A 60,059-nucleotide genomic window follows, 5' to 3' on the forward strand; every position below is an offset into this window, starting at 1 on the left:
GGTTAGGCCTCATCTTGAGTATTGCCTCCAGTTCTGGGCACCACACTTCAAGAAGGATGCAGACAAGCCGGAGGAGTTTCAAGGGAGACATGATAGCACTCGTCAAATGTTTGAAAGGTTGTCACACAGAGGAGGGCCAGGTTCTCTTCTCGATTATCCCAGAGTGCAGGACACGGAACAATGGGCTCAAGAAACAGGAAGCCAGATTCCGGCTGGATATCAGGAAAAACTTCCTGACTGTTAGAGCAGTACAGCAATGGAACCAGTTACCTAGGGAGGTTGTGGGCTCTGCCACACTAGAGGTGTCCAAGAGGCAGCTGAACAGCCATCTGCCAGGGTTGTTTTAAGGTGGATCCCTGCATTGAGCAGGGGGTTGGATTTGATGGCTTTATAGGCCCCTACCAACTCTACTATTCTATAATTTTATTATCTCTTCCCCCCCCCCCCGCTCCGACAAGAATGACTAAGTGTTCACTTCTATGGGTTCATGCAGAAACACAATCCATCCAGACCCCCCACCCCCACCCCCCTTGGCCTGTTCCTGAATAATACACCACCACTGCTTGGTGCATTTGTTCTTCTCCACTCGGAGTACTTTAAGACAGACCTTAGACATTGTTCCCCCGCCCACCCCCAAACACGCATATGATACAACATAAATGCATCACTAATGCCTAGCTTGCACTTGGCTACCATCTGGTGGTCAGTAAGTGCTATGACCACTCTGTTTGTTTTGCTTTGGAAGTAATTACATTGTCATTTTTAGACAGAAACTAATCTCAGGAGACAGATAAGGTTTCAAGTTACACAAATCTTTTATCTAATACTGTGGGGCAAGGTGTCTGACTTGCCTCTGCATACAGTTTAATTGATATAAACAGATACAGGCAATTGTTTCAGATATGTCATGGGGAAATCTATACCCCACACGCGAGACGAATGAATCCGTGAAATGGCTGTGTCATCATGTGCAGAACAGTTCCACATTAAGCAATTGTTTCTAATGACTAGCTAAAGGACTGTGCAGTCAGGGAGGCTGCTAGGGCTCTACCTCATGGCTGAAATCCTGAGCTCCATAGCCCAGGGGAACCCCAAATGACCACCCAGAGAGTAGAAATGGATAGGGGGCAGCAACAACCAGGCCCAGTAGCCACACCTGGCCAGCTCATTGAGAGCTGCCAAGGTTGTTCTAGCATCCTTGCTCTCTTTTTTTGCAGGCTTGTTAATTTAACCAGAGCTGGCACAGGCCTCAGCACATTTATTTTACAAAGCTGCAGCCTCTGCTCTCGTGCCTGCCTGGATTCCAATCTCCAACCTTGGCCCAACCAGAGAGACACTTCACCTGGCTGAGTGATGGGAGGTAAAGCAGCATTCTGAGTCAGAGCTGGCAGCCTGTGTAGGAAGGGGGTGGTTACAGCCTGACCCCTGCACAATGCCTACAGGAAAAGGTAAGAGAACCATTCATTCTCATTTCACTTGGATGAAGCAAGGTGGGTGTAGCTGAATGGAACAGACTGCTCTGTCATTCATCACTACCCACTGGGCAGGACAGCTGCAACAGAAGAGAACCAGACATCACGTTGAGAAAGCAGACTTGCCCATGGCCGAATGTAGCCATGCTTGGTGGAAAGCTACCACTTTGTCCCCATGGAGAGGAACATCTTGCTCCAGCACAGAGATAAAACTATTGTTAGACTCCTCTTTACATGTAACCCATAGGGTCATTTAGTTAAGCATTCTCACATGCTTCTATGTAAAGGGTTACATCCATCCCTTGATTTAATATGGTCTTTTCATCCAGCCCTTCCTCTGTTGGCAGCATAGAACAGAAAGTTCTCTCAGTATGTTATCCTCACTTGTAACCCAGAGACAGACTAGTCCAATGTTACCCAGTGAACCTCATGGTCAAGTGGGGAAACCAGGTCGCCCTTTTACATTTTCACATATATATATATATATATATATATTGTTTTTTTAAAAAACAACTCTGTCTATATCAGCTGGGATGATGCAGTCAGTTCTGTTTACCAGTTTCATGTTCCAGAACCAAGAAACCAACAGATTGTCATCCTTTGAAGAGCATAGGACGTTGCCTGACTTCCATAAATACATGACAGCTATTATGTACAGGCACAAATGCCTTTTAAAATCACTATGGTATGTATACACTGTATACACTCAATTCGATTTTACCAATGCAATCTTCCTGATTGGTAAAGGCTAGTTTAGAATTTTCAACCCCATCTTACGAAAATGTGCCTGCACTTTTCAATATGTTGCTTACTCTGCCATCTGCAAACTCCTTTTATAGATTTCAGTTTAACATGTTGTACCGCAACTGTGGTAGCGCTACACCATGCTGTGGCATAGAGCCTGAGCATTTTCCAGAAATATACTTTAAAGAATCCCTTCTTGTTAAAAGTACTATTTCAGTTGCAGGATTAAGCAAGGAAGAAATGTGTGGTGTGGTGGCTAAAGTGTCAGACTGAGAGTTGGGAGATCTGGGTTTTAGTCCCCACTCAGCCATGGAAACCCACTGGGTGACTTTGGACCAGTCAGACTCTCAGCCCAACATACCTCAAAGGGTTGTTGTTGTGAGGACAAAATAGAGAGGATTATGTATGCCGCCTTGGAGGGAAAAGGCGGGATATAAATGGAATGAATAAATAAAATACATGTTTGGGTTGTGTGTCATAGTTTTTATTTTAGTCCAATGTAGGGTAGAGTAAGAAAACCCATTCAGGCTGCATTCTATGCATATTTACCTTGGAGTAAGCTCCACTGGACACTTACAAGTAAACCTGCATGGGATTACGCTACTAATCTGGGATCCAAGTCAGCGATAGGCACACATTTCCCCTTAGGTCACCAGTGATCACAGTAAATTTGTCAGTCTTGAAGGGCCCATTCCAAGCTGGTCTGGAGCTCTAGCAGTAAAAGCCAAACCTACCAGCCTAGCAGTGTTGGATTTTTCCCATACTAGGGACTGCATTGCTTTAAAAAAAAATCCCAATCCTGGTTACTTGCCTGAGAGTTCTTGTGTTATAGCAGAAGGATACCAGCCTATAATATGGCCTACCCCAAGTTAATCAGAGCCTGGTTTCAAACCTCTCTTTACTACTTTGCCCTAACCCTCCATTTGTGGCCAGAAAATGTGATTAAGCCCCCCTCTCCACAACTATTTACCAAAACAAGACTTTTTTGCATACAGAACATGCTTGCAACAAAATTTAGACAAGTTGGGGCCGCTAATTGAAAGGCTGTCCTAAGAAGTCTGCTGGTCTTGGGAATGACTTGCTAGCAAATGATCACTTCAACGCAATTAAGAGACATTAAGTTATTGTTTATTATTTTTTTAAAAAGTCTGTTTCCAAAGCAAGATGGGGATTCCTCTTCCTAAGGCCAGCCTTCCCTCGGAACAAGCACCAGGCACTTCTTTCTGCTGGGCACTAGATGCTCTCAGGTGAGAGGAGGGGTTTCAGCTCCAAGCCCTTCCAGCCATGTCCGTTGAATTTCATAGATCTGGTGAGATTTGTTGGTGGTTAGAGAGAGTGGGATCCAAAAGCAGCAGCTGCAGAGGGCTCTGAGCCACGCTGGTGTCAAGGAACATGAGTGCACTGTCTGTGCAGTTGGTCCTACAAGCGGTGTCACCTCCCAGACCTTCATGAGGGTGAAGACCTCTCTCCTTCCATGAGTGTTGGGGACAGAGGCACAGAGATGGGTATAAAGTGCTGGTGGAGAAAAAAAGCAGGAAGCATTATTGGAATTTCTTATTGCTAATAGTTTGTTTTTATTGTCAAGCCTTTTTTTAAAACTGAATTTTCCCAAGTAACAATAAATAGTAACAAATCCAAATACACCACATGTGAGTCAATTTCTTTACAGTCTTTCTGATCATTCATCATCCTAATGGATCAAACTATAGAGTTCCACTTAAGGTCATCATGTATTCTTCTCAATACTGAGAGCCAGTGTGGTGTAGCAGCTAAATTTTGGACTGGGAGTTGGGAGATCTGGGTTCTAGTCCCCACTCGGCCATGGAAACCCACTGGGTGACTTTGGGCCAATCACAGACTCTCAGCCCAATCTACCTCACAGGGTTGTTGTTGTGAGGATAAAATGGAGAGGCCGAGGAGGATTATGTACGCCACGTTGGGTTCTTTGGAGAAAAACGCCTCTGTAACGCATTTTTACTTTCAGAAGAGTTTGTGGGAGGGATGGTTTAAATTTTAATGTGGGTTGAGGGTTTTTAATGGAAATTGTTTTATGTTTTATTGTAAAGGGCCATGATGCCAGAAATGCCGAGGTAGCACTATAAGTGTTTTAAACAGAATTTTAAAAAAGGCAGAATATAAATGTATTAAATAAATATAAATAAATACTGGCAAATTCAATAAATGGATATCATATTCCATAAAAATTGTCATTTTCTACTTGGCCTCTATGTACCTGAAGATGTTTAGTGAGTTTCTCCACTAGTGCAATACCCCAAATGTTCTGTTTCCATATCTTACATATTATCATCATCATCTATTAAAGCACCATAAAGGTGCATAGCACTGCACAAAGAACAAAACAATAGAACAATTCCCAATCCAAATGGCTTACAATCTAGAAATCCAATCATAAAATTTAATAACATTTTAAAAGTTAAAATTGAAGGGGAGAAATGGTTAGGGAAAGGACAAAATTAGAACCCAGTTTTCAAGGGGAGATACCAAAGGCTTTAGGAAAAAAGAAAAGTTCTCAACTGAGCCTTAAAAGCTGCGATTGAAGGAGCAGTCCGCAAATGCTCCGGAAGGCAATTCCCAGGAATATGGAGCAGCTAGAAAAAATAGTGGATTCGAGCAAGAGAACAGACAACCCTTGGGCGGGTCAGAAGCACAGTATTTGAGGAGCAAAGATCCCTGGTAGGGGTATAAGAGATAAGAGCAGAAAGATAAGAAGGGGCTAAATCATGTGGCACTTTAAAAGTTAGAACAAGGAGCTTGTATTGTATCCTAAAGGGGAAAGGGAGCCAGTGAAGGGGCTTCAAGAGTGGAGTGACATAGTCAGAGAGGTGGACCAGGTAAATTAACTTAGCAGCGGAGTGCTGGACAGAAACCAGAGAACTAATGGGAGCCTGAGGAAGACCAGTCAAGAGAAGATTACACTAGTTGAACGGAGAGATATCCAAAGCATGGATTAAAAGTCTTTGCAGAGGAAGCAGTCAAAAAAGGTCTGATTTTAGTTATGTTATAGGAAAACATCATGACTTTGTAACAGCCTTAATATGAGGAACAAAGGAGAGAGAAGAGTCAAAAATTAAATCAAGGTTGCGTCCCTGCTCTATGGGACAGAGGGGAACATTGTTCACATTAATAGAGAGTATATATTGGGATGAAAGTTTAGGAGGAAAAATGAGCAGTTCACAGTCTTGGCAATATTGTGTTTCAGGTGATGATGAAGCATCCAAGCTGAGATGTCTGACAAACATGCTGCGATATGATCTTGGTAGTCACAGGAAAGTCCTGGAGTTGAAAAACATAACTGCGTATCGTCGGCATATTTGAAGGCCAGGCGATCAAATAAGGTTCCCCAAGGTCTGGGTATATAATGAAAACAGCAAAGGACCTAAAACTGAACCCTGGGGAACACCAACTGAGAGGGAAAATGAGGATGATATAGAACCTCCCAGTATCACATTAAAAGAATGACCCAACAAATAAGAGACAAACCAACTAAGAACAGAATCAGAAAATCCCAGATCTCAGAGAGTCCAACAAAAGTTCGTGTATCAAAGGCCGCAGAAAGATCGAGCAAGATAAGAATAGAATAGAGGCCTTTAGACTTAACAGTAAGAAGATAATCAGTGAACTTTGTGAGGGCCGTCTCAGTGGATCACAAAGGGCGAAATCCAGATTGAAACGAGTCTAGAGCGGAGGTATGAGAGTCAAGGCAGCACTGATAAACAGTGCGTTCTGTTAATCTGAGGTTAAAAAGGACCAAATTTACATGTTCCAGGGCTTTTGAGACAAAAGGTAGCAAAAAAACAGGACAGTAATTAGAGAGGGAGAGCAAATCAAGAGTGAGCTTCTTAAGAATCGGAGAGACGATAGAGTGCTTGTATGCAGCGGGGAATGAGCCAGAAGTGTGAGAGAGAGATTAATGATGTGAAGGAGAGAAGGAAGAACTGAGGGGGCAAAGAAATAGGATGGTAGTGTAAGACTTATTAGTCAAGATCTACAAGACCGATTTTGCTCATTTTTGTTTTAAACTGAAGCTTGAGCTGTGTCGAGAAGCAGAAAATTTTGAAAGTTCAAAAAAGTTCAAAGCTCGAGCTTTAATAGCAATTAATTTCCTCTGCCCCAAACAGGCAGGTCAACCTCTCCACCAGTGGGATGACAGACCGCTCTGCTTGGCCAATCAGTATGGTGTGAAGGTGGGACCCGGCTGAAGCTGTGCAGTTAGGCTGTTGCCACCAATGGGGGGGGGGGGAAGGGAACGGAAGAGAACAATCAGGGGGTGCAAGGCAAGAGAGGGGCCGTGCCACATGCAAAGTTTGGAGGATTCACTATGCAAGAGCCACATTTGCATTATTCACGAGCCCCTCTGTGGTGAGAGGACGGGGGGGGGAGCAAGAAAGTGGGAAAGGAGCAGGACTACTAGCACCCACGGTGACATGGGCTTTACACTAATGCTAAGAGGCTGGAGCCAGGGGTGGGGCTATCTGGGGAACCCGAGAGATCCAGACTGGGATCCTACAATGGCCGGATATGGCACACCATAAGACGTTACCCTTGGATGTAAAGGTGATCTTTTTCGTTACTTAGCCTGGGCTGAAATAGACCTCAGCTCTTTGTTCCACAGGGCCTGAGCACATCAAGTTCCTGCATCTTACCATGGCGTCATGAGCATCCAGCGCTTTTGCCACAGGGTCCTTACATCGCTGCACTGGGGGTTGGGTAGCAGAAGGGCCACGGGCCGCGTAGAAGGCGCACTCGTCATTGAGGCAGGCCTCATGGAAGCGCTGGGGCGCGCTGAGGAGGTCGTCCAGCCGCTGCTTGGCTTGGCCTGCCGGGACAAGGAGAGCAGCCAACAGAAGAAAGCCTGAGCTACAGGACATCAGGAAGCCAGGCTGGAGGGCCGAGCCCCAGCACTCACTGAGCAGAAGCCCCTCCCCCAGGGAGATCTCGCTGGCTCCCTCATTGCTATTCTTAAGGCTCCAAGTGGAGTCAGCCATGTTTGCCCAAGCTTTTGATCGTGATTAGTGCAGGGTAAATCCAAATCCAAAGTTCAGTACTGCTGAATGTTGCTCTTTTTAAAGTTTTCATGATTATCCTTGCTGCATTTATAATTCATACCTTGTAATCCAACTTGAAAACTAAGTGGAAAGGCAGGCTATTATTATTTTTAAACAAGATTAGCACCACAGCAGTTTTAAAAACACAACAACAACAACCTGCTTTCCCGAAGTGTCCTATATACACTCCCAGCAGTCCTTACAACCAATCCTGTAAAGAAGAGCAGTAGTAGCCCTTGTGAAACGGGGGGCAGGTCAGTGGGTACCCCAATTATTATTATTTAGACAGGTCTAATGCTTTAACTAGGCCTTTTCCGGATAGGAGCCAATTCATCCTTCTTCTTCACAGTTGTAGAGATGACAGAAGCTAATTCCACACAGCATATGATTAAACCCCTAAATCCTTCGCACACCATATTCTAAACTAGGGGTGTGCAACTTATGGCCCTCCAGATGTTTTTGCCAACATTTCCCACCGTCCCTCATCGCTAGCTATACTGGCCCAGGCTGCCGGGGGTTGTAGGCCAAAACATCTGGAAAGACACAAATTGCCCACTCCAGGTTGTTGTCAGGTGAGGTTTTTATGGCACTATTACTCAGTCTCATTCATGGAATTCATACCCCACTGCTTCTCTCATCTTTTCCCTTCCCGCGGGAAATTCGTTAAGGAAGAAAAGCTGGAACAGCTACACAGTGCCTTCCAATTGTTAGCGCTGGGATCCCCTCTGTCCAGAAGCATCCCAGGGTGTGGGCATCAAGGCAATCTATCCTATCTTACCTGTACTACCGGTGTGGGATGAAGGGGGCTGGAGTGAATGCATGGAGGTGCTGGGACAGACAGGTTGCTGGCTGGAGGTGGCAGGTTTGACACTGGGGCCAGGTGTTACAGCAACAGTAGACACCGGGGCCAGCTTGCAGGCATCTGGTCCAGGATCCTGCGGAAGTGTGGTGTGTTCGGGTTTGGGAGCCTCCGGAGGAGGCGAGCAGTGAGCCGACAACAGTTTGTGCAATTCCTCCAGCGAGGGGGCGACATCACAATCAAGACCGTCATTCATCTCCCGCTGCAAGAGTTGGGCGAGGAGCTCAATGCGCTAAGGGAGAGAAGAGGCAAAAGGGCTGCAGTGGGGCAGCTAACCCTAATCCCACCCCACGCATTGGGAGTTTGTTTTGCCTACTGTGCAACATCTCTCCCCACGACACAGCCCAGTTCCCCTAAATCAGCTTTCCTCAACCAGCATTAGGGAAGGGGGTGGGGCCAAGGGAATGGGTGGGGTCACTTGAGGAACCCCAGAGGGCCAGATCTGGCTCGAGGACCAGAGCTTCTGCACCCCCTGCTAAAAAGGAGTGAGAGATGCTCCCTGCTACTCTCCCTCAAGGCTCCATTTTCTACCTGGAACTTTTCCATTCCTGGAGGGATCACAGGAACAGTGTGTACTTTCTTCGCTGACGCCGCCATTTCTTCGTCAAAGAGGCGTACAGCAATCTTCTCCTGTGTGGGAGGAAAATGTCACACCACAGCCCAGAACGGGCACCATATTTTGGGGGCATGCCAACAGAATGACTGGATTCAGTTTGTTATGGCTCTGACTAAATGACAATTTTTACACATTGGCAGATTTGGCTCAGAAAACACATCAAGCCAAAATGATCTAGAAACAGCAGAGTGCATCTGGCTAAGATAAATGAATTAAGTCTGCAGTTGACGCAAACTGAACTTCAGGGCCCTGATTGTCTGCTTTTTCACTGGGCATTTTATAGCAAAGAACCGCTGCTTGTTGCAGATACCAATCAGAGTTGCAGGACTCTCTTCTTATAGAAGGCACTCGCTGTTTCTCCCATCGCATGAACACTTACCCAGGCCACAGCAGTGCCCTCCTGTTTGGAGCCCATAGTGTCCACCTTTGGGGTGGCCCACCTCGTACACTTAACCTGGGAAGGACAAAAGGGATGTTAGTACAGTTCACTGAAGAACTGCTGATACCAAGATTCAAATCTGGCTCTTTCTTTAAGGCCACCCTAGTCAGTACCGTAAGGCTCATTACTCTAGATCTACCAGACCGATTTTGCTCTTTTTTTTTTAACTGAAGCTTGAGCTGTGAAGACATGCAGAAAATTTTGAAAGTTTGAAAAAGTTCAAAGCTCGAGCTTGAATAGCAGTTAATTTCCTCTGCCCCAAACAGGCAGGTCAACCTCTCCACAAATGGGATGACGGACCACTATGCTTGGCCAATCAGTATGGTGTGAAGGTGGGACCCGTCCGAAGCTGTGCAGTTAGGTTGTCGCCACCAGCGAGAAAGGGGAAGGGAATGGAGGCAAACAATCAGGGGGCGTGAGGGGGGGGAGGAGAGGGGCCGTGCCACATGCAAAATTTGGAGGAGGATTCACTATGCAAGAGCCACATTTGCATTATTCATAAGCCCCTCTGTGGTGAGAGGACATGGGCTTTACACTAGTGCTAAGAGAAAGTTCAGTTTGCTGACTTTCAGTTAGCAATTATGACCAACTTGGCTGCTTTCCGGGAAAAAATCAGGAGCTCTATTTGTGTATCTGCAATATTAGGGCTACTGTAAAGAGATAGTAGCCCCCATGTTGCAGATAGCGTTAGTGTGTGTGTGTGTGTGTGTGTGTGTGTGTGTGTGTGTATGTATAAACGGAGTTGATAATCCTACTGTCCCCTCTCCACTCAAAAGCCAACAAGGCCAAGCTCTGCAGACAATATGGAGTACCATATTAGGCAACACACATTGCCACAAGATACTACCATTGATAGACATGCTTTGCATTTTGGAAAGGAACAAGAAACTCAAATACATGACTGGGAAGTTTATTGGGAAGGGAAGAGTGCAGCTTCCATGTTCACAAGCTTTGACATTGCCAGGGCCGGCTCTCCCATGAAGTGGGGGTAAAGCTTCCGCATCAGGCAGCGGAGTGGGACAAGCAGCAAATTACATGCTCCCCTGCCTGCCAGGAGCCCTCCACCCCACCCCACCCCACAGTTGCTGCAAGGCAGGCTGATGCTCCAGAGAGAGCCCTGCTGGCCCCTCTACTGCTGTGACATTTGATCTAGCAGGAACAGAGCCGACAGGGCTCTCTGGAGCTGCTGCCCATCCTGGTGGCACAACAGTGGGTGCTCCACCTCCAGAGGAAGTAATGAGATTTTGGAAATTTGAATAAGACTCCATGGTTGGGGGAGCACATTAATGTTAATCATGGACTATATTAAATGGAATTAAGTTAAAATATATGTTTATTAAATTGTTTGCTTTATATTATTGTGTATTATGGGGTAGTGTTTTATACTGTATTGTTTGTATTGTTTGGAAGCTTAGAAAAAATAAAAAATTATTTAAAAAAACAAACAGTGGGTGCTCCAGAGAGCCCCGATGGCCCCACTCTCCCGCTGCCGCAAACGCTGCAAGGGGGGGGGAGCAACCAGAGCAGCCACCCGCTCTCTAGCTCACTTTGAGGATCCTCTCAGGGCGATCCAGAGGGCCAGTGGATGGGCAGTCTCTCTGCAGAGCTGCGTCGGCTGTAAGAGTGGCCAGCACAGCTCTGTCAGGCCCAAATGCCTGGCAGTGAGGGGGGCAGTAGCAGCAATGGAGAGTTAGGTGGGAAACGACGGACACAGCAGGAGCAGAAACACAGCATGCAAGTGGGGGAAGATGCAGCCTGAGAGCTTGCGGTGGCCCTGGACAGTGCCAGGCCCTGGCAAATATAGATCATCTATCAGACACCATCTCTTCTTGTGAGCTGAACTGAGGAATCTGTCGGGCCAAAACAAGATACCAAATTAGAAACAGATGCCTGGTCCACTGTGACAGTGGGACATTTGAGAGTCCTTTGCCAAAACCATTTCATATAGGCATCCCATAATCAGACCATTTTAGAATGTTAAACTCCACCCACCTGCTCCGACTCTATTGGGTGCTGCGTACCCACCCTCTTGTCCTTCGCATAGGAAGAAACAGGGACCCGGTTGCCTGTCCAGGGACTGCGATGCTGATCCAACAGAAGAGAAAGGATTCAGAGCATGACCTGATGGAGCCACAGGGAACTGCAAGGCACAGAACTTCCGAGAGGGTGAAACTCGCAACTTGAGGAGGATCTACAGCTCAGCAGGAGAGCACATGCTGGGCATGCAGGAAGTTCCAAGCTGAGTCTCAAGCAGCAGCGCACAGGATCTCAGGCAGCAGCACAGAGAAAGACCTCCACCTAACTCCCAAAGTCAGTATAGACAATATTGGGCTAGGTGGACCCACGGCCTGTCTCTGTAGGAGGAAGCTTCCTACGTTATTTTTAAAAGAGTTTCTATCCCTCTGCTTTTTCAGTTCAAGAATTTCAAGGGCGCTTCCAGTAGTGAGAAGAATTGCTAAGTAATACATTAAGGTACAGCTGATAAAAAACAGCAGTTAAAACCATTAAAAATATCATTAATTAAAACAGTTCATTAAAATTGTCCCTTTTCACAGGCAAAAAAAGAAAATGGTTTTGGCCTAGCACAATGGAGAGGGTGCTCATCAAGAGCCTTTGGGGACCATATACCATAACCAGGGTGCCACCACAGAAGATGATCTATCCCCTATTGCCATCTGCCTAATTTCTGGAGGCAGGGGCACCCAGAGATGGGCCTCTGAGGATGGCCCTGGTGGGCAGACAAATTCATATAGGAGCAGACAGATACCCTTGGTCCCAAGCATACAGGGTTTTATGGATCAAAAGCTAGCACTTTTGAGTTGTGCCCAGCAGAGATGTTTTTAGCACTGGTGAGATGTTCCCAGCAGTGGGGATGCAAGTCTACTATTTTCAGGCTATTAAGTCCAGGGCAATAAAAGGCAGGAGTGGGAACTCTCAATTCCTAGCCTGCTAGAGCCCTATTTCCCTGCCCCTGCATCCCAGAGAACCCAACCATGTTGATATGATTCCAGGACCTGCCCATAGCTAGAGCTAGGAATTGGTTGCACGCTTCTCAGCTAGACATTAGCGACAAACTGCAGGCAGTTTCCAGACAGTCTCCCTTTTCAAGCACAAACCAAAGATCGTGGGCAGGCAACAGGAACTCTCCTAGCTAGCCCATAGGGTGAATAGTCCACAGCAGAACATCTGTCGCCAGGTGTGTTGGCAAGCTGGGCTCCAGATGCCTCGGACCTCTCCAGACCTGGGAAATGGGACAAAGAGAAGTTGGAAAAGCCCAGTTGATGCAAGCCGAGTTCTTTGATGACAGGAGGCTTGGAAGCTCTAAACGGACTCCGAAGGAACACGCTCACAACTCTTCCATCAGTTATACCTTTAAGCCCCTGTGTGGAACGGCAGGACACACGGCCAAACTTCCCTGCTGAGGAAGTGCTCATCCGGGGCACCAGCGGAAAGGCATTTTCACCCTAGAGAGGGAGAAAGAACCAGTGTCTGACTATCAGTGGTAAGCCTTCCCCCACCCACCCCCAGAAGGTCTGTCTGTCTGTCTCTCACTCACTCACACACACACCTTCACTTCTTTTCTACCCTTGATCCATGAAGCTGATGCATAAAGGACTCCTTGATTAGCATATTGTTTTTATGCTTTTGATGGTTTTAATTTTTTGTATATCTGTTTTTAATGATCATTGTTTTTCACTTTTGTAAACCGCCCAGAGAGCTTCGGCTATGGGGCAGTATATAAATGTAATAAAATAAATAAATAAATTAGCAGGGACCAGGACGTCATCTGCTATCTCCCTCTGAGTGTATCTCAGCTGGTGGGAGGTGGGGGGGGGGGAATGGATTTTCCCATCAGCAACATATTAATGCTTTCAAAGCTTGCTGGCTTGGTCTCAAATGGGCAATGAAGATTCTATTAGCTTTACAAAAGACTGGGAGAGATAGATCAACAACAACAAATTTTATTGCAGTCAATAGACCTGGGAGAGATGAAAACCACTAGAACTGGTTTGTTGATGCGGATCAACACAACTGCCTGCCTGAAGTTTCGGACTCTCCTTGGGGGCACGGCTAGGGGGTCTGCCATGATGAGCACAATTTCCAGATCGTTCTTTCCAGTGCAAAGGAAGTGAGGCAGGTGGCTACTAGAGGGCTTTCTCTGCTGTGGCATCCTGGCTGTGGAATGGGCTCCCCAGAGAGGTTCGCTTGGCGCCTGCAGTGTACTCCTTTCGTCACCAGTTAAAGACCTTTTTATTTTCTCAGTATTTTAACACTTAATTTAACTTAAATTTAAACTTTGCTGTTTTAATTCCATATTTTAACCTATATCAATTTTTGCTGTGTGGTTTTAATCCTGGTTGTGCTTTTTATATTGTATTTTGTTGTATTCGTGTTTTTAAATTGTTGGTTGTTTTTATGCTCTTCATGGTTTTAATTTTTGTGAACCGCCCAGAGGGCTTCGGCTATTGGGCGGTATAAAAATGTAATACATAAATAAATAATCCATTCAACAGAACACTCGGCTGTTGGGTCTCTCTCAGCCACAGCCATCGCCCTGCTCTCCAGGTGGTTTACATTCACGAGCTCACAAAGCAGAGCCAAATATTTGGGGAACACGGAGGTTTGCAGAAATACCAATTTCCTTAAGGGGAAAAAACAACCCAAAACAGTCCAATTAGCATGTTGACTGTTGTGGGGATGGCAGTGGTGAGATGTCAAGAAATACTTTTGTAAGCCGCCGTGAGAGCCTTTTTTGGCTGAATGGCAGCATAAAAATCCTTAAATAAAAATAAATAAAATAAATGGAAAACTAGATGGGGCAAGGAACAGAATGGAGTTTCCTGGGGTGGCCAGCTGCACTCCACACTGCAACATTTTGTTACAGGTCCCACTCGTGATGTACTTTTCCAGGATGCTAATAGGCATGTTTATCCATGTCAGACTAGACTCCATCCTCAGGCCTACCCCACTGACCCTACAGATCAGAGCTGTTCCTCCCCAACTACACACCTACCTAGCAACACATCAGTACCCCAGAAATTAGAAGAGGGCAAGGAGTAGGTCCATGCTGCAAAAGTGCAAAATGGATGCCAAACCTAGCAGCCACTCACCATGGCAGCCATGTCATGAGAGGGACTTGATAGGGAAACGTCTATAGAAATGAAGGCTTTTAGTTCTGCACTCTGCTCACCCTTGTGCTGCCACAACTGATGGGTGGCTTCCGAACCTCTTTCACTGGCACCCGTTGGGCCAAGCTCAGCTTGCCGTTGGCCCCAAGGGCGGAATGGCTCAGGCCTACATTCAACAGGATGCTAGCTTTGGCAGCCAGGTCCGGTACAAAGTCTTCATCTGCAAATGCAAGGGATCAGAGGCGTCAAGGAGACAGTGGGACTCAGGCTTAGTTGAGCTGTTCATACGCTGTCCTAAGGAAAACCAAGAATGGCACTGAAAGCACATCACATTCTTTATCCAACTTGTTTTGCTGCATGTCATTCCATTTTCATATGCTGATTTGATCTAGACAAGCTTTTTATGAAGTAGCCCTTTTGGAGCAATAAATGGCATGCCAAATGAGGTCAAAAGGAGGGTTGGGCATGGTTATTGGGCTGGTTTGTACATACTTAATTTTAAAATTTCTGTAAACCGTCCAGAGAGCCCTGGCTATGGGGGCGGTATAGAAGTGTAATAAATAAATAAATAAATAAATAAATAAATAAATAAATAAATACAAGGGTGGTTAATAGGCCTAATAAGGCTTGTTAACTGTGCCTGCATGTGCCGGCTTATTTTCCTAAATACCCTCACCATAAGTGGGTTGTCAAGGCGTGTGAACCCAGCAAATGAGTTGGCTGGGATGCTTAAAAAGCCACCTGGCAACCCTACAACAGAGAATGGGTTTGGGGTGGTTTATCAGCCACCATCAGCCAGCCAGCCACCATCACCAGGTTCACATGGCACTGCAACCCATGCCAGGCAAGCATAATTAGGGAAATCTGCCGGCACACATGGGTGGTAAACAAGCCACCGTGGCTAATTAACCACCCTCATGTCGTGTGAACCCAGTCACTGAAATGCACACAAGCGCCAGGATTTCATTTTCATTTGATCTGGAAATAGATGCTACAGACACATCATCTACAGACACAGAGGGGCAAGAAAGCAAGCAAGTTTCCATGCCAAAAAGGAAAGAACAGAAAACCTACTTTCAGCAAACACTTTTATCTATGAATCTGGGTAGCAGAGATAGATGTAGTCACTCACCTTTCCATGATGTTCCTGTGGTGTCCTTCCTCCCAGCGGAGTCGCTGATTAAGAGCAAACAGCAAGACAATGTTACAAGCCTCAGATCTGCTGGTATGTGGGTACAGGGCCTCCCTTCCTAGGAAGCTACAACTAGTTTCGACTGTGAAGCTGTGTTGGAATATATTACTGAAGTGGGGGTGGGGGCAGAAGTGTGATTTTGAGAAGAAATAAGTGATGAACATCTCTAGTCTTTTAAGATGAGCATACTTCCAGTAGCAGAAACATCCATCCTAGACATGCAGGGCAAGGGAAAAGAAGGCAGAAACAAATTCTCAGGATGCTGAACTTTTTATTCTAGATTGTAAAGCCCGACGCATTTCGGCCTTTACAATCTACAATAAAAGTTCAGCATCCTGAGAAATCGTTTCTCCCTTCTTTTCACTTCATTGGATGCTTTTCTTCCCCCTGCTTTTGCATGCGGGGCAAGGGAACATCCCGCAAAAAGGAGGTAGAACATCAAACAGTTTTACAGTGCAAAAGGAAGGAACCTGCTCTGGAGGATAGTAGTGCAATGGGGAGTAGGGATGTATGAGAAATTAGTTTCAGATCATTCACGATCAGAATTTACCCACTTCGCACCTCCCAGACCTGAACAAGAGCACCATCTGTAGTCAAAACTCGCACATTCCCAAACTTGTGATGCTGCTCAGGGTGTGTGTATGTGATGGTGGGGGGGGGGGGGGATGCATTAGAAAAATGCATAACTTAGGAAAATGTACATTAAAAATGCATACTTTTAAATAAGTGTACACAAAGGTGCTTTAATCAATGGGAGAAGATTGCATACCTCTGAATGCACACCAAAGCATGTAGCGATTTTCATGCAAAAAGAAAAAAAATGCTCCCACTGTGATACAGACACGTTGAATCAAACTTTGAGGAGGAACTGGAAGCCTCGATGAGCTCGAGGCTTGCTAATTTCGACATCCCTAAATTGGGGGTTCTACCACCCTCCCACATGACCTGGGGAGAGACTGGGAAACCAGGACAAACAAATTTGTTCATTCGTCATGAATTGTGGCCTCACTAGAATCCCCTTGAATGCCACAAATGGTTCAAGCCAGCTTCTCCCACCACCACCCCACCCCAATTGGGCATTTGGTTCTTTTTTTCTTACCTGCACACCTCAACGCCAGCCCCAGTGACGCTGCTCAGACTTTCTGCCTTGGGCCTGGCTGCCAAGTCTTTACACTTGCCTGTTCCCAGGCTCTCTGTTGGTTGGTTCGGCTTTGCCAGCTCCACCTGATGCACATGTCAGACAATCAGGGACACAAGGCAAGCAGCCCCCAAGCAATGCTCCGATGGTAAGAGACAGATGGCCGGTGGCGGGGGGGGGGGGGCGGGGAACAGCACTCAGGGAGCAAAATGACCAGGACAGAAGCATGCTGCCAGGACGAAGGGGTCGCATGCAGGTTTGGGGCAGAGGGCCTTGGCACAGATACAGCTACCCATAAGCGTTACCAGCAACAGACTGAGAAAGTGTAGATAAGAATGGTCCCTTAATAAGGTCCATATAAAGGGCTAGAGAATTACTTAAAGATGCAGCAAAACCAGAGTCTTCTGGCACCTTAATAATTAACAAATATATTATGAGATATGTTTTTGAGGACCAGACTCCATTTCATCAGATACAACTTTGCGGTTTTTGCTGCAACGGACTAGCAAAGCTTCACTCTGGAAACTGTAATAATTAGATGCAGGAGGCACAAACCCCAGTTTCTTTCAAGCCAGCATCAACATTTTAAATGCTACCAAATAAGGGCGCTATCCTATGCACGTTTCAGCATTAAAAAAAAGTCCTACAACTCCCCCGGTCTAAACATGCACAGGATTGCACCCTTAAGACTGGACACCCAAGGCATCACCCATCCAAAACAACTGCCACTTTGCAGTGCACACCAATAAGTTCCTCCAGATTGGGATGGGGGGGGGGGAGAGAATAATTGCTCCAAGTAACTATGGGCAACACACATGCCATGTGGAGCCATCACATGGACATCCAGTGCAATTGGGGCAAGGAGTCCTTCAAAATGGGGCTGGATCATCTGGTGCCCTTTTGGAAGAATCACTATAGCAGAAGAGCTCAGTATCTGCTTCGTGTGGTGCATTTAGGGGCAGTCACATTTCAACAGCTGTTCCGGTTTGCCACCCGTTGCACTTCACCCTGATCGGTAAACCAAGACAGCAACTTCAACTTCAGCAGAGTAGCTCCCAAGCTAACATCTTCAGAGGCTGGTTTGACCTTTCAAACCTTGCCCCGTCCCCAGGATTCTTTGGCCGGTGCTGCCACATGCTTAGCAGAGACAGCAAGGAATGGTATCAGCTACCCACCCCAGGCCCAAGACTCTTGAATGTAGTTGATAATGTCTTCAGCTGCTGAGTGTTCAAGGCCAGGCTGCAGGACTGTGGGTGATCCATATCTGTTGCGAGTCAAGAGAAGGGTGAAGCATTAGTAATTTCAGAGCAATTTTGCTATGCCCTTAAGAGTTTGATTTATTTGAAACGAAGTCCCACCGAATTGCAACACAGGAGCTGCATGAACAACCCTCAGATGCTATCAGGCCTCAGTCTGGCCTCCAGGGTGCCAAGGAAGAAATTCAGATTCAATTATACCTTTTGAAGTTGATCTGGAAATGTGAGACGTGCGAACAAGATTTGCTGCAGGAGCTCCTGAATGCAGAGAGCCTCGGGCAGTCTATGGGGAAAGAAGGTGCATTAAAGGGAAACCCTTTAGCAGGAAAACAAGAGTCCAGATCCAGGGTGCCATCTAGTAACTGTATGGCTAGCTCTATTTTCCTCCTATTTCAGCCACCAGGATCACCAGGAGTTTCTATAGCTTTCAGGGAAATGGCGAATAGAGTAAACACCGCAAACAAAACATGCATCCAGTCTAGATGAGCATGCAAAGACCCAAGACACCATGAGATCAGGATAAAGCTTTGCTTATGGAGTGGGTCTTCAGGCTCAGCACTGAATGCTCTCCCAATATACAGTGGAATTTTATTAAAATCGTTAAGCATCAAACCTAAATGCTTGCACAGAATTCATAGAAATGCACATCAGCCCAACAATGAATCTGAACTGTAACTAATTAAGTTTTGTTTTGAATAGAAGAATTGAATACGGCGGGAAGGTGGTGGAGATATACTCATGTTAAAATAGAATTTCAGATCTGCTTTACTAAAGCTCTACCTCTTGAACAAGAAAAGCAACTAAGGGCCTTCCTAAATCCTGAGCATTTGCCCAGAGGAAAAAATAGATGCGAGACAAAAGCCCTGCTCTACTCCGTTGCAAACCAACAGACAAGCACATGCCACACAAATGCACACAGTTATGACAGCTCGTTCATGTGCATGTTCAAGACTTACCCCAATGCTGGCTGAGCATGCTCTGTTCCCTCTCAGAGGGACTCGTCGGGCCAGGCTGGGCTTGTGGGTTGCACTCACCATGTGGTTAGTCAGCCCCGTGTTGGACAATATGCTGGCAAGAGCGGCTGGGTCAGGCTCAAACTCAGCTGTGTTTGCTTTTACAAGAGAAACATAATCAGGGGCTCCCATGAGCAGCACAGAAAATTAAGAAAGCAAAGCTGGCAGAGGGGATGGGTGGGGGAATCCCAAGCAGTTGGTCAGCCCAGATAGCTGGAAGCTGGCCCCTGGGGAGTCTGAAACATTTCCCCAGCCCCACCCTCAAAACTGGAAGGCCGGAAGGGACTGAAGCTCTTCTCACTCAACCCGATTGAAAAATAGGGTCATCATACCTAAAGACCTCTAATAGGTCTGCTTCTTGCACTCTGTCAGACGCAGAGAGCAGGATGCATTGAAAAATGGGTTAATATGCGCTTGAAGGTTATGAACTTGATTTTCACATAAATCTGGAGAGATCCGGGTGATGAAGGCACACTGCCCCACCCACCTGGGGATAAGAAAACCACCTCTTCATTGCACCCCTGCTCACAGGTTGCCTAGCAATGCTTCCCATCTGATCAGACCTTCCAGCACACAAGTCAAACACCACTTCTTCTAGGGAGTTGAATTAGTCCACTACCTAAAACCCAAGCGTGTGTGTGTGGTAGAACAGGGTTTTCGACATCCAGCCCAGTATTCTAGCCTCTGCCCCAAGCTGAGGTTAATTAGTGGGTGTGCTCAGATGTAATGCTAAATCACGGCTTAGCATTACAGGAACAAGCCTAGCTAGCTTCTACCTCCCCTCTCTTCCGCCACCATGGCCATGAGTAGGAAATCAGAAGATTCCACTTCTATTCTAAATTAACCACAGTTTAGTGTATGTTACAACCTATGATTTGAACTTGGCTTGTTTCCACTATCCATAGTTAAGTTTAACCACAATTTGTCTGGGCTCGGACAAAACAGCAAGCAGCAATTCATGAAGAACAGAAGCGAAAGCTTCTGAACGCCTCCTTGCAGTCATTCTGCAGGGAGAGAAAGAATGGAGTGAGCAGATGAGACCCAAGGGCAGGGGAGGCTCTTTTCGTAATGCTAAACTATGGTTTAGTACAGGGATGGGCAACTTGTGGCCCTATGAATGTTTGTTGGACTACAACCCCCATCACCCCTGGCCACTAGCTATGCTGGCTGATGGGGGTTGGAGCCCTGCAACAAAGGTAGCCCACCCCTGATATAGTGTTACATCTGAACTAGCCCCATTATCTCCCATGTTTATTATTTGGGGTCAGTTGATGGCTCTATAGTAGTTGGGTCAAAACCTATCGGTGACAACAGTTCATTCCAAAAAGGTAAAGCTAGTCACAAAAATACAATTCACACTGAACCATCCCAACCTAAAACACTAATAGCCTTCTCGGTCACTGTGATGGATACCTTTGCCATTAGACCCGCTGCCTACATTCCGATGACCAGATGTGCTCAGCTGCATTTCCCCCAGGGGCCCTCTGGAAAGGCTCTTGGGCAATAACCCAGCTTCTGCTTCCAGAATAGCAGCGCCAGGAACTGAACCTGTGGAAGGCACCTTGGCAGCCTGGATTGCTTTGCTCCCCGCACTGGACGGACATGCCTATGAAAAAGACAAAAGGATTCAACCCAGATCAGTGGCTGCCTTCCAAGAAAACATTTGCCCTCTTTTCTATAAGGCAGCCAAACTACGGGAAAGGATGAGTCTGCCTGAAGGGAGCAAAATAAAAGCTAGGCTCCCAGTCCCAAGGGCCATTCTGTTCTCAGCGCAGGAACTACAACACCCAATTTACAAATTCTCAATATCCCGGTCCCTACATAGCACCCAAGAATACTTTAGGCCCAGTTACTCCAAGAACTTTCATTAGTAGCCCCTTCCTCTCTGCCGCTACAAAATGTACTCGGCCAATTAATGGTTGAGTCATGCTACAGGCCACGAATTGACCATTCCTGGTTTAAATAATTGCATCACACTGTAACAAATTCTTGTGAGGACTGACTTAAGTAGGCTCTCTATAATCATCATCACCATCATGAGATAAACCCACCATCACTTAACTTAGTCCCATACCATATATCCCTCCCTCCATTAAACTGTCATTTCCCGCACCCTGTTAGAGGGCAAACCCTACCTCACCATAGGCATTTTAGCAAGATACTGATGTCTGGTTTGGGCCCACAAACTACTATCAAGAAGACCATAAGAGGGAGCCCCTGCATTAAGACTATGCAGTTGAGGGAAAGAATTGGGAAACTTGTGGCCCTCCAGATGTTTCGGCCTACAACTCCCATTATGCCTCACCTTGGCTCTGCTGGCTACGACTGATGGGAATTGTAGGCCAAAACATCTGAAGGGCCAAAAGTTGTTCACCCCTGACATAAGAGCTTTGGCAAGGAATGGGCTCCTAAATGCCAAATGGAGATGTACGTACCACCTTGATAGGTTAAATAGGAGGGGACTTTCCCCTCTCCCCACCACAGGGCCAACTACCATCAACTGTGCTGTGGAAAGGCTTCCAGGAGAGATAGGGAGGTGAAGAAGACCTCAGGGCCTGCTCCAGTTGGGCTGCCCTGCAGGAAGAATCCTGAAGAGTTCTATTTTGTTAATAGTTTATAGCGATTGTATCATCATTTCGAGGTTACTTGTAAGCTGCCTTAGAAGGATTTTTATCCTGAAAGTTGGGCTATAAATAATGATAATACATAATAAATGAATGGGGACAGGGCCTAGACATCTTAACAAAGGTATCAACAGGGCATATAAGTCATGTGCCTTCTGAGCACTGAAAGCCCTGCCCAAGGCTTCCTTTCCAGCCTTCAGAAGACAGGACCCGGACAGATTTCAGGCTTTTACAAGCAGCCAATGAGGGCTAGAAACTCTCTTTTAAAAGCGCCAGCTGAAACTGAGGAAACCAGATGTTGCAAAGATCAGAGTGCATCATGAAACAAAGCAGAGTGCATCAACCTTCTCAAAACAGACGAAAGAAGAAATGCTTAGCTCAAGCCAAAAGCAGCTCCATCACACTCACCTGCTTCAGCTGCGAGGGCTTCAACTCTGGCGGGAGTCGGCCTTTGGACCGCACTGGGATCTTACTGCTGCCCAAAGCACTTGCAGCAAGCAATATGCTTTCCTTCCGTCCTGGCTCTGCAGAGGTCCCTGGAAGGGGCAGCGTTTCTTGCCGGTTTTCCTTCCCTACGTGAGCCATTTGGAAGAGTTGTCCTGATCCTATCGAATCCTCTTTGGCAGTTATTTGCATCTACGTAAAAATGGGTTTTATGGAGAGATGCCACCAGTAGGGCAAAATTAGTGTCAGTAGTACAATTTGCTCCCCAGAACAGCTGTCCTTTTCCTTGCTGGGAGTGTGGTCAACATATGACAGGCTAACTGTATGCCTCCTCCCCACCAACCCAGAACTTTTAGATTCTTGCTCAGAAATGCACCAAAGATCTCAATATAAACAGGCATCTGAAAGCTTGCTTGAAAGTCAACTGCTGACAATTTGTCTCAGGCGCTAGAACGTTCATTAACATGCAGCGTCATATCTGCTCAGCCGAGAGAAGCTTCACGGAGGCCACAACAACTACCCTGTACTACATTACAATACAAGCTAGTAACCCAAGGCCCCATTATGGCCCATATATAGAAGGGAATCTAGAAAAAAGGAGGGAGGCAAGGTGAGGCTTGGCCTTGGGCAGATCCCTCTGCTCTTTGCCACTCTCGGGTAAAGATATGGTGTAGATTCAATCTCCTAATATTAGTACAATAAGTATACTTTGTATTAATGTTTAATTTTATATATATTGTATCTTATTGATTGCTGTCAGTATAATACAAAACTTTTACAACAAAGCTTTTACAAATTTAATGCAATTACTGTACCTCTTAACATGTATGTAATCATAAATTGGTATGATCCTAACATATACATATGATATAAATTTTACAATTGATGTAATACATAACATAAACAGGCGGTAACTCTAGATTATATATTCCATTTCTGATTAAATCTTCATCAGTATTTAGTTGTTTGCATCAAAGAATTGTATTTATCTAAAGAAATATATTCAGCTCCACCAAATCATGGGAGGATCACTCTAACCGCCAAGGGGGACAAGGCACTAAAGTAAATGAATAAAGTTGTGTTAATGTTAAGAATTATATATACATCACCCTAGAAACTACTCCTCAGATTGAAAGTAAAACAATTCATTACCTTTCTAGGTGGGAGTTGTGTTTTTCTTGTATAGTCTAATTTCTTAATGTTTTCAAACATCAACAGTAAGAAATAGTTTATAAAATTCAATGTCATCTCTATTATCAAAGTATAAGTAAAAAAACTTATACTGAAAAGAACTGAGTATATTAACTTGCCTCTGAAACTTCCAAGGATGCTCTTCTCATCCTGACCAAGGGAGGAGTGAAACACAAGGAACATTGCTATGCCCATATATAACACCTGAAGAGCCAGTAATTGAATGTAATTGGAAATGAACTACTTGTTATGTTCAAAAAAAGGTCTGGTGTGTGAGCCATTTTTAATTAATTGGGCTGAGAGGTTTAAAGTCAAAGAACATGGCATCGTCATTAGACTGCGAAAAGCAAACACAGTTCTTAAAGAAAACATTTGTCCAAAAGAGCTCACTTTAAATATAAGAAGACAGTTCTAATCTATCGTTCAAACCAGTTGGCATTAATGATTTTAGTTGGTAAATCCAGTATGCTTCTCTCTTTGGCAATAATTCAGAAATACAAATACGTTTTGTGCTATTGAACATATTATACAACAACCTCATAAACGTATTTGCATTTCTGAATTATTGCCAAAGAGAGACAGTCAGCACCAATACCTGTGCCTCCCACAGAATCACAGAAGTCCCTCTGAGATTATCTCCTCGAGGGACAGGGAGCCTCCGGCCTGTGGAGGTTCCCTATCTGGCCCACAGAGCCTCACTGGATCCCTCCAGGGGGCGGGGCTTGGCCTTCAAGCCCTGCTCCTTGGAGGAACCCTGGCTGTTATCTATGATCTGTGAACAGAAACAGCAGCAGGAGGGGGATTCCCCTGTGAATTGCCCCCTCCCAATTTATAGGGCAAGCTGTATGCACAAGCATCCCCCTCTTATTTCTGATCACAATAGGCATAACAGTGCACACAAAGCCAGTGTTGTTGGGAGGAGCCTCTTGCTGCGTCTCCTCCCAGTGCCAGCTGAGTCCCGTGCTCTTTCCAAGTCCTGAAAAATGCAAAATAGGCAGGGCAGAGGTTATGGCATCAACGGACCCACAGAGGGCCTGGTGGGGAGGGGAGGGCAATTCTGCCCTCCCCCCACACCTTAAAGCCATTGCACCTGTGATCTATTCCAATCCCGTGTTCAATACTTAAATACCTCCAGTGAAGGAGAAACCAAGGTAGTCCATCTCACTACCAAGCAGCCCTTCACTGTCAGGAAGATTCTGCTAATATTTAGCTGAATGTTTCTTCCCAGCAGCTTCCAACCACTGGCTCTAATCCTGTGCACTAGCACAATACAGAACTAACCTGCTCCATTTTCTGCATGACAGCCTTTCAGGTATTTGAAGACCATTATCATGTCTCCTCTTAATCTTCTGCTCTCCCAGCTAAACATACCCAGCTCTTTCAACCATTTGATAGTCCATTAGTTTGTAGGCTTTTTAGCCTATAGAAATGCCACCTTTTCTTCCATTCCTGGTCCTTTAACAGTAACCTTTAACAGGTTCCAGATGGTGATGCTTCGCGATAGCTGCTCCTCAAAGAAGAAGCTGTTGTATGGTGTACCACCACAAGGCAGCATCCTATCCCCAATGCTGTTTAACATCTACATGAAACCACTGGGAGAGATCATCAGGAGGCATGGGGTGGGGTGCTATCAGTATGCTGATGACACCCAAATATATTTCTCTATGCCTTTGACAACAGCGCCAGCTAAGGATAGTGTGTCTCCTCTGAATGAATGCTTGGAGGCGGTAATGGGCTGGATGAGGAAAAACAAACTGAAGCTGAATCCAGACAAGACGGAGGTGTTTAAAGTCAAAGGCCCCAACCTGGGTTTGGTGGTGTGTCAACCAGTTCTGGATGGGGTTACACTCCCCCTGAAAGACTGCATTTGCAGCTTGGGGGTGCTCCTGGATCCGTTGCTCCAAATGACAGCCCAGATGGATGCTACAGCCAGGAGTGCCTACTATCCACTTTGGCTGATGCCTCCTGCACCCCTTCCTAGAGTTGGAAAACCTAAAGTCAGTAGTTCACGTAATGGTAACTTCAAGGCTCGACTTCTGCAATGCGCTGTACATAGGGCTACCTTTGTGCCTAGTCCGGAAACTTCAACTAGTGCAAAATATGGCAGCCAAGTTGGTCACCGGTACACCTAGGGGTGACCATATTAAAAACTTTAAAATCACCAACTTTAAAATCACTTCACTGGCTGCCAATTAATTTCCAGGCAAAGTATACAATGTTGATTACCTTTAAAGCCCTACATGGTTTGGGTCCGGGTTACCTGCAGGATCGTCTTCTCCTGTACAATCCACCCTGCACACTCAAGTCCTCTGGGAAGAATTTACTTCAGTCAGTGAAAACGAGGCTGACAACCATTACCCAGAGGACCTTCTCTTCTGCTGCTCCCAGACTGTGGAATGGCCTGCTGGGAGAGATCTGCCAACTTAACAGTCTTTTTGAATTTTAAAAAAGCTATAAAGACTGTTCTAGCAGGCCCACCCAATCGAATTTTAAAATGTCTGGCTGTTATTTTAATAATTTATTGGTTTTATATGTTTTTAATCATTTACATATTTTGTAGTATTTTTATATTTGATGTTGTTCCCTGTCTCGATCTGGGGGGGGGGGGGGGCAAGAAATAAATAAATATATTATCATTACTATTATTATTAACCTCACCTGAAGAAGTTAAACAGGAGAAGTTTCCCCAGTCCTTTCAGCTCCCTGGTAAAAATATCTCTGCTAATTTAGGCTTCTTTGAATCAGGTATTGCTATAAAACACACACACACACAGCAGTAGGGCTAAGGAAGGTGGCTACCACATTTGCCTGTCACTAGGCCTTCCTATTCTTAGGCCTTATGTACTGTTGCCTTGCCTCGCCCAACCCCAGAATTCGTGTGCCCTTAAGAGCTATACCAGAGGAATATAACTGCGGCAGCTTTTCCCAGCATATAGAAGTTTCTGTAATAAAAGCGGCACCCTGCTCTCACATATCTTTCAGAGGGTATGAATGCTGCCAAAAGAGGGTAAGAACCTAGACATGCATGAAATTTGATTCCAGCTTCATTTTTGGGTCACTCTTTCCATCTTTCTCAAGTCCCTGAGGAATTCTTTCCCCCCTGCCTAGTCTAGGGTGACCATATGGAAAAGAGGACAGGGTTCCTGTACGGTTAAGTTGCATAGAAAAGGGAATTTAAGCAGGTGTAATTTCTATGCATGCAGCACCTGATGAAATTCCCACTTCATCCTAACAATTAAAGCTACAGAAGCCCTGCCTTCTCTAGAGTGACCAGATACAAAAGAGGTACTGCACGTATACAAACGACACCTGTCCTCCTTTTCATAGGGTCCAAACTTGCTTCCTTCAGCTACACTGGACCAACCAGTATCCTTTGTTGCCCAGCACAGTTCTTCCCCCAAGTAGATATAACCATCAGGCACAAAATGCGTGTGTGGTTTTACACCCCCTTACGTTTCTTTAATAAGAAGGGCAGACAACACCCTGAGCCTGCACGGTGGCAGAGAAGGAGGACTTTTAATGCGATAGGATTTATTCTCGTCCCGGGGAAGCTTCATGGTTTCGTTATCCATCCTAGACTTAGGGCGCAATCCTATGCATGTTTAGACAGAAAAAGAAGTTCTACAACTCCCAGCATTCCCAGGGTGGCTGGGGCATGCTGGGACTTGTAGGCTCCCCCCCCCCGAGTAAACATGCATAGGATTGCGCCCTTACAAGCTGCCCTATGGCGAAGGCGTAAACGATTTGCCCTTTCCTTACATTCCACCTTTCAGAAAACAACCACAAAAAGCCAAGCTCCTGAGTTCTTGCAAGCGAGAGATTCTCACAACACCATCTGACCGGAGACAAAATTCATCTCCCTGCCTTTCCAGACCAACATCGCGTGATCGAAGCTTCATCTTAATTTCGAAAGCGTTTAGTTTTTTTAAAGGCTCGACGTGCTTTACAAAACCATCGCTCATTCATTACTCACTTCCACGCTACTACTCCCCTTTCCACCGTTAAAAGTCTCTACAAAGGGGGGGGGGGGGGAGTCGTGGCTCTCCAAATGTTGCTGGACTGCAGCTCCCATGATCCCTCACCACGAGCTATATTGGCTAGGAGTGATGGGATTTGCAGTCCACCAACATCATCAGGAGGTCCACACGTTCTCCTTCCTTACTAATAAAGGCACCGTATCACCTCCCCACAACCAAACCGCCTCAAACCCCATCCTTTCCCGTGGGGGTGTTGTGAGCTCCACAACTCCTCACCCCCGCCTTATCGCCCACCTGTTCCTCCTCACCATCCCCTCCTTCGCCAAGGCAGTTGATGCACAGCCATCCGAACCAGCTTTTCCAACCAGTTCATAAAGCAGCAAAAAGCGCTGATTGGTCTCTTCGCCTGGTCACGTGCTCCGCGAGGGGGCGGGATTAGAGCGTGGAGAAGAGTTGCGGAAAGGGCGAGGGCCGGAAGCGCCTTCTTCAAGGGGGAGCAAAGAGAGAAGAGCTAGCGGAGTGGCGTAGCAGCCGAGTGCGCAGTAGGAATCAACTCTGAAAGGCGTTTGAGGGATGTCCTACACACACACCCCAATTCCGGAGTATGAAAACGTCGAGAGTGTCTCTGAGCATGTTCAAACTGCCTTCTCTTCACGCCTTACTTCAAACATCTGGGGAAAGGAAGCAGAATTTCTAAGGGTACAATCCTATGCACGTTTAGACAGAAAGAAGTCTTACAACTTCCAGCATGGCTGGGGAATGCTGGGAGCCGTAGGGCTTTTTTTTTTTTTTGGTCTGAACATGCATAGGATTGCACCATATGAGAGTTGCGGCTGAGTCCAATTGTGGCTGTTTGCTTAAGCAAGATGCGTTTTAGAGCCCGTGCGCAGGAAGCCAAACAAAAGAAGCTTTGCCTATCCAAATGGTCATTACAATGCATCGGGGAAGGGCATGTGACCCTTGTCCCTAAGCTGCAAGGCTCCAAATAAAATGCATTTTGACAAGTCTCTTGCAGTGTCCATTGGAAAGGGTTGGGATTCTGCATACCCGTAAGACTCAGAATAAATGGCTTCTCACCTGCTGAAAATGTATTCAGAGGGCAGGCCTTTGGCTGAAGCTTCGATTATTTCCCTGCTGGCTTCTCTTCTTTTTACAATTCGTATGATTGCCTGAAGGCTGGTAAGACTGCTTTGTGAGTCAACTGAGTCTCCAACGGACTAGAGGAACGGAGCAGGATGGGATCGATCCCGGTAATTGTCCCCTTCAGTCCAATTTGATTTGCATGTCAAATACGTGGGAGTTTTCAAAGGGCCGTAGCACATTGAGATAACTAGATGAGATTGTACTGCAATGATTTATATAGAATCTTGCCCCCATTTCCCCCTATCACCATTTTGCTACTAAGCATCAAGGGAGTAGTGGTAAATTTTGATCTGCAGGTTTCATCATAACCATCCACAGAATCATAACCCTAATGAGAGTCCAAAAATGCAGGGAGCTCTGTTGATCCATATCTGTGGATGTGTGTTTATATGTTTGTGCTTGGGATAGCTCACAACAATGTACTGTTCCTGGGGAAATCTCCTGCCCTTACTGTAAGGATTGCAGCTAAACTTAAGAGAACACTGGGAAGTCTCAGGGGGGTGGCAGATGATGTAATTGTACCTGCTAATTAAAAAGTCCTGGCACTTAGACCTTGTGAACCCAAGCCCCCCTATACCACGGTTTATCTGAATAATCTAACACACCTCTTGAGTCAGCTTCAAAATAAACTCCAAATTGGACACAGATGCATATAGGGAGCCCACACAGACTTTGGGGTGCTGACAGACTCCCAAACCCCCAAAGACACACATCCTTCTGTGCTCTTCCTGGGTGTGGTGTTCAGATTCATTATCTCCACAGTCCCTACAGTATAAGACCTACAACAGCCTTGTAGAGTAGGAAAGTACAATTTTCTTGATATCAGATGAGCAGCTGAGGTTTTGTTTGTATTAAGATATATTTATTTATTTAACTGAGAAATACTTAGGCAGACTTCTAGGGCCATGCCCTCGCAAAGCAGCTTCCAATACACGTTTTCCCACAGTAATAGGGCCCTCAAAGTAGACCTATATTAGGCGTGGCTGAGGAGAGATTTTAAATGACTTTCCATGTGTATGTACTTTTCTGCCTAAGGGCCACTGAAAGGCACAGGATTATTGGGTTGTGATTCTGCACCAAGACCTCCAAATCTCAAAATTAAGACAGATTATTCCCTATTGACATATATATATATATTCCAAACAACCCTTTGGCAGACAAAAAACAGCATCTCTCCTCAATCTCAAACACAAGGGTAGAACACTTTGGGGGGCCCTTTGAGCACTCCATACATTTTTAATATCAGAAAACCTCTGCTGCCCATCTGTGATATTCAGGAAATGCTACCTCCCTAATGCACAATACAAAGATCTTGTATAATAAGCACTATGGAGATAATGGATCTGATCACCCTGGAAGAGCACTATATGAGAATGCTCAGCAGTGTCTATATGGTGATAACAGGATGTGTGCTTGTGGGATGGGGCTGTTAGCATCCCAGGATTTTGAGTGGACACCTCGGATGCATCACTGTCTGGTTTTCTATTGGTTTTGAAGCCATATGATGAACTTACCTCCATTTGTTGTAAAGCCCATTGCGATTGTGCATGTTAAGTGGTACCAAAACACTGATAGGAGGTGCAGTTGTAAGGTCCTTGGGTGGGTGGGGCTTCTTGTTTCATACAAATAATTGCTCAGTCTCATGTAGCCGTCTCAATAAATTTCTATGGTTATTTGCAAGTATAAGAGATCTTCCTGTTCCAGTTGAGCAACAAGGGCTTACTGTGCTGTGGTGTGCTTCTGTAGCATTGTTTATTCTTCCCTCCCAACTTCTGGCTTGTCCTTTGTTTCTGATTACAGTTTGGTCCTGACTACTGGCTAAGCTAGTCCCATGGCTCCTGGCTCATCTCAGACTGCTGATCACGGCCCAACCCTGGCAGTTCTATTGGAATGGCCGTTAGAATGCATTTGTGTGGAGTTTTTATGTTGCACCCTGAGCTACAAAGCTCATAGTTAAACAGAATGCCAAGTCTCCTTTGGAATCCTCATTGAAATTCATTAGGATGAGTTGTGATCCTGGACCCAGACTTGCCAAGCTCAGAAGAAAAAGCATGGTGATAATTCTCTTTTAGAATAGCCCTTGAAGTGCATCAAGGTGGGATAGAAGCTGCTCTGTTGTTTCCACACTTTGCTCCTTGTCTTGCCAGTAAACAATTTCAAAAAAAGATGTCAACACACTCTTTCTTGTGAGTTTTATACATCAGGGTGCAACATAACAACTCACCCCAGTGTGAGTTCCAAAATCTCTTCTAAAGACTTGCCAATATGCTTTTTATTCGGAGCTTTGTAGTTCAAAGTGCAGGATTCCAAGCCTTTCCAATGCATTTCAATGACCATCCCCATGGAGGCTTTTTTAAAAAATATTTTAATATTCTAAGCACTGCAATGCATTCCAATGGTCACTCAGACAGGCAATACTTCTTTTTTGGTGAACTAGATTGTCCTTAAGAACACTAGCAGTATGCAAGCAGGCGATCACCCAATGTTTTTTTTAAAGCATTCCAAAGGCCATTTAGAAATCTTAATGCATTTCATTTTTGGAGCACTAACCACAGTGCAATTTCAAGGACAAAGTTTCCACCCATCCTCATGAGTGTATTGGTGCTAGATGGAAACCACATTTCACAACGTTCAGTAAATGTTTATAGCATACTTCCAGTGCAATGAAAAGTACAATGCAGGGGCTATTGCTGCTTAGTGATGAAGCACATAATTTGCATGCAGAGAGCCTCAAATTCAATCAATTGCACCTCTGGTTAAGGGAACAAATAGCAGGAGATGCAAGATATCTGCCTGAGATTCCAAAGAGCTGCTCAGAGTAGATTCACCTTCCCCAACCTGGTGACCTCCAGATGTTTTGAGTTTCACCTCCCATCAGCCTCAGCCAGCATGGCCAATGGTCAGGAATGCTGGGAGCTGTGGTCCAAAACATCTAGAGGGCATCAGGGTGGGGAAGGCTGGTCGACAACACTGGGCTATATGGACAAACAGCCTGACCTGGACGAAGGCAGTATGCTTCCACATTTATTACCCAAATTAATATACCACTTTCCATAAAGTTACCAAAGCAGTGAACATGCAATATCATTGCCACCAAAATACAACTGTATACCAGTTGTAGGGGAACATGAGCAGGAGGGTGCATGTCCTACTTGTGGGCAGCTAGTTGGCCACTGTGGGAACAGAACATTGGACTAGATTGGTCTGATTCAGCAGGGCTCTTCTTCAGTTCATAAGTGCCTATGTATTTCTGGCATATGAAGGATTAACCAGCCATTCCCAGAATAAAATTGAAGACCAGTGTCTGCAGCAGGGATGACTACCATTTTCATATAAGAGTTCATCTGTCTTTAACAGTTGTGCAAAAGAGAGCATTTCAACAGGGAAAGCGCCTACTTGTCAGTTTGCAAGCCACAGGGTTGCCACTTCTTGTTACTGCCCGTGCTTCTATGCCTTTGCAGGTGCAGTGAATTTTGGCCGGTGAAGCTCTCTAAAATGGAAGTGATGTAGAAAGTCTCACAAGTTCAGTTTCCGTGTTGGGCTGCTGAGAAAGGCCCAGAAGCAGAGCCAGGAAAACTTTTCAATGTGTGTGAATGTAATTTGACCAAACACTACCCAGTCTTCAGCAGGAGTTGGGGAGGGGAAACTGCTAAGCATCAGAGTAGGGGGAGAAAGCACAGAACATGGAGGACTCTTCAATATGATGTTTATTGGCTGGTTGGAAGCAATACGTGGCCTGTTCCACAGTGTCCAAGTGTCATCAGATAAATGTCACTATTCAGCACTAGAAACAGTTCCACTGCAACCACTCCCAGAGCTCCCATGTGCCCCTGCTTCTTTCACAGCAGTGTGAGACAGACTGAGTTGTCACCTGAGCATACTACATCATCTTTCCCCAAGCTACATAGTGACGAAGGACATTCTGGAGAGCCAGGATATGTGGGCATGCTGGGACAGAGCACAGAGTAGCAGGGCTGGTGGGGAGTTAGCATAAAATAGCGGCAGGAGAGATGGGATTTGGTTTGGGGCATTGATGCAGTGATCCATTGTTACGGAGGAGTTAGCACCAGGAATTTTTATCAGGTCTGGCTAGGAATATGGGAAACTGGCAAAATGGCTATCAAAACTGAGGAATCAGCACCAAAACCCATAAAGGGGGATCCCTGTTTTTCAAAACCTACTGTCAAAAAGGGATAAGTAAAAGATACAAGCAAGGCTGAAATGGGTATTGGAAATCCAGTGATGAGACTCTGAAACATGCCAGTGCCATCCTACAAGGAACTCATCTCAGTAAACGCTGATCATGCAGCCCAATCCTATGCAAAGTTGAGCACGTCAAATGCGGCATGGGATTGCAGCTTTTGAGGCTGTGAAAATGCTGCTGCTGCTGCTTCCCCAATGGGAGGATATTATAACCATTGCTTATTTGCAAATGTTGCCTTATTTCCATGGTGGTTAACATACAAAAAGTATATCCTAGATAGGTCTCCCAGAAGAAAGAAAAAAATGAGTGTTAATGAGTACTAATGGGCAAAGCTCTTCTCTTTGCCTTGAATGCCAACTCTAATACTACAGAATGTCAGTTACATGCTCACCGAAAACAAAATGCCTCCGTCCTAAATCACCCAAGGTTATATGAACAGTTGCGACAAGCAAAAGTGGGGAGGTTCAAGCGCTTCAGCCTCTGCAGCCAGGTAACTAAGATGACCAGACACAATTGCCCAGATACAACCTCAAAAGCTAGGCTTGAATGGGGAACGTTTACAATGCAGCAGGAGCGCTTCCAATTCCCTACACTTCAACCCATTCCTTACCTGTTCCCCTGCCCCCACCTACTGTTATCAAGTGGGTCTTTTAAATAGCCCCATAGCAGGCAGGAGAGGCAGGTAAGAGGAAGGGACAGCCAGAAGGCACAGTAGCACAATTTCCTGCTGCGTTAATAGTTTTTCTGGGTTTCAACCCAGCAACTCCAAAGCCAGATGTGATACTCTTGTATCTTAAAACTGTCCCGTGGAAGTGGAAATGCCTGCAGGCATGTGACATGTTGAACGCACAGTGCTCATTCTGTTGCTGCAGCAGCCCCCTGCAAGGATCTACAGAATGGGACTGTGGAACATCCATCCTTGACATCAGTGGGACGCCTTCCTACTAAACATGCTTAGAATTGGGTTGCCAAGTCAAGCTTTAACGGCAGGAGGCTGAGAAAAGCTCTGCGGAGCACAAACAGAGGCGAAAGCTCCAGAGGATTTCGAAGACTAGAGAAAAAGGAAGCTATTGAAATTATCTCGCTAACATTTAGGCTCTCAACCATTATCAGTCAAGACCAAAGCTTGTGAGCCTCCTGGAAAGGAAAAAGGCACAACAGACAGTTCTCCCTGCAACTCAGGCAGAACAAATCAAATGGAAAAGGAACAAGACCTATAGAGGTCTATCTATAGTAATAATCAATAATGTGTACTAAATAGGACCAGACAAGTTCTTGGAAGATAGAAATGGCAGCTGTGAAGAGTGATGGCTCAGAGCATTCTTACAGTACAAACTAAAACTTTCAGAAAGTTATGGAAAACAGTGATCTGAACAACAGTGAGTAAACTGGGAATGACAGTTATAGTCCAATACACCTGGAACGTACCAGATTGAGGAAGCTTGTCCCAAAGCTATGTTATAAATAGTATGGAGATTTAGGGCACAATCCTATGCATGTAAGACAGAAAAAAGTCCTACAAGTCCCAGCATGCTCATCAGCATAGCTGGCTGGGGAATGCTGGGAATTGTAGGACATTTTTTCCGGTCTAAAGATGCATAGGCTTGTGCCCTTATATAGTGCTTTAGCATTCAGAGAACTTCACAAATGCTATCTCAGCTATCTATACTAGTGTTATGAATCCCAGATTGGGCTGAGAGATACTCGTTTACCAATGTCAACTTGCAAGTTCACAGCAGAGGTAAGATTTATACTGGGAATTTCTGGGTCTGTAGTTCATTGAGCTCAATCAGGTTTATTCAGTGGAAAGTGTGCTTAGGAGTGGAGCCTTAGCCACTATGCTACAGTAGCTTTATAATTGCAAATAGCCCCATTTTAAGGCTTTGCAATTAAGTTTGCCAGCTATTTTACCACCCCTTCTATTTAGTGGCTAAACATGTTGCAGTGGTTTCGAAAACCTGATTGATATTTTTGTCTAACCATTTTTGTTTTGCTTTCATCATATGCCTGCCCTCTAGTTCACCAGGTCAACGAGTTGGGAGAGCAAGCCCACCTCTTGGCTTGTCACCTGTTCCATGTACCTGGTTGCTCAGAATGGCAGTCAAGTCCAAGGTGTTGTAGATTCCTTTAAGGAATTGTGCGAGTGTAAATGGATGAGTGCTCTCAGGAAACTTGGCAACCAGGGATGGGTTACAGGTAGACAGCATGAGCAGCAAAGGGAAGACGCTGAATGGTGATGTGGAGAGGCAGCCTTTCAGCACGCCTGATCTGGCCCACTGGCCACCTGCCTGGAAACAGGGCCATAAATTGTGGGTGGGAAACCAGTGATCCTCCAGATCTGTGACAACTGTGCTGTCTAGGGCTGATGGGCATTGGAGTTTAAGAAGAGCTGGAGGGGCCCTGGCTCCGCACTCCTGCCCTAAAGCATTTGGATCTGGTCATGGTTGGAAGCGGGCACTGTTCAAGGCAAGTGATCCATCTGACTCTTTAAACCTGTTCTTCCTAAGCAAGTAATTTAGTATGATTGATCAAAAGCTCCAGCTGCTGGTCGGTATAGAAATGTCATAAATAAACGAGAGAATCAGCCCCTTCGTGCGCTAGAGTTAAGCTGCCATCATTCCAATGCAAGAAGAAGGGTTGCAAAGTACATCACCTGCTAGAATCAGTTATAGAACACCACAGCCCATCCCTGCGGAAAAACCATTCCTGACCCCCAGAAAGATGTGGCGATTGCACTGGAGTCACACCAGTCTGTGGAGTGGATGCCTTGAGTCAGTGTGTAGCTGAACTGTTAATACAGGCTCATTCCTCAGTGGATGTAAAACTGATGCCCAGATTTGCACTCACAGCCTCAAACTTGACTTGGCATCCCAATTCTAAGCAAATTTACTACCTGTAGTATGGAGCCATGCAGAGAACTGGGCATATGGAAATATCAAGATTGAGGACAGTTTGTTGATCTCCAGCACCACGATGGATACCACTGGAAAACTATTAAAAGAATCCCCCCGGGGACGGATATAATTATTCTGCATCTCTAACCTCACTGTGAGCTCCAACAATAGCTATATAGTACCAGTATCAACCAAGCAATTGAGGGTGGATGATAAAGAGAAGCGTTATGATCCACCAGCTCCAGCATTTAGAATCGCCTAGCAAGTCATAGACCCCTGGGTCTCAAATGATGAAGTAGGTGGCCCTTTAGGAGCGAAATCAGAAGGGGGAAACCAAGACAGAAAATGAAGGGGAAAGACTGGGAAATAAAACACACAGAAAAGGAGTAAGACTAAATACAAAAGCAATTTCAACTGAGAATTTGGTTGCTGAAAAGGTTGGCACCAATCAGAGCTTCCTTATCACAGGGATTTCTTTCCATAAGGAAGCTACCATCTAGAGGAACCTTCCCCAACCTGGTGCCTTCCAGATGTTTTGGACTACAGCTCCCAGAATTCCTGGCCATTGGGGTTGAGTGAAGGGATCTAAAGGGGGAGTGTATGGGATGTTATAGGGAGAATGAGAGGAATGAAAAACAAAACACTTGATGCTAGGAGAGCTGAAATGAAGAGACAGGATGTCAAAGGAGATGAAGGTCTGAGCACATGCGCCATCTGAGAAACAATAAGACTGATAAGAAGAGTTTTCTTTAACATCCATGGCAAGCCACAGCTTCAGCAGAGGAACCTTTGACGCCCATGTGTCTAGCATTAAGTAATCAACTCTTGTTAATGGTAAGGAATCACAATTGCTGGATGTATGCATTTTCCCTGTTTATTACATTTTTTTAGAAACCATGTTAGCTTGGATTGTGTAAAAGCTATGCCTAAGTGTTTCCCTGTATTCCAGAGACACTCCAGGCTCATCAGGCTGCCTCACATCTATAACACTGACCTGTATGCAATACAGATGAAGAGGGAGTCCAGTAGCATTCCTGACCAGTAAGAGCAGAAATGACTGGGGTGCCTTTCCATTCTTCGTAGAACTTGTAGCAAAGGGAATGGTGTGTGATTGGCTGCATGAGAAGATAAGGAAGATAGCAGAGGAGGCAGAGGGTGCTTAGGGGCCAGGTGGAATAAGTGAGATGAGTTAAACATGTCTTCCCCGAGGACTGACATTCATCAGATTGGGGAAAGGGGCTACCACTTTAGAGGCAATTCTTTCTGAAGGCAGAGTAATGTCACTTTAAGGCTGTGATAAAAAGAAAGGAATGGCTGGGAATAAGTCCAACAGTTTACTGGGACTTAGTTCTGAGTAAACATCTATAGCGTTGGGTGGCAAGATTGTCACTAGAGGACTCTTCAGGGCTAAGAATTAGTGTCACCCCAGAAGAATCAACTTACTAGTGGCCTGTCCTTTTTCTTTTTTCTTTTAAGAGATTTTTTAGATTCCCCTGCAAATTGTAGTATTTAAAAACAATGAATTAATACTCCCTTTTGTATGCATTCATCTTGGGTACACTTGCGAAAACTTACAGCGTCACCCTATGCACATCTACCTAGAACTAAGTCCCACTGAATTTAATGGAGTCTACTCTCAGGCAATTATAGGACTGTGTCCTTAAAGAATAATACCTAGCATTTATCTACCACAGGGGTGGGCAACTGTGGGCTCTCCAGATGCTTTGGCCTAGAACTGCCATCAGCCCTTGCCAACACAACCAAGGGTGAGGGCTGATGGGAGGTGTAGGCCCAACGTTTGGAAGGCCACAAGTTGCCCACCCCGGCCTATCACATTCAAGTATCCAAAACACTTCACATGCATTTATCTCATCATCATCCTTACAATAACCCTGTAAAATAAGTCAAGTGTTATTCTGCCCATGTTACAGAGAGGGAGGGGGAGAGGGAGACTGGCTTACCTACCTAAGGTCACCAAGTGAGTTCACGGCAGAGGTAAAATTTGAACTGGGGACATAATGATACATAGCTCTTCGTTATAATCTTGATTAAGGTTGTTCCCTGTTGAGACTCTGTGAGAGCAGTGATTGGTCTCAAGTGGTCAGCTCACGGAGTTAGATGGCGATGACCAAGCTTTCGGTCCTCTTTGGTGTTTCTGGGTTGGTGTCCCTAGCTAAACCTGCCAGACATCAAGAGCTCGGACAGCCACCATGATCGGTGGACCTCCTCCTCCTCCTTCTCAGCGTTTGAATCTAAACGTATCTGGCAAACCTGTGCTGATGTGGATCAGTGCATGGTGCTTTACAGGAAGGCAACCTGTCTCTCCTCCATGACAATATGGGGTGGGATGGGACCTTACTGGGCAAGAGGAGAGACTGTGTGGTAGAGAGAGGTAGGAGGCAGTGGAAGAGGAGGGCAGGAGGGCAGTGCCCCCACACCCCAGCCCGTGTGTGTTTATTGCTGGGATCACAGCCAGGCTGCCCCCAGGAAGGCTAGAGGTGCACACAAAAGGGTGGAGCTGGCTCAGGAAGCCTGGAGCAGTGTGGGAAGGCTGACGGAGGCAAGAGGTATCGTCCTCCTCCTAAGTAAGTAAGGCCAGTGCGGCTTGGTGAAGAAATGGGGATCTGCTGCTGGGACTTCTGCACATTGGTTTGCTTTAGTGCCCATCTCCACGGCATGGGGAAGTCGCCCGGCGTGGCTGACTTCACTTCTCTATCTCAGCTCTCTGCTCTTTCCTTGATTCAGTCACCACCTGCAGGGGATAAAAAGGCAAGGCATGGGGTCAGAGCCAAAGGGGAGGGAATGGCCAAAGTTTTGGACAGGGACATGGCTGAGAGTGGAACAAGCATAGCTAACCTATCCACAGAGCTGTAGGCAGTGCTGGGTGTAACACACACACACACACAGAGACAGAATTTGGTATTGAGTACAAAAGTAATGTGTGTGTTTTTAATTTAGAAAAGGCTTCCAAGTCCAGCTGTCCCCAACCTCTATCCTCTAAATCAGGGCTGGGCAGAAGGTAGGTCTCCCGATGTTTGGGACTTCAGATCCCAGAAGCCCCCTGCTAGCATGGCCAATAGTCAAGAATGCTGGGAGTTGAAGACCAACACATCTGGAGACCTACTTATTGCCCACCTCTACTCCAGATGTTTTGGACCACAACTCCCAGCGTGCCTAACAGGAAATAGGGCAGATGGAAGTTGAAGATCCGGAGGGCATCAACTCGGGGTAGGCTGCTGCAGTCGTTAAAGACTGCAAACAATGATTTAACCTGTGCTGGGTAGGAATTCCAGTGGCCTGCAGTGAAACCTAGATACAATCCACTCTATAGATCCAGGGCTACAGAACTTGGGGCCTGAAGCCAAATCCAGCCTACCTGGGGTACCAATCTGGCCCTTCTCCAGTGGTCCACCTCCTTTCCCCTGATCATCAATTGTTTGGTGGTTTTTGGTGCGGCCGTCCCCATCCCCCCATTCTCAAAGGCTCTGTTACTGGCAGAAAGAGCTTTAAGGTAAAATATCCTCGTATTTTTGGCCCACCCACCACTGGAATACACACAAACACACACACGCTTCTCTGAAATGGAATTTAACCCTCAGATTGAAAGAACTTCAATGCCCCGGCTTAGATATTCCCACAACTTCAGATCCCACCAAGATACTAAGTCCCCCCCACTTTCTCTCTCTCTCTCTCTCTCTCTCTCTCTCTCTCTCTCTCTCTCTCTCTCTCTCTCACACACACACACACACACACACACACACACACACACACACACACACTCCAATTTGGAGATGGTAACAAACTCACCTCCCCATCTCGGGTCTCAATAGTTTTGATCAACACTGTCTTCCTGGTGTGGGTCTCTACAGTTGGCTCCGGTTCTGAAACTATAAGGGGGAATGTTTAGGACAGCAGGCTCAGCAGCTTCAAAGTGCTCCTCTCCCCTCCTCCCCTCCACCCCCAGCCCCACTTGAATAAGATTCCAAGCTGAGTTGCAAAAAATCAGGAGGCGTTAGAACCGGGGAGGAGGTTGGGGGTAGGGGGTGGCACCTTCCCGCCTTGTTCCCAGCAATGAAGACTAAGCTTAAACTGTCTGTGCTGGGGGGCGCGGGGGGGGGGGGGTTCTCGGTAGCAGAGACTAGTGTGCTCCCAGCAAAGACAACCATGACTCAGCTCTGAGCGAGACATCGATCAATGAAAGGAAAAGCAGTGAGCATCAAATCTTTGCGTCTACTCTCCTAGAAGCCCACAATAATATGCAGCAGCACACGTGTGGCATTTTTGACACATCCCGCATATGGAGCTTTATGGCTTACTTGTTGTTTTGATGCTCAGTGATGCCATGGATTGGACAGGCACAGCAATCCTGAAAGGGAACACAAGGCAGTGAGCAGGGCAGTAAAGCTCCGGCAATGTAGTCCCCAAATTTCCCCTCTGAAATTCCTCTTCCTCGTCCATATTGCAGAGGCAACGCCTGCCCTCCCTCTGCCCCCACTGTAAGGAGATGGACTGAACTATGCAAATCTAGAGGGGCTACTTTTCCCAATACAGCACCTGTGTGTACCAGGGTGTACCTCCCTCAGCACCTGCTAGATCTCTGGCCCCAACCAGATTTTTTTAACATTAATTTTTAAAAAGGTTTCAGGCAGTGGGGGGCATGCTACGAAGTGAAACACCTGGCTTGTAGGCTGCCCTCCATCTTCATTTCTCCAGAATGGCTCTGGGCCCTATGTGTGCATGTGAAAGAGAAAGTTTGGGGGGAGGGGGGATCTTGTGTGTGCTCAAACGTGTGAAAAAGGGTTAGGGGGTGAGCCTGAGAGAGGTTTGGGGGAGGGGGTATCCAGTAAGAAAATGTGTGTCTGTTTGGGTGGTGACCCTGTGTGAAAGGGAAGTGAATTGGATAGCAGAAACAGGCCTGGTTTGCACAATCACTGCAGCCCACTGTGGCATGTGCCTGTGGCTATTTTGAATATTCAAGCCACAGTGGGCAGTTGCCGTGGCCTACTGTGACGACCGAACCCAACGAAAGTGGGTTGTTGGTGTGGTTAAGAAACTACCCACAACCCAAGGGCTATTTTAGGGATCATGTGAACTAGGCCAGAGAGGGAGTCTGGGTTCTGTGAAATGGGTGTTCTGTTTGAGCAGAGAACTAGGTTCAAAGGAGTGGCTTTGTGTCTGGGAGCTCAGAACCCACCTCTGCCTTGTGCTCGGTTTCTTTGGCAAATTACTTGTCTTACAGCCTCACCATTTTGCTTTCTGTGAAATGGGTGTTTTGGGACTGGCCATTCCCACAATGGCAGCCATTTTGTGACAGTGTCTGGGACACTCTAAAAATTCCAACAGTTGCCCTTGGGCCCAAAATGGCTGAAAACCCCTTCTAGAGGGGAGTTCCTTCCCAGCAGTTACCCACCGGCTCTCCTCCCCTTCCAGCAGCTTGCGGTAGGTGGCTATCTCAATGTCAAGAGCCATCTTAACGTTCAGCAGATCCTGGTATTCTCGCAGGTGCCGAGCCATCTCTTCCTTCATGTGATGGATCTCCTGCTCCAGCCGTGACACTGTGTCCTGGTACGAGCCCATCTCAGCCCCGTATTGGTCCTCCATATCCCGCATTTGCCTCAGCAAGGCTTCGTTCTGGCAGGCATAAGGGGGTAAATGTATAAAAATCTAGGCTGAGGCCCAAGCCCCTTCCCCAAAAGCCACCGACCCTGAAATCCTGCTTCTAATTTGTGAGTGAGCAAGCAGCAGGCTTGTAGGCTCAGAGTTAATGCCTGACTTCCAAAACTGAACATGTCCCACCTCCCAAGTACACAACACTCTGGCCGCGTTCGGACAGTCAGTGGGGGAAACAATGCAGCACGGGTTGCTGCCCCCGCTTGCGTGACCAGCATTTCCCTAACTACCCACACTGCATCATGAGTTGCCCTGTCATCTGAACTCGGCATGCGGCAGTAGTGGCTTCTCACCCACCCCAAAACCCATACTGCAAGTCATGGGTTGCGGGATGGGTAAGAAGCCACTTCCGCCATGCGCTGGGTTTAGACAACCTGTGACGCAGCACAAGTAATTAGGGAAATGCTGGTCATGCGCCCGGGACACGGGGGAGGGAACAACACATACTGCATTGTTTCCCCTGCCGATCGACCATAAGAACGTAAGAAAAGCCCTGATGGATCAGACCACGGGTCCATCTAGTTCAGCACTCTGTTCACACAGCGGCCAAACAGCTGTTAACTGGGACCCCACAAGCAAGACACAGGTGCAACAGGACCCTCCACCTTGGGACACAGAGCAGAGAGCTCAGCAAGGACAGGAGGGCCTTGCGGCTGCCCCAACAGAAGGGAAAAGAGGCTCAATAGAGGACCGGCAGGCCTACTCACGGTTCCTTTGAGCCCATCCACCTCGCAGGTGAGACTCTGGATCTGGCGCCGGGATTCATTCATCTCGTGCTTCGCCTGGCGGAGGGCCTCATGGTTCCGGTTGGCTGCGTCCGACAGGTCAGCAAACTGCAAGGAAGTGGGGGGGGGGTGTCAAGACAAGGGAAAGAGCCCGAATCCTGGCACTATCCAGACCTAGGAATAATCAACTATTTGTGTGTGTGCGCGCGCACACGCACTGATGATGTAACTGCAAAACCTGGCCGGTGTTCGCAGGGCCCTTTCTCAAGTAGCTCTACTACTTTCTGATGGGGAACTCTCCAAGAGGGCTCACAGACAATGGCTTATCATCTCGTTGCCTTATTTCTTGGTGGCCGCAGAGAGAAAGCACCCTGCTGGAAAAAGAAGCAGGGAGGGGAAGGCTTCCTGCCGTTGTTCAGCACTGGGGCTCAGCAACCCAGCGTCAAGCATCGACTGAAGCCAGAAGGCTCCCTGCCTACGGTTCCCACAGGAAAGGTTGCCAAGGATGCCTTTGCTATGAACTAGAGGCACTTGCCTCCAGCAAACAGGGCGGGGTGGGTGGGGGAGAAGCTGGCAACCAGAAGTTTTGGCTTGGCTAGCAAGGGCAGCCCAGACTTGTGGCTCCCTGCATATAGGAACATGGAGGACATAGGAAGCTGCCTGATACTTGGACAGACTCTTTTTCTATCTAGTCCAGTATTGTCTGCTCTGGCTGGCAGGGGCTCTCCAGAGGCTCAGGCAGAGGCCGTTGCTATCAAGTGTTGCCTGATCCTTTTCAGTTGCCAGGGATTGAACAGGGCTCCTTCTGCATGCCAAGCATGCGCTTGACCCCTATGGTCCCTCCTCCAGACTTGCACCACCCACCCATCAATCTATGCACCCCACACACTGCCTTGAAGGAGCTCAGGACAGTATATGTGGGCTTTGCACAAATTTATCCTCACAGCAGCCCTGAATGGCGGGCTAGCCAGGGAGTTTAAAAGCTACACAGAGATTTGAACCCAGATCTACTGCTATCCATTAACACTGCCCAGCCACTCTGTCAAAATATGCCCCACCCCATCCCCTTGTCGTCACACCCAATTTAGGCACCTTGGATTTGTACCAGTCTTCCGACTCCTGCAGATTCTTGACAGCGATGCTCTCGTACTGGGTGCGGATCTCTCGCAGAGCGGCCGTCAGGTCCGGCTTGGCCTGCTCCACCTCCACTTGCACCTGCTGCTGGCTGTGGATGCTCACCTGCATGTCTTGCAGCTCCTGTGTACATCGGGCACAGATGGGCACATCAGAGACATACATGGATGCGCCACTGATGCACACTGCCATGCTGTGTGAAAGGACACACAAAAGAGGGAGCGCAAAACACAAACGCACACATCCACAAGCAGATGCAGGCCTGTCATATATAAGACGCAATACACGGCACACGGCAATGGCAGAAGAACATAGAGGGCCGGCCAGGCAGGGACACGTAACAAGACGTGGGAACCCACTGCAAAGGGCCTGTTCAGATGACTCTTCAGGCTCTGTGATTAGTGAAACTGTGGTTCTCTGGGGTTAGCGCTAACCACAACCAGTGCTGTCGCACACAACACTTTAAGCCACAGTTAGAGCTGCTAACCTTGCTGCAGATGGTCCGACTGTGGTTAGTGAGTGAACAGGGTTTAGCAAAACGCATCGCACAAGACACTTTAAGCTCTGCTGCTTAACCAAAAGCCTTAACCAGCAGGGTTTAAGGTCTCTTCTGAACAGGCCCATTGAGTAGCACACAAAGAACAGAAGCATCACAGGTCAGATGCCACCAGAGGAAACATCAGACAGTTGAAACAGCAAAAAGTGTTGTCAGCGACTACTCACTGCATGCAAGGGTTTATCAGCCAAGTTAGCCCGGCAAATCTATGTTCATAATCCCGGATACAAGTGATTCTGCCCACACATCCAAGGGTGGAGCTGGGGATGCAACTCCATTTCTGCTATCCACCACTAGATGGAGCACAAGCAACACGGCTTCTGCAGGGTTCTGAGGACCTCACAAATGAGAAGTACTCTGCCCAGCTGTCCCTGCTAAACTCATCCACTTCATCTCTCCTGATAACGATATTATCTACCACTTCCTCTGCAGCCCGTATCTGCCACCCAAGACTGACATCATCATCCCCAGGAGCATGTTGTCATTGTGGCTAGCCCTTAGGTTGGGGGGGGGGGGGAGAGATACGCTGTTGCTAGGCAGGCACAGAATCTCATCCGGAAGCCTTATGCAACTGTTAGTTTTACCCTACCCTGTGCCTGTTTGGTGCATTCTCTTCCCCTCCTTATTGTTTTATTATGATTTTATTAGAATGTAAGCCTATGCGGCAGGGTCTTGCTATTTACTGTTTTACTCTGTACAGCACCATGTACATTGATGGTGCTATATAAATAAATAAATAATAATAATAATACAGGGGAAGCGGCAGCAGCAGCAACCAGGACAAATGTCCCACCCTTTGAGCAAGCCAGGCAAGGGGAGATTTCTATGCCCAGGGAGTTGGGGAGCCCTTCACCTGCCCAGGTGCCAGCCCCATTATTTTCCCTACCTCTTCATGTAGTTTCTTGAGAAATTCAATTTCATCCATGAGGGATTCAATCTTGCGCTCCAGCTCCAAGCGTGAAAGGGTGGCATCATCCACATCCTGCCATGTCGGGGAGGAGAAACAAACCACAATCAGAGCCACGGTGAACAGCCCATCTCTTTCAACTAGAAGTGGTACAGTGGACGACCAGGGAAAACAGACAAGATGCTCCTAGCCCTGGGGTCTCCAACATGGTGCCCACAGGCACTAGTGTGCCTATGGACACCTCTCTTGGTGCCCACCAGGCTCCCCACTCCTCCTGATTTTTATTTCATTTCCTAAGACGTTTAGAATTATTTTCTTTGCTATGCTGCAAACCAAGGGCTGCCCTCCAGCACCACCTTTATCTGGGTTCAAAAAAACTGGCTTTGTGTTTTGGCGCTCAGACCCCCACCTCTGCCTTGCACTTGAGTTCCTGAGCAAGTTACTTTCTTTTCAGTCTCACCAGTTTGCCTTCTGGGAAATGGGGTGCTTTCTGTCCAGCAACTGTGGCCGCTATTTTATGAACAGGCAAGTTCCACTCCTGCGGCAGCCATTTTGTGAGAGAGACCAAAACGCTCCCTCAAAATCCGGAATGTGCCCACCATCCCCAAAAGGTTGAAGACTCCTGTCTCAGCCAGGTTGGCACAAGGGTGAGGGGATGGAGCATGGTTTCTTGGTTCAGCACAATGGGGAGCGGGTGAATGCCATTTTGGGCAGCCACAAGAACTAGGCTTGAGCCTTGACATCCAAGTGGCAGATGAAAACAAGTGTGCCACTCCCCTTGCTTTCCCTCATCTATAGCTTTGCTCACCTTGCGGAACAGAACCAGGTTATTCTCAGCATCCTCTCGCTTGTGCATTTCCTCATCCATCCTGTAGAGGGAAGACAATAGCAAAGAGCTAGAAATAGGGCTCTATACTGGCTGTAATACCCAGCTGCAACCTAAGCTCTGTTCATACTCCGCCTTAACCCTCAAACCACAATCCCTTCATGCCCTTTAGTGGCCAAGATGGAGGGAATAACCAGTCAAACTCTCTGCACATATGAGCTACTGCCTATGCCCTGATTCTGCTGGTGACCGTCATGCCTAATTATTAGCCCATGGTCACAACAGCAGAACCTCAAGGCTGGAGTCCACCTCTGGCCTGCCAGTGTTCTGCAGATGGCCCCACCCCCTTCCCTAGGCCCCACCTCCTTTTCCCCAAACCCAGATCATTTGGTGATTTCCTGGCTTTTGTGCAGTTTTTTCTCTCTCCGAATAGGTTGAAGTTCTCCTCTAAGCCGTAGCTAGACCTAAGGTTTATCCCAGGATTGTCCTGGGGTCAAACCTGTTCATCTAAGTGCCACACAGGGCATCCAGCGCTCAGGCAGGGATGATCCTGGGATAAACCTTAGGTCTTGCTACGGCCTTAGTTACTGGCAGTAAAAGCTTGCTGATTTTGTTTCATTTTTTGGTTCCGCCCCTTTTGCTTTCAGACCCACCCACCACTAGAATGCAGCCCCCAAGAGCAGGGCCTGGCCCAAGGCACACTGGCACCTCAAGCAAGGTAGCAGTGCTGCTGCAGCTGCACACACACCCCTTGCCCTGCCCAGCCTGTGTGTGCCTACTTTGGCCATTGGTGCAGGAAGCACCGACAAGCCTTCCTCTTGCATGCCAGGTGGGAGCATGGGCGGGGCTGCCCTTCCACAAAACCTGTGCTGTGCTTTCATTTCTGTGGTGGTGGGGGACCTCTACAGAGATCCCTGTCGTTGGGGCTGCGGCACATGGTGGGAGCAGGCAGAAGCAAGTAGTTAGCTAGGCTGCTGGCTGACTGAGCAAGTGAGGGAGCAGAGTAATGGCAGGGCCGGCCCTGCTGAGAACTTCTCCAGAACTGAATGGGACCCTTGGGCTGAAAGAGGTTCAACAGTTCTGTCGAATGAACTTCTCCAGCTACTGAACATGCCTTGATTTTGTGCTAGGTGCTGTACAGAAGAGTACATGAATGAAAAGTCCTGCCCACAGGTTTAATTCCATCAGAAAGTCAATACAGGAGGCAGAGAGGGGGAGAAGGTAAGTATCCGGACTAGGACTAGGGAGATTTGGTTGGGAGGAGGAGCTGCAGACCAAGTGAAATTAAGGTAATTCCAGAAATGCTTTGCAGGCTTCAGCAGCATTCAAGACCTCCCCAGATTCCAGGTTTTTTTTGAGGGTAATTACTATTGTTATCCGCCACTGGAGAAAACAGAAGTTTTTTTTTCTTTCCAAAATGCAGGTGGGTACTACCATTTGGCCACACCCTTCTCATCAGGTGCATCTCCCCTTGGCCCCAAAAACCTGCCAGAGAAGTCCATATTAGGAGCAGGGACAGGTTGGATCACAGGCAGCTCCATCACTTTGCATGCATAAAGGGGACACGCCCCATCTCTCTTCCAGGTTCCAGATCCTTCTGCTTATCTGCCTCCTTCTCTTCCTCCACCCCCACCTCAATCTGGCATCGCATGAGCTATGCCAGGATGCGGAAACTCAAACCCCACCCCACAGTGCCTTGGGGAATGCAGGCTCCGTTCTTTTATCGTGCGGCTGTAGTCCTTTTTTAATAAAAGAAATATGGGTAGCAGCGATGTATGCACGAAAGCCATTCTCTCCTGTGAGCCAGATGGGACCCCAAATGCACTACAAGCCCCTTTTTACATTAAGAGATTGTTGCAGGTACCCCACCCATGTTGGCATCTATTTCACCTGGCCCTTTGCCAACTCACAGGGACTCCATTGTGCCATTGCGTCGCCACCTCACATGCAGACCTCTTAAGCTATAAAGCAGCCTTCCCCAGCCAGCTGCCCTCCACATGTGTTGGACTACAACTCCCATAATCCCACAGCCAGAATAGCTGTGGGATTATGGGAATTGTAGTCCAGTACATCTGGGGGGGGGGGCAGCCGGTTGAGAAAGGCTGGGCTAAAGGGATTCATACTAAGCTCCACAAATAGCCACCCCATCCAGATATCACATGTCCGCCACAAAACCAAAGGAGGAAGGACCAAAATGTGTCAGAAGGTTCAGCCCTCCTGCCACCACCACCCCTAACATCCTACTGGTTCTTCCCATGTGCCATTCTTTACTCTCCAACCTCATATAGTCAGCTCATTCTCCTCTTTTCTGGATGCCAGAGTTCCTTGCCTTCCTGTGCTTCAGTATCCATCCCCGCCATGGCCACCACCAGATGATGTTTGCTGGACCCATCCCATTAGTGGAGCACCATGCCTGCCACGCCCTTTTCACCCCATTGGCTCATCTCAAGGACCAATCAGCCTCCCATCTACAACTGCGACTTCTCTCCAGCCATCTTTTTACCATTTGCAGTGCAAAACCTATCTCTCCTGAAAGTTCTGGTTGGAACACAGTTTCTCACTCACTCTTTAGCCACCTCCCTGCAGGATGTTTTTAGACAGAGGGCTCCTAGTACTGCCAGTGAGCAGGCATTGTGTCTTCCCTTTCTTAATAAATTTTCTGCAATAAAGGATGGATGGAAGAAGTAGTGGGAAAAAACAGGAGGGTTATGAGTGGAAGACATCATTGTCTGAACCACACACACACACCGTAAATTTCTGTGGATCAGGCTGGGCAATGGCAGAATAAAATCCTCATCTGGAAGCACCAACAATATTTGCCCAGAGCTGAAACAGAAACTGGGAGATTCTAGTAAACCCTTCCAGTTTAGGAATAGTTCAGAAGTCCTGACTCACAGATGCCCCTAAGTAACCATCTCTCTAATCCCTAAGACCAAGTTAAATGTTTCAAATCCTGGACCTACACAGTTATGCCCACAATTCTGTGAGTATTTACTCAGAAAGATGTCCCATTGTATTCTGTAGGGTTTACTCCCAGGAAAGTGTGCATCAGATTGCAGCCTTCATCATTGTTCAGTCATTAGCATTGGATATACAACTCAGATTTGGGCATACAGCAATCCAGGAGTGGATATACAGCATTGGGTATATAGTTAGATCCCAGAGATACTGCGATGCAACCATAAACCCGGTATAGTCCTAGACCATCCCCACTAAAGTGAAAAGGCTAGAATGCAAAAGAAAAACTGTTCTGATTGTTGAGCAGCGATTTGACATTAGAGCCCAGAAGGTCCCAATTCATTTCTGCACCTTCCTGAATCGACCCATCACTAGGCTGCCACTCTTCAGGGTGAGAGGCAGAACACAGGGGGCCCTTGGCTTTCTGCTGTATTCAATGACTGGCCCTCTTCTTCGGAGTTCAGTCCCAGCTCCATCTTGCTGTAATAACCCACTGCTTGCGAGGAGACCTGGAACCTCCACTCTGCTGTTACTACCAGCTAAATCTCTTCTTCTCTACAGAAGGTGGTGTTAGGAGTCTAAAAAGAGAGTGCCAGAACTTAACGGGAGCCCTGCCTAGAATCCCTCCTTCCTATTCCCAAACTAAGCGGGCTAGCAGAGTTTGCTGAGTCACGAGCAGGGAGAGGCACTCTGCATATGTTCAGAGGCTTCCTCTTTCCCTGCCCCAGCGTCTGCGCATTGAGATACTGACTCGAATGAAGCTCCGATTTAAAGAGACAGTATTCCTTCCCTAGGTTAATTTCCTCGGACCCCCCCCCCCCCAAATTTAGAGCTTGAGAACCCAGGAATCTGGGCTCCCGCCTCTCTTAACTCTCTCGCTCCAGCTAGAGAAGCCAAAAGTTCTGCTTCGGTCTCCGAATCGGGCCCAGACACCGAAGCAACGAGGTTACTGCTTTCCCTGCTCCCCACCCCGGACGAGAACGAACCCCGGCGTCCCGGCGGCCCCGCCCCCTCGCTTACCTCTGCTTGAGAGCGGCCAAGTCCTCGGCCAGGTTGTCCCTCTCGACCTGCAGCCGGTCGCGGTCCTTGCCTAGCCCGTCCACCTGCCTGCGCAGCTCACGGAGCTCGTCCTGGAAGAGGTCTCCGGCGCGGGTGGGCTCCTGGGCGCGGCTCTGGCTCAGCTCGGCCAGCAGGGCGGCGTTCTGCGTCTCCAAGTAGCGCACTTTCTCGATGAAGCTGGCGAAGCGGTCGTTGAGCTCCTGCAGCTCCTGCTTCTCGTTGCTCCGCGTGGCCAGGAACTCCTGGTTCAGGGCATCGGCCACCGAGAAGTCCAGCTTCTCCGCGCTGCTGTAGGCGTAGCGCGAGGACGGCACCACCGCCGGCGTGCTGGAGCGCAAGAACAAGGCGCCGCCGCTGCTGCCGGCGCCGCGGTAAGTGCGCAGCGAGGCCCCCGGCGAGGTCGCGCTCAGCAGCCGCGTGGCCGAAGAGGACGCGGCCAGGCGGGACGAGTAGGACACCGGCGACAGCATCGGGGGTGGCCCAAACGTGCGGCGGTACGAGGTGGCGCGGATGCTGCTGGAGTGGCTCATGGCTGCGGCGGAGGCGCGGGAGAGAGAGAGAGAGAGAAAGGTGGCTGGTCAGGGACTCAGGGCAGGGGGCAGGTCCGAGAAGTTCCTGGCGGGGAGAAGGAGGCGCCGCTTTCGCAGATGCCGCTTTATACGCGGCCAAGTCCTGAACGCGGGGAGGGGGGAGCGGCAGGCTCCTCCTCTCTTGGATGCGGCCCAGAGCCCCGCAATGCAGCCCCATCGGCTGGGAAAGGGAACCACCCAACCCAGCCGCCCTGAGAAGATGCTCCACCCGGGCTTGGAGGGTACCCTGGAGGCCTGCCCCGTCCTTAAGCGAGGCGACCACCCTCCATATTGTGGGAGGGGGCATCGGGCGCCATGCAGCCCCCTCCCACTCCTGCGCAAGTTGCTTCAGAAGTCCCACAAAATTCAACAGTGATGGAGCTTAAGTGTGCATTAGATACAATCCTCAGGCTGCAATCCTACGTCGGTCTAACTCAAGACCCATTAATTGCAATGAATCTACTCTTGAGTAGGACTAGCATTAGATACAACCCCAATTCTCCATCTTCTTCTGTCTTTCCTCACAGCTCTCCCGCCATGGCAAAAGACAGCCCGCCCCGAAGAATTATATAACTCTCACCGCTCTATCTCAGAGAGCTGAAATCTAAGGCTCTCGCCCCTTACACGTCCGGGGTCTGAGGGTTATAGCCAATGGTTGTCCTACTTAGAGTAAACCCATTGAAATGAATGGACTTAAGTTAGACTGACATGGGATTGCAGCCTGAGGACTGTATCTAATGCACACTTAAACTCCATCGCTGTTGAATTTAGTGGGACTTACTTCTGAAGAAACATGCGATGGGGGGGGGGGGGGCTGCATGGCGCGCGATGCCCCCTCCCACAAAATGGAGGGTTTTTGTCTCGCTTAAGAACAGGTAGACTTTTCCGGTCCCCTATAAACCCAAGTAGAGTATCTTTGCAGGGGCTTATTTTGGATACAACCCTTGATTCTCTCCCTAGCAGTGGTGATAAAAATGGACTGGGATGACTAATATGTTAGGGAGTTGCAGGCAACAGCACAGGTCTACTGGGTGAGACCTATGTTTGAGGCATAAAAGCAGCAGCATCGAACATAATTATTCAAGAAGGAAAAATCATTTTATGTGGAACCATAAATTATTTCTTTATTTTTATTTTAAGCTTCAGACATTAACCCCACCTAGTTCATATTTATTCATAAGGGACAATTATTTATTCATAAGAGACAAATATAGGTTTGTTTCCTAAATAACTTTCCACTAGTTGGAAAGGAATCACCATGTTGGATATGGGAACTTTCTTTCCTAGGATGGGATATTGCTTATTCTAAGAAAGAAATTGGAGGTGCAAAGGGAAATGCAAGGCTTGCACATTATAATAAGTGGGAAAAGAAAGAACCCAGGAGTCCTACCTCTCAAACCTTTGCTCTCGTTTCCCACTCTGGTTTAGCAGGAAAGGGGGCAAACAAGAGCACAAACTCTTCCAATCTATGACTTTTGACACAGGGCATCCTAATCAAACAGCTATACAGAACCTTTAATATGTCACTCTGTATTTTACCTGTTTCAATGTGAGAAACAGGAGGGAGAGAGAGAAATATTCACAATAGTACCTTCATTGCCATCAAGTATTCTATTACATTTGCAGAGATGCTTGCCTACCCAGCAAGCATGAAGTTATGGACATGCATGTGTGCACACAAAATATGCAAGTCAGCACTGATATACTTAATAGAACTCGATTCCTATTTGGGCCTCTATACACACACACACACACACACACACACACACACTGACTTGCATACCGATTCTCAGAGTGCTGGCTCCACAGAAATCGGTTCAGTTACAGGGACATGGATATTGGCACACCTTCCACTGATGTATATTTTCCTATCTCCTTTTCATATTTGTATCAGATCATGGCTGGTCCTATATTGCTATATTTAAGCATCACTCTCCACACCCATTGGTGGCTATTTTTTCTGAGCTGAAGAGCAGCATACAGAAGTCTTTGACTGAAGCAGCTTCTGCTTCCCCCAGCCAATCACTGCTCCCCACCTTGCCTACAGTCTTTGATGTCAAGCGCTTCTTCTACCCAGGAACCTCTCAGTCTCTGTCTGTCTGTCTGTCTGTCTCTCTCTCTCTCACACACACACACACACGAATGCTTCTTGCTCCTACCCGTAGTTTCCTAACGTCCTCACTATTTATGTTTGTCCCTCCTTTCCCTGTCTCCAGCCAGCCTGTTGTTCTCTAAGGGTGCAATCCTATGCCTGTTTGGACAGAAAATGCTAGTTGGAGAAGTTGGGAGTTGTAAGACCTTTTTTTCTATCTAAGCTTGCATAGGATTGCACCCTAAGTCTATCTATTCCAGTTACTTTGGAGCTCTCTTTGTAGACCAGGCTGCACTGCTGCCACCATTCCTCCACTGTGTCTTTTTCTTCCCTGTCTTCCTTTTGAGCGGACGGAGAAAAATAACACATTTTGAACTGCCACTTGTGGCGCAGACACAAAATTTTTGTCATAGCTGATAACAGAACATCACAGCAGACACACGCACACAAACAATGAAAGGTCTTGTGGCACCTTAAAAGACAAACAAATTTAAATGTAAAAGGGTGGGGGGCGGAGGAAAGAAAAATCAAGGCTAAAGGCTGGAAGTGGGGAGGGGGAGAGAGAAGAGGGGGAAAGCCAGTGTGGTGTAGTGGCTAAAGTGTCGGACTGGGAGTCGGGAGATCCAGGTTCTAGTCCCTACTCAGCCATGGAAACCCACTGGGTGACTTTGGGCCAGTCACAGACTCTCAGCCCAGCCTACCTCACAGGGTTGTTGTTGTGAGGCTAAAATTAGGATTATGTACGCTGCCTTGGGTTCCTTGGAGGAAAAAAGGCGGGGTATGAATGTAATAAATAAATAAGTAAGGACTGTGTGGGTGGAAGAAGATTGGAAGGGACAAAGAAGCAGCTATTTCCTACTTTCCCTGCCCTCAGGACAGCTGATCAGTGGCAACTTCAGTAAGAGGAAGGAGAACCTGGCACCCTAAAATCTGAAGGGAGCTGGGAGTAGAGAGCTTTGCAGGTGCAGCTGAAAATCCCTAAAGGGGCTTTGTGCCTGCGGGTGCCACGCTGGAGACCCAAGAAGTAAAGTATCATCAGAAGTGGCTTTGTTGCAAACCATCTGCAGTGGCCTCAGAACCCACCTCTGGGTCCCTACCCAGTAGCTGAAGACCTCTGCTCTAACCACTACTCCACACTGGCTAAAGGCAAGAAATTCTGTATCCTACTGTACAGCCAATTGTCAACATTGCTGCAAGTAGAACCTAACCATATTCATTTTCCAAGTTGATGATCTCCCTCTTCCTTACCACCCTCATTTGTGATTGATATAAGGGATAAGATTGACCTAAGGTTTGTTTTTTTGTTTTGTTTTGTTTGTTTGTTTTTTGAAGATATGGGAGACAAAGCCTTGATAGATAATATGGGAGACAAAGCCTTGAAATGATAGATATTCTAGAAATGATAGATAATATTCTTGGGTCTGATGGTGGGAATGTGTCTTATCGTAGAACAAATTGGATAATCAGATTGGCAAGCCCTTCCTGCAAACCCCCATGGCTCTTATCAACTAATGGAGCTGGGGGCAGGGGAAAGAAAGGAAAGAAAAAAGAACCTAAGAGACCCGATCCTTCATTAGCAGGAAGAAGAGCCAGCCAGTCATAGATTAAAAGACAAGACAAAAAAAAATAAAACCCTACCCTTGCTATTATTACAGTTCTTATCTTATTCCCTTGCTGCTTGAGACAAAAAGAAATCCTCAGCAGCAGTTTATGCTATTACAATAAACCTGTCCCCTTGGGAGGGCTGCTTTCTACTGTGGCCAGTGTTCTTATTACATGGCAAGTGGGGTTCTTTTAGAATGGCTTGCCTGTGTCTACGGTTGTGGTCACTGGTGCCACCAGGGCAGGGCTTTGAGGCAGAGGTCCAGAGACACAGTCAGCAAAATGAGTGAGAGGGCCCCCAAACACAGGAAGATTGGCTAACCACATTTTGAGGTCAGTGAAGTAATACATATCACCATCTAAAGAACACCCCACCCCTGTAAGACCTTAAATCCAGAGTCTAAAATTATCCAACCATATCACTTGCTGGGGTTTTCTGTTATGTCAATGCAAGTCTTTGGCTTCACATGAACAGCTTGCCATGGTATAATAGCCAACAGGTGGAGTCCTGGAAATGGCCTCCACGCTGTGTAACGTGTAAATTAACTGTAAAATAACAACATTGCATATACATTTATCAAAATAATACCATTAATCAACAAAGCTTTATCTTTGATTGTGGTTTTGTCCATTGAAACTTCCATGTAGTCATTGCATGTTGTAGGAATTGGCCCAGGATGCCTGGATTCTATTTGTAACTCTGTGATCCTGTGAGAAGGGGTTTGGGGGGTATCCAGGGAACATGAACAAAAGAAGCTGATGAGGGCTATTGAGTGTTGGGATAACTGAGGATAACTGGCTGCAGCATTGGTTGTGTTGGCACTGCATCAACTTTGGACAAGGGGATTAGACTAATCCAGAATAAGGCTACTCGTCATGATGGCAATATATTACCTCTAGTATCAGAGGCAGTATGCTTCCCAGTACCAGTTGTTGGAGAATTGGGGCAGGAGGGTGCTGTTGTACTCCTGTCCTATTTGTGAACTTCCCACAGACAGATGGTTGGCCACTGTGGGAACAGAACGCTGGACTCGATAAGTGTTTGGTCCGACCCAGCAGCAATCTTGTGTTATTAAAATGTTCTTCCAGTGATCCCTTTCTTTATTCTCTCCCTCTCTCTGCTTCAATTTGTCAGCTCTAAAATAAACAAAATGAATGACCTACTAATTTGAAAATCAGAAAGGAAATGACTGTAGCACAAGAGTTTACAGAGCCTGGACAATTCAGCTTCACCTCCTCTCCCAGAAAGTGATTTGAGATCCAGTCCCCTCTGTTTTCATTAGGCAAATGGTGGCAGATTATTATTCTTTATCTATAGCATCATTGCTATCAAGAGCACTTCTTTACAGAATAACAAATCGAGACAGGCCCCTATCCTGAAGAGCTTACAATCTAAATTTTAACTGGGGAGATGACAGAAGATGGCAAGGACAAGAGACAAAGGCAACAAGGGAAGGATTTACACAAATGCTTTTGTACTTTGAGTTAATTTCTATAGGACAGACTTCCCCCAGTCTGGTGCCCTCCAGGTGTGATGGAATCCAACAGCAAGTTCCCCAGGCTGGGGATGGCAGAAGATGGAAGTCCAATACTAGGAAGGCAGTTGTAAGAGTTGAAGACTAAAAGTTTAGGCCAAAGGAACAAAGTATGTTAAAAGAGATTCAAAATATGGTGTCCTGCTCTAGCTCAGATGCTATGCTAGGCAAATACAGGAACAAATACAATAGGCAATCCAAGTAAGCAGGGAAATGGTCAGGCACAAATGTTTCAGTGTGGTATAGGGTCTTGACCCCTACTTAAAGGGGTCAAGATACAGGCAGTAGTCAAAGCACAGTATTACCAGGCAAATAGGTGGAGGTCTGAGGTGCAGCCAAGGTCAGTCAGGTACAATACATAGTCCAAGATGTAGAGTTAAGCAGGAATCCAAGGGTCAGGAGTGTGGTAGTTCAGTCATAAGGTCAAGAAAACAAGATACTGGAGCTGGTGGAACAATGTTATTCCAGCAATGGCTACGTTGAAACTGAAGGCTTATATAGCCAGAGCTTCCTTGGCCCCAGCCAAGGCTCAGCTTCAGTTTATTACAGGCCCTCTGGAAAAAAGCCCTACCTGCTCCTGAGGAGTCCTTTCCTTTTCTTGAGTCCTCCTTTGTAATCCAGCACTTCTTCTCAAAGGAATCCTACTGGTCTGCCTCATGTGGTGACAACACTCTCAGGGCTAAGTAATCACCCAGCCTCTGGCTCAGAGGTGGCACTCCCTCATGCCGCAGCCATCTCCCCTGAGGGCCTAGGTCTCCTGACATGGGTGGTTACTTGGCATTATCAATTTCTGGGAGCTCTCACTACTCCTCAGTGGAGGATTCTTCCAGTGGGAGCATGACAGGTAGCAACATATAGATCAGGAGTGTGGAAAACCTGTGACCCTCTAGATGCTGTTGGACTACAACACTCATCATAGTCTATCCTGGCTGGAGCTGATGGGAGTTAGAATCCAACACCCTCTGGAGGACTACAGGTTTGTCACCCCAATGTACATTCTGGGAGGTAGATCCAGGCACAAAAAAAGAAAAGGGCACAGGCATTTTAAGAGAGTAGGAAATCTCCAAGCAACTGAGTTCACCGACAAAAATATAAGGACATTGGAATAAAAGCAGGGGGAAGGGGAAGCTACATTGAGTGCCATATTTGATAGAAAGGTGGAGTACAAACCAAATAAAGAAATGAAAAGCTACAAGTTTGAGGAAGCCCTGGACAAAGCGCCTTCTGTTGTCCCTTCCAAGAGGTTTTCTGGGGAGCAACAGAGATGAGAAGCAGAGACCGACAGTGGAGCTGAAAGGAGTTACATACAGCTCCAACTGCCGAGTACTTCTTTCCATGCTGTCCAGCACTGAAAAGAGAAATCTGGATTGGCTGGAGCTCCAGACATCTTAATTCCTGCACGATGCCTCTGGACTACAAAACGACAGGGGCAGGACCCAAGGGCATTAAGATGATGGCAAGTAGCTCCATCCAGCCAATCCAGTGCTCCTCTCCACTTCAGGCCCTAATTTAGGCACACATGAAGAATCATAGAATAGCAGAGTTGGAAGGGGCCTACAAGGCCATCTAGTCCAACCCCCTGCTCAATGCAGGAATCCACCCTAAAGCATCCCTGACAGATGGTTGTCCAGCTGCCTCTTGAATGCCTCTAGTGTGGGAGAGCCCACAACCTCCCTAGGTAACTGATTCCACCGTCGCACTGCTCTAACAGTCAGGAAGTTTTTCCTGATGTACAGCCGGAATCTGGCTTCCTTTAACTTGAGCCCGTTATTCCGTGTCCTGCACTCTGGGAGGATCGAGAAGAGATCCTGGCCCTCCTCTGTGTGACAACCTTTTAAGTATTTGAAGAGTGCTATCATGTCTCCCCTCAATCTTCTCTTCAACCAAAGTGGTGCCACCCTCAGCCATGGTATCCCTCAACCTCAAGGGCTCTTAGGCCTTTGACAAGTGCCCAAAGGTGCTGTGTGCTGATGCTGGGCCTGAGGCAAAGCCAGAGGGCTTTGAATGTGAGATAATATAGGCTATGGATTAAATGGCTTACAGGCCGTGTCTCCCATTCAACCTTGCAGCAGAATCTTGGCTTTGTCTGGGTGTTTCAGTAATACAAATTAACTCCTATGACCTGGGCGTGGGATCTGAATACAAAATGACTAAAATGCGGATTGCAAGCCTCTATCCTAAACTCCCTACAGCCAACAACAAAGCTGAAGATGGTTTGATACCACTTTAATCTGGTTTTGGATGAGGTCAACATGAGGATGCCAAGACGGGCAATGCAGATATAACAACGCATAAATCATTCCTGAAATAAAGCTCAGAGAAGAAGGGCATACAGTCCGTAGCAAACATCAGTTATTCTCTGTGAGTTTTATCCACCAACCCTGCCTCTAATTCTGCCGCCGCCACCCCCATCCCCCCATGTCTGAGAATTGTGCCAGCCACTTACGGGAAAACTAGGCAATTGAATATATTTGCTGAGGGACTTGAAATGTGCCCAAAGCATAGCTAAGGGGGTTGGGTGAGGTTGAGAGAGAAGCACAGCAATTGAAACATCAGTGAAATGCCAACTGTATTGGATTTTCAGCCTTAATGGATCATCTGCAGCCGGACCAGCTGAGGAAAGGCCACTGCTAAAGGCCGGATGCTGAAGCAAATGAAATCCTATTTTTTTTTATTTTTAATGCTAGCTGTTTGGGAAGCAGGAAGGGAAATGATTGCATATCCCAGCAATAATGAAAAAATCAACGAGTGAGGGTTTTTAATGTATATTATTTTCTGAATGTGGGGTATCCTTTTAGGCGCAGCATACTGGCATCCCACAATTACTGGCAGCTCATTTTTGGAAGTGTGATTTACCCAGAGGTTGGGGGTGGGGTGGGGAGAAGCCATATTACTTCTAGGACTGAGCCAAACTTGCAGCCATTGATTCACATCTAATATGTGAAAAGGGCTTCAGTCTTTGGCCTAATTTCCACTGAGGTGGTAAACCATTGTCTGGGCTCTATCACTTTGGGCTGCAGGTGGGAATCCACATTGCTCTCCAATGACCCCCCCCCCCAAAAAAAAGCCGCCTAGAAAAGTAGACATATTGGAGTAGGGATCAAGAAAAGCTTTCTCTTGACATCCTCATTTGCTAGATGCGTTTTATCTATTTGTCTGTCTGTTTTATTACACGTACATCCCACCTTTTTCTCCAAGGTGGCATACGTGATCCTCCTCATCCTCACAACAACAGCCCTGTGAGGTAGGCTAGACTGAGAGTCAGTGACTGGCTGAAAGCCACCCAGTGAGCTTCATGGCCAAGTGGGGATTTGAACCTAGGTCTCTCTAGTTCTAGACCAATATTCTAACCACTACGCCACATGTTGTTGCATGGAGGGGCATACAAACTGAAGTTGTACAAGTTTATCACCTCAATGAAAAGTAGCCATGTACTGTTTAAGATACAAACACTCTGCAAATGAAAAATACCCAGAAGTTCCAACCTTTCATTCTTCTCTTGGCTTCCTAGTCCAGGTGTAAGGCCAACGTAAGCATTGAATCGCATTTTCCCCAAAGACCAAATGACTGAGAAAGAAGATAGGTCATGAGGCAATGAAATGCCATATTGAATCCATAATGACATGCCTGAAGTTAGGTTTGAGGCACAATGACTCCCTCAAAATCCCGAGCAACATGTGAAGAATGTTTGCTCAGGAATGAGGCCCTCTTACTAGCTCTTTCAGCTGAGGCAGGACTCGTTGCCGGGCAACCAATTGACCTAAGACTCCCAAGATCCCTTGCCCCCTGCATCCCCTCTCCCACCCACTATGGTTATTTTGTTGGGAAAGGATCCTGAAATCTTAAATCTGGTTCAATCTCAGGGACAAACCACATAAGAGGGCATACCCCATGGCCCAGACAGCCCACCCACAGTTGCAGTATATATGCCTCCACACTCTGTGATGCTGCTTGCCTGAAGCCCATCCCACAACACCAAACATTCAATGTAATTGTAATAAAATAAGGAAATAAACAAATGCCAGGATTTAGGGCATAAATCCTCCCTCACTGACCTTCACTTTTGATACTGGTGTCACCACTCTCAACTTCCCTAATGGTTCCTATCCCTTTCCATTCCACTTCTCACATATATGGGGAAAAATGTGGAATAAATATTTCTTCAAATATCCAGAATGCATACATATTTTGCCATTAAAAAGTGATGTAGAAAAAAGCGGCAGTAGAGCTGGGAACTTTTTGAAACATATCCAGCAGCAGAGATCAACCACCACATGAAATACAGCTCAGCCCCCACCCCAGTGTTGTCATGAATAGGACCACAATGTCTCCCCCTCTCCCCATATCATAAATATACATTTGCCAAGCAGCCAGGATTGACTATAGCCACAGCTAGACCTAAGGTTTATCCTGGGATCATCCAGGGTTCGCCCCTGCCTGAGCACTGGATCCCCTGTGTGTCACCTAGATGAACAGGTTTGACCCCTGGATGATCCAGGGATAAACCTTAGGTCTAGCTATGGCCTATAACTCCCAGGTGCTTATATATGAAATAGAGAACACATTTGCCAGTGCCTGTGAGAGACTTTGAAGGAATAGACTACATCCACCAACTTTCCTCTTAGTAAGCTGTTTCTTTACGCCTTTTACAGCGTAGGTTACTCCCAAGCCTTTTAATACAGCAGAGCGATTGGTGTGTATGAACTTAGTTCTTTTGTTCTCAGGGCAAAAGTTGAGCTACAAAATCAGTTTTGAACTGCACGGCTTAGCACTAGAACACAGGAAGCAATGAAAAAGAGAATGCCTCAGAGCATGGACAGTGTGTTTTCCCTTTCATTAACCACAGCCAGATTCAGACCTTGATATCCATATAAATTTTAGCATTTATATAATGCTCTAAGTATTCATAGAGCTGGTTTCAGATTTGGGGACACCCTCGGGCTAGTGAACATAGTGAGTAGTTTCTGAGTGGGCCCACATGCAGCCAGTGTGATCCTTTCCGTCTGTATAAGTACCAAGAGTGCA

General features: G+C 46.9%; 2 protein-coding genes across 2 annotated transcripts; both read right to left on the bottom strand.

Annotated features, from left to right (window-relative positions):
• Positions 1-3,600: 3,600 nt before the first annotated feature.
• Positions 3,601-22,151, bottom strand: TROAP (trophinin associated protein). The gene is made up of 16 exons (XM_063121478.1): positions 21,957-22,151; positions 20,326-20,530; positions 18,868-19,013; positions 18,113-18,194; positions 17,831-17,919; positions 16,617-16,741; positions 15,458-15,501; positions 14,388-14,545; positions 12,567-12,660; positions 12,313-12,437; positions 11,189-11,281; positions 9,137-9,211; positions 8,673-8,771; positions 8,061-8,373; positions 6,881-7,053; positions 3,601-3,731 (listed from the first exon to the last, which is right to left on the bottom strand). The coding sequence occupies exons 1-16, from the start codon at positions 22,131-22,133 to the stop codon at positions 3,663-3,665; spliced, it is 2,067 nt and encodes a 688-aa protein (XP_062977548.1). The 5' UTR covers positions 22,134-22,151; the 3' UTR covers positions 3,601-3,662.
• A 14,836-nt stretch (positions 22,152-36,987) lies between these two features.
• On the bottom strand, positions 36,988-49,846 carry PRPH (peripherin). The gene is made up of 9 exons (XM_063119940.1): positions 49,198-49,846; positions 45,202-45,262; positions 44,373-44,468; positions 42,889-43,053; positions 41,779-41,904; positions 40,812-41,032; positions 39,718-39,767; positions 39,209-39,288; positions 36,988-38,153 (listed from the first exon to the last, which is right to left on the bottom strand). The coding sequence occupies exons 1-9, from the start codon at positions 49,764-49,766 to the stop codon at positions 38,106-38,108; spliced, it is 1,416 nt and encodes a 471-aa protein (XP_062976010.1). The 5' UTR covers positions 49,767-49,846; the 3' UTR covers positions 36,988-38,105.
• Positions 49,847-60,059: the final 10,213 nt, after the last annotated feature.

The sequence above is a fragment of the Elgaria multicarinata genome, chromosome 3 (genome assembly GCF_023053635.1).
Source record: "Elgaria multicarinata webbii isolate HBS135686 ecotype San Diego chromosome 3, rElgMul1.1.pri, whole genome shotgun sequence".
In the NCBI taxonomy this organism is placed as follows: domain Eukaryota; kingdom Metazoa; phylum Chordata; class Lepidosauria; order Squamata; family Anguidae; genus Elgaria; species Elgaria multicarinata.

Bases quoted from the DNA above. Each gene is read 5' to 3' on its own strand.
- PRPH (XM_063119940.1), bottom strand. From the start codon at position 49,766: ATGAGCCACTCCAGCAGCATCCGCGCCACCTCGTACCGCCGCACGTTT. The intron at 45,263-49,197 runs GTAAGCGAGGGG...TTCCCTCTACAG, and splicing joins TTGGCCGCTCTCAAGCAGAG to GATGGATGAGGAAATGCACA. The intron at 38,154-39,208 runs GTGAGTTTGTTA...TATCCCCTGCAG, and splicing joins TTGAGACCCGAGATGGGGAG to GTGGTGACTGAATCAAGGAA.
- TROAP (XM_063121478.1), bottom strand. From the start codon at position 22,133: ATGGCTCACGTAGGGAAGGAAAACCGGCAAGAAACGCTGCCCCTTCCA. The intron at 18,195-18,867 runs GTAAGTCTTGAA...CTTTCCCCATAG, and splicing joins CATGCTCAGCCAGCATTGGG to ACTGCCCGAGGCTCTCTGCA. The intron at 3,732-6,880 runs GTAAGATGCAGG...TTTCTCCACCAG, and splicing joins TGGATGCTCATGACGCCATG to CACTTTATACCCATCTCTGT.